Source organism: Nicotiana tomentosiformis, chromosome 12 (assembly GCF_000390325.3).
Source record: "Nicotiana tomentosiformis chromosome 12, ASM39032v3, whole genome shotgun sequence".
NCBI lineage: Eukaryota > Viridiplantae > Streptophyta > Magnoliopsida > Solanales > Solanaceae > Nicotiana > Nicotiana tomentosiformis.
Genome location: NC_090823.1, coordinates 11,094,175 through 11,165,908, shown reverse-complemented (window position 1 = coordinate 11,165,908; position 71,734 = coordinate 11,094,175). Strand labels below are relative to the sequence as shown.

General features: G+C 37.7%; 5 protein-coding genes, 1 non-coding gene and 1 pseudogene across 12 annotated transcripts; 2 read left to right on the top strand and 5 right to left on the bottom strand.

Annotated features, from left to right (window-relative positions):
- The first annotated feature begins 12,484 nt into the window (after window positions 1-12,484).
- Window positions 12,485-17,744, top strand: LOC104111847 (plastoglobulin-1, chloroplastic-like). 2 transcript variants are annotated; one of them, XM_070191924.1, is made up of 4 exons: window positions 13,369-13,494; window positions 14,031-14,168; window positions 16,780-16,975; window positions 17,221-17,744. In XM_070191924.1, exons 2-4 carry the CDS (start codon window positions 14,149-14,151, stop codon window positions 17,530-17,532), a joined length of 528 nt encoding a protein of 175 aa, XP_070048025.1. In that variant the 5' UTR covers window positions 13,369-13,494; window positions 14,031-14,148; the 3' UTR covers window positions 17,533-17,744. The 2 variants fall into 2 exon arrangements, with proteins under 2 accessions (XP_009619935.1, XP_070048025.1); XM_009621640.4 differs by lacking the exon at window positions 14,031-14,168 and having other exon boundaries at window positions 12,485-13,494.
- Window positions 17,745-18,283: 539 nt separating this feature from the next.
- LOC104111846 (dolichol-phosphate mannose synthase subunit 2) lies at window positions 18,284-56,646 on the bottom strand. 2 transcript variants are annotated; one of them, XM_070191925.1, is made up of 4 exons: window positions 56,636-56,646; window positions 21,751-21,819; window positions 18,856-18,968; window positions 18,284-18,764 (listed from the first exon to the last, which is right to left on the bottom strand). In XM_070191925.1, exons 3-4 carry the CDS (start codon window positions 18,943-18,945, stop codon window positions 18,612-18,614), a joined length of 243 nt encoding a protein of 80 aa, XP_070048026.1. In that variant the 5' UTR covers window positions 18,946-18,968; window positions 21,751-21,819; window positions 56,636-56,646; the 3' UTR covers window positions 18,284-18,611. The 2 variants fall into 2 exon arrangements, with proteins under 2 accessions (XP_070048026.1, XP_009619933.1); XM_009621638.4 differs by lacking the exon at window positions 56,636-56,646 and having other exon boundaries at window positions 21,751-21,899.
- On the top strand, window positions 26,097-30,419 carry LOC104111845 (syntaxin-22-like; annotated as a pseudogene).
- Window positions 31,566-37,823, bottom strand: LOC104111844 (uncharacterized). Its single transcript, XM_009621636.4, has 8 exons — window positions 37,504-37,823; window positions 35,299-36,661; window positions 34,827-35,016; window positions 34,614-34,717; window positions 34,408-34,510; window positions 33,996-34,291; window positions 32,480-32,785; window positions 31,566-32,120 (listed from the first exon to the last, which is right to left on the bottom strand). Exons 2-8 carry the CDS (start codon window positions 36,613-36,615, stop codon window positions 31,767-31,769), a joined length of 2,670 nt encoding a protein of 889 aa, XP_009619931.1. The 5' UTR covers window positions 36,616-36,661; window positions 37,504-37,823; the 3' UTR covers window positions 31,566-31,766.
- Window positions 39,147-47,522, bottom strand: LOC104111843 (heat shock factor protein HSF8). The gene is given in 3 exon segments (XM_009621635.4): window positions 39,147-39,419; window positions 39,422-40,619; window positions 46,950-47,522. Coding segments are annotated over 3 exon segments (1,524 nt in total). The 5' UTR covers window positions 47,229-47,522; the 3' UTR covers window positions 39,147-39,372.
- On the bottom strand, window positions 50,740-50,811 carry TRNAW-CCA (transfer RNA tryptophan (anticodon CCA)). Its single transcript has one exon. It is a non-coding gene; the product is annotated as a tRNA-Trp (tRNA).
- Window positions 51,333-60,410, bottom strand: LOC104111841 (putative pentatricopeptide repeat-containing protein At1g12700, mitochondrial). 5 transcript variants are annotated; one of them, XM_070191923.1, is made up of 6 exons: window positions 58,368-60,410; window positions 56,653-56,859; window positions 56,403-56,542; window positions 56,069-56,204; window positions 54,168-54,569; window positions 51,333-51,453 (listed from the first exon to the last, which is right to left on the bottom strand). In XM_070191923.1, the coding sequence occupies exon 1, from the start codon at window positions 60,330-60,332 to the stop codon at window positions 58,503-58,505; it is 1,830 nt and encodes a 609-aa protein (XP_070048024.1). In that variant the 5' UTR covers window positions 60,333-60,410; the 3' UTR covers window positions 51,333-51,453; window positions 54,168-54,569; window positions 56,069-56,204; window positions 56,403-56,542; window positions 56,653-56,859; window positions 58,368-58,502. The 5 variants fall into 5 exon arrangements, with proteins under 5 accessions (XP_070048024.1, XP_018631708.1, XP_018631707.1 ...); XM_018776192.3 differs by lacking the exon at window positions 56,069-56,204 and having other exon boundaries at window positions 54,168-54,367; window positions 54,450-54,569; XM_018776191.3 differs by lacking the exon at window positions 56,069-56,204 and having other exon boundaries at window positions 54,168-54,367; window positions 54,456-54,569.
- Window positions 60,411-71,734: the final 11,324 nt, after the last annotated feature.

Here is a 71,734-nt window from a genome sequence, read left to right as displayed (position 1 = left end):
GACGCTATCGGCACTAGCCGCATCATAACAACTCTGTTGGCTAGAACTCCGTGCTGATAAGGTGTTATAAAATATAACTCAAAGTAACAATATGGAATAAGAAAAAACAAGCTAAGAGATATATGGAGAAAGAGAGAAGAGATTTTTATTTCTTCTTCAATTGTGTATTTTCATATCTATTACAAGGCCTTTATATAGTCATGAAAGGTGAAGAAAATATATCATTGAATATGTCATTAAACATAGAAAATATGTCATTGAATATGTCATTAAGCATTTGAGATGAAGGTCATGGAAGAAGAGTAGATATCCACCATAATTTGATATTTCTTATAACAAAACTATGATGACCCAAAATGTCATCTTTAAATTTAATAAGTAATTATGTGTTCTAAGACCTCGAAAAGCACCATTTTTCATTCCTCGACTTGCATGCGCAGTCCAAAAAATTTACCGGAAAGTTTTCATGTGAAAAATGGATTAAAATGTGAAATAGAGCTTAAAAACTCAACTGAGTTGACTTTGGTCAACATTTTTTGCAAACGGACCCGGATCAATATTTTGATAGTTCCGATAGCTACGTATCGTGATTTGGGACTTGGGCGTATGCCCAGAATTTAATTTGGAGGTCCCTAGCTCAAGTTATGACCATTTAACGGAACTAGCAATTTAAAGGCTAAAGATTTTCAAGTTTGACCACGGGGTAGACTTTTTGATATCATAGCCAGGATTCGATTCTAGAAATTTGAACAGCTCCGTTATGTCATTTATGACTTGTGTGCCAAATTTGAAGTCATTCCGGATTCATTTAATATGTTTTGGCACGAGGTTTGCCAATTGAAAAGTTTAAAACTCAAAGTTTGAATCAGGGTGTGAATTGTAATTTCAGCATTGTTTGACCTGATACGAGACCCCGAGTAAGTCCGTATTATATTATTGGACTTGTTGGTATATTCGTACAGGGTCCCGAGTACCCCGAGAGTGATACATATTGAAATCGGATCAAGAACTGAACTTAAGCAAAATCTGTATTTTTCCTTCTACTGTAATCGCACCTGTGGATTTTTCTCGCAGATGCGAGCCTTCGATCGCAAATGCACCCAGGAGTGGCTGTGCAAAAGTCGGCAGGTGCGGAAACCTGCACGCGCCCGCGCGTCCGTAGAAGCTGACCAAATTATCGCAGAAGCGAAGGCAGCGCAGGTGCGCATTTTTCCTCCGCATGTGTGAGGCCTCGCCTGGCAGCCCCATTTCGCAGAAGCGAGATTTTTCTCACAGATGCGAGCTCGCATGTGCGAACCCAGGCACCGCAGGTACGGAAATGCCTGGGCAGCGTATATATCGAAGAGTCCGACATTTTTACTCATTTTGGTCATTTTGAACTCGGTTAAAGCGAAAGTTTGGGCGATTTTCACGGGTAGCATTGGGGTAAGTGTTCCTTATCCTATATTGATTATATTTCATGATTCCATACTCTTTTATATCATGAATCCGTGAATTTATGGAAGAAAAAATAGATTTTTCTAAAATCTTCCAAAAACGAAAAATTTAGATTTGAAGGTCCATTTGATATCGGAATTGGACAATTTTTGTATGGTTGAACTCGTCTCGGAATGGGTGTTCGAATTTCATAAGTTTTTCCGAGGTTTGAGGCGTGGGTCCCATTGCCGAATATTTTAATAAATTTCGGATTTTTATCCGAAAAATTTGTAAATTCATATGGAATTAATTCCTATGATTCGTATTGAGTATATTGAATTGTTTGTGAATAGATTTGAACCTTTTGGAGACAAATTTAAAAGGAAAATATATGGTCGAGTAATTGATTGGAATTTGCAAAGCGAGGTAAGTGTCGTGGTTAACCTTGACTTGAGGGAATAGAACCCTTAAATTATTTGTTATGTGAAATGCATGTGAATGACGTATAGGCGAGGTGACGAGTGTCTATACGTGGTGAAATTAATTGTTTGCCTGCTTACTTGAAAAATCATAAAATATTTTAAATCATAAATTAATTATTATAATAATTGTTTCTCTCCTATTCTTTGTCAAATATTAATTCTTGAATTCCTGCTAAATTGTTACATGCTATTTGAATTATGTGTTTTAATTGTTATTTGACATTTAGCATATTAAATATTAAACTGCCTATTTTCTCCCTGATTTCTATAATAATTTGCTATTTGTCATTGTTTGTTTCATAATTAAATCATAATTATTGTATGCTTGTTATCTTATAATTTTATATTAATTGTTGCATTTATTGGGGAAATTTCTTCTATAAGAATTGGTAAATAGATATATTGGAGGATCGGGTTGAACGCCGCAACAAAATTGATTGAAATGGATATATTGGAGGATCGGGTTGCATGCCGCAATAGACTTATTAAAAAGTCCATATTGGAGGATCGGGTTGCACGCCGCAATAAACTTATTAAAAGTTAATATTGGGGGATCAGGTTGTACGTCGCAACAGACTTATTAAAAAGTCCATATTGGAGGATCGGGTTGCACGCCGCAACAGAGTTATTAAAAGTCAATATTAAGGGATCGGATTGCACGCCGCAACAGACTTATTTAAAAGTCTATATATATACTTGATTGAAATAAATATATGACAGACTTATTAAATAGTCCATATTGGAGGATCGGGTTGCACGCCGCAACAGACTTATTAAAAGTCAATATTGGGGGATCGGATTGCATGTCGCAACAGACTTATTTAAAAGTCTATATATGTACTCGATTGAAATAAATATATGACAGACTTGATTAAAAGGAATATATTGAGAGAGCGGGATGCACGCTGCAACAGAATTGAATGTGAATATATTGGGAGAGCGAGTTGCACGCTGCAACAGAATTGAATGTGAATATATTGTGATAGCGGGTTGCACGCTGCAACAGAATTGGTTGAAATAATAATGAATTATGACTGTTGAGTTGGCTTCAATTATTATAAATGAGTTACCTGAATTATTTCTATTATTTTTTGTTGCTATTAATATTGCTTACATGTTAATGTAAGTGAACCGCCTTAACCTCGTCACTACTTCGTCGAGGTTAGGCTCAGCACTTACCAGTACATGGGATCGGTTGTACTGATACTACACTCTGCACTTCTTGTGCAAATTTTGGAGTTGGTCCCAACGGTGTACCATAGACTTGCTCGGATTTCAGCTACCAGAGGAGACTTGAGGTATAACTGCATGGCGTCCGCAATTCTGAAGTCCCCATCTATTTGACTTTAGCTGTGTGCTTATTTTCAGACAGCTTTATTTTATTCAGACCTTTATTTGTATTAATTCTAGAAGCTCGTGCACTTGTGACACCAATTCTGGGATGGTATTTAGACACCGTTGTTTTTATGAATTATTTCACTATATTTCAAACTTTACTTCCGCTTTTGTTTCCTTGATTATTAATAATTTTAAAAAAAATAAAATTTGGTTAATATTATTCTAATGTTTGCTTGCCAAGCAAGTGAAATGTTAGGCGCCATCACGGTCCAAATGAGGGAATTTCGGGTCGTGACAGTTGTTATCAGAGCACTAGGTTACATAGGTCTTACGAGTCACAAGCAAGCTTAGTATAGTCTGAAGGATCGGTACGGAGGCGTCTGTACTTATCTCTTAGAGGCTTTGAAGTTTAGGAACAATATCACTTCTTTCTTATTCTGTCGTGCGATTTTATTGTATCATCGATGATTGAACCATTCTACTCTTATTCTCTCGCAGATGGTGAGAACACGTAATACCTCTACTGATGGACAGGGACCTGAACCCCCAGTGGAAACTATGGCCAGGGGTAGAGGTCGAGGCCGAGGTCGTGCTAAAGGCCGAGATAGAGCTTAGTCCAGAGCTCGAGTAGCTGCACCAATTGAAGAATCTCAGGTGGACCTTCAGGAGGAGGTCCCAGTTCAGAATGTACCAGTTGGACCGGTTCAGGTCCCGGAAGGATTCATAGCCACTCCAGTACTTCAGGATGCTCTAGTCCGTTTGGTAAGTCTTATGGAGGGCGTGGTCCAAAATAGTACATTTCCAGTGGCACCAACCGTCTCACAGGCTGGGGGAAGAGCACAAACTCCTACTACTCCCGCTCCGGAGCAGATAGCTCCCCAGAATCAAGCTCCAGCATCCCCGTCAGTGGGGTAGTTCAGCCAGTTATTGCGGCACAGACCAATGATAGGCCCGCCATGTCTTTTGAGGCCTTATTAAAACTGGATAAGTTCACTAAGCTCTTTCCAGTTCACTTCAGTGGTACACTTTCTGAGGACCCACAGGATTATCTTGAACGCTGACATGGGGTGTTGCGGAACATGGGTATAGTTGAGACCAATGGGGTTGATTTTGTTGTATTTCAGATGACGGGTTTTGCCAATAGGTGGTGGAGAGATTATACACTGACCCGACCAGTCGGATCGCCTGCACTTACATGGGAGCAGTTCTCTCAGCTATTTCTGGAAAAGTTCCTCCCTATCACACTAAGAGAGGAATTCCGCAAGCAATTTGAGCGTCTACAGCAAGGCAGTATGACTGTTACTCAGTATGAGTCCCATTTTGTGGATTTGGCCCGTCATGCTCTCCTTTTACTACCTACGGAGGGAGGGAGGGAGAGGAGGTTTATTGAGGGACTCACTCACCCTATCAGACTTCAGATGGCCAAGGAGGCCGGAAGTGAGATTTCTTTTCAGGTGGTTACTAATGTCGCAAGGAGGATCGAGATGGTTCTTACACAGGAGAGAGGGCAGAGGTCCGATAAGAGGCCTCGTCAGTTCGGTGGTTTCAGTGGTGCCTCGTATGGAGGCAGAGATAATTTTGGTAGGGGTCATCCTCCCAGACCATTTCATTCAGCACTTCATGTATCTCCCGGTGCTTCAGGGAGTCACGTTCCTATTATGCCTTACTCTGGGCAGCCAGCATTCAATGCATATTCAGCTCATATCAGTGCACCACCACTCCAGAGTTACTACAGCAGTTATCCGGCCCATTTGGGTCAGCTTCAGCTTCAGTAGCCACGGCATCAGGATGGGTGCTATGAGTGTGGGAACATTGGTCACATCATGAGGTATTGCCCTAGATTGGCGAGTAACAGATCTCGGCAAGATTCTCGTGCCATCATACTGACACTGGTTACTTCACCGCCTGCTCAGCCAGCTAGAGGTAGGGGTCAGGCAGCTAGAGGTAGAGGTTAGGCTATTAGAGGTGGAGGTCAGGCCATTAGAGTTGGAGGTCAGACCGTTACAGGTGGAGGCCAGCCAGTCAGAGGCCGTCCCAGGAATGCAATTCAGAGTTGTGGGGCCCAGCCCCGATTTTATGCTTTTCTAGCTAGGCCTGAGGCTGAGTCATCTGATGTTGTGATCACAGGTATTATTCTAGTTTGCCATAGAGATGCTTCAGTTCTATTTGATCCAGGATCTACTTATTCCTATGTGTCCTCCTATTTTGCTTTATATTTGGTTGTGCCTTGTGATTCTCTGAGTGCTTCTGTGTGTGTATCTACATCGGTGGAAGACTCTGTAGTAGTAGATCATATTTATCGTTCGTGTGTGGTTACTATTGGTAATCTTGAGACTAATGTGGATCTTCTACTTCTTGATATGGTAGATTTCGATGTCATCTTGGGCATGGATTAGTTGTCCCCTTATCATGCTATATTGGATTGTCATGCCAAGACAGTGACCCTAGCTATGTCGGGGTTACCTCGGTTAGAGTGGAAAGGAACTCCTGGTCATTCTGCCAGCATAGTTATTTCTTATATGAAAGCTCGGCGTATGGTAGAGAAAGGGTGTCTAGCCTATTTGGCTTATATTCGCGATCCCAGTGCGGATGTACCTTCTATGGACTCAGTACCAGTTGTTCGTGAATTTCCAGAAGTATTTCTTACAGATCTGCCGGGGATGCCACCCAACAGAGATATTGACTTCTGTATTGATTTGGCTCCGGGCACTCAGCCCATTTCTATTCCACCATACCGTATGGCCCCGCCAGAGTTGAAAGAATTGAAAGATCAGTTACAAGACTTGCTTGATCAGGGACTCATTAGACCCAGTGTCTCACCCTGGGGTACACCAGTATTATTTGTAAAGAAGAAAGATGGCTTTATGCGGATGTGTATAGCCTATCGGCAGTTGAACAAGGCCACTATCAAAAACAAATATCCTCTGCCAAGAATTGATGACTTATTTGATCGGCTTCAGGGTGCCAAGGTATTTTCGAAGATCGATTTGAGGTCTAGTTACAATCAGTTGAAGATTAGGGCATCTGATGTCCCTAAAATAGCTTTTCGAACTCGGTATGGGCATTACGAATTCCTAGTGATGTCATTTGGGTTGACAAATGCCCCAACAGCATTTATGGATTTGATGAATCGGATGCTCAAGCCTTATTTGGATTCTTTTGTGGTTGTATTCATTGATAATATCTTGATTTACTCCAACAGTCGAGAGGAACATGAGCAGCATCTTCGAAGTGTGCTTCACACCTTGAAGAATAATCAGTTATATGCCAAGGTTTCAAAATGTGAGTTTTGGTTAGACTCAGTTGCCTTTTTGGGGCATGTTGTATTGGCAGAAGGCATAAAGGTGGATCCTAAGAAGATTGAGGCTGGTCAGAATTGGCCTAGACCTACTTCAGTTACAGAGATCCGTAGTTTCCTGGGTTTAGTAGGTTATTATCGTCGGTTCGTGGAAGGGTTTTCATATATAGCAAGACCATTGACCAGATTGACCCAGAAAGGTGTCCCATTCAGATGGTCAGACGAGTGTGAGATGAGCTTTCAGAAGCTCAAGACCGCTTTGACTACGACGCCAGTATTGGTATTACCCACAGGTTCAGGATCGTATATGGTATATTGTGACGCATCTCACATTGGGCTTGGTGCAGTATTAATGCAAGATGGTAAGGTAATTGCATATGCGTCGTGGCAGTTGAAAGTTCACGAGAAGAATTATCCTGTTCATGACTTAGAATTGGCAGCCATTGTTCATGCGCTAAAGATTTGGAGGCATTACCTCTACGGTGTCTCGTGTGAGGTATTTACTGATCATCGTAGCCTTCAGTATCTGTTCAAATAAAAATATCTTAATTTGAGGCAGAGAAGATGGTTGGTGTTGTTGAAAGACTGTGATATCACCATTTTGTATCACCCCGGAAAGGCCAATGTGGTGGCCGATGCTTTGAGTAGAAAGGCTGTGAGTATGGGCAGTCTTGCGTATATTCCGGTTGGTGAGAGGCCATTAGCTGCAGATGTTTAGACTTTGGCTAATCAGTTCATGAGGTTAGATATTTCAGAACCCAGTCGGGTTCTAGCTTGCACAGTCGCTCGGTCTTCTTTATATGAGCGCATCAGAGAGAGGCAGTATGATGATCCTCATTTACTTGTCCTTAAGGACACGGTGCGGCACGGTGATGCCAAACAAGTTGTTGTGGGGGAAGATGGGGTTCTACAAATGCAAGGTCGTATTTGTGTGCCTAATGTGGATGGGCTTCGTGAATTAATTTTTGAAGAAGCACACAGTTCCAAGTATTCTATTCATCTAGGTACCGCCAAAATGTATCAAGATTTGCGGCAACATTATTGGTGGAGTAGAATGAAAAAGGATATAGTTGCATATGTATCTCGGTGTCTGAATTGTCAGCAAGTTAAGTACGAGCATCAGAGACCTGGTGGTTTGCTTTAGAAGTTAGAAATTCCTGAGTGAAAGTGGGAGCATATCACTATGGATTTTGTTGTTGGGCTCCCACGGACTCAGAGAAAATTTGACGCAGTTTGGGTCATTGTGGACAGGTTGACCAAGTCAGCACATTTCATTCCAGTGGCAGCTACCTATTCTTTAGAGAGGTTAGCTGAAATTTACATTCGTGAGATTGTCCGCCTTCACGGTGTGCCCGTATCTATTATTTCAGATCGAGGTACGCAATCTACCTCACATTTCTAGAGGGCTGTACAGCATGAGTTAGGCACGCGGGTGGAGTTGAGTACAGCATTTCATCCACAGACAGACGGACAGTCAGAGCGCACTATTCAGATATTGGAAGATATGCTCTGCGCTTGTGTTATAGACTTTGGAGGTTTTTGGGATCATTTCTTGCCACTTGCGAAATTTGCTTATAATAATAGCTACCAGTTGAGTATTCAGATGGCTCCATATGAGTCATTATACAGAAGGCGATGTCGATCGCCAGTTTATTGGTTTGAACCGGGAGAGGCTTGGTTGTTGGGTACCGATTTGGTACAGGATGCCTTGGATAAGGTCAAGATTATTCAGGATCGACTTCGCACAGCTCAGTCTAGGCAAAAGAGTTATGTCGACCGTAAAGTTCGTGGTATTGCATTCATGGCTGGAGAAATAATATTGCTCCGTATTTCAACTATGAAAGGTGTAATGAGGTTTGGAAAGAAGGGCAAGTTGAGCCCTAGGTATATCGGACCCTTTGAAATTCTTGAAAGGGTGGGTGAAGTAGCCTACAGGTTTGTATTACTACCTAGTTTATCATCGGTTCATCCGGTGTTCCATGTGTCTATGCTCTGAAAATATCATGGTGATCTGTCCCATGTGTTAGATTTTAGCTCAGTCCAATTGGACAAAGATTTGACTTACGAGGAGGAGCCTGTGGCTATTCTAGCCCGGCAGGTTCGACAGTTGAAGTCTAAGAGTTATCCTTCAGTTCGGGTGCAATGGAGAGGTCAGCCGGTAGAGGCATCTATCTGGGAGTCCGAGTCAGACATGCGGAGTAAATATCCACACCTTTTCTCCAGCTCAGGTACTTTTTTTTCTAACTCCGTTCGAGGACGAACGTTTGTTTTAGAGGTGGAGAATGTGATGACCCAAAATGTCATCTTTAAATTTAATAAGTAATTATGTGTTCTAACACTTAGGAAAGCACCATTTTTTATTTCTCGACTTGCGTGCGCAGTCCGAAAAAAATTTTGGAAAGTTTTCATGTGAAAAAAGGATTAAAATGTGAAATAGAGCTTAAAAACTCAACTGAGTTGACTTTGGTCAACATTTTTAGCAAACGGACCCGGATCAGTATTTTGATAGTTCCGGTAGCTCCGTATCATGATTTGGGACTTGGTCATATGCCCAGAATTCAATTTGGAGGTCCCTAGCTCAAGTTATGACCATTTAACGGAACTAGCAATTTAAAGGCTAAAGAATTCCAAGTTTGACCACGAGGTTGACTTTTTGATATCGGAGCCGGAATCCAATTCTGGAAATTTGAACAGCTGTGTTATGTCATTTATGACTTGTGTGCCAAATTTTAAGTCATTCCGGATTTATTTAATATATTTTGGCACAAGGTTTGCAAATTGAAAAGTTTAAAACTCAAAGTTTGAATCGGGGTGTGAATTATAATTTCAGAATTGTTTGACGTGATACGAGACCCCGAGTAAGTCCGTATTATGTTATTGGACTTGTTGCTATATTCGTACGGGGTCCCGAGTACCCCGAGAGTGATACGGATTGAAATCGGATCAAGAACTGGACTTAAGCAAAATCTGCATTTTTCCTTCTGTTGTAATCGCACCTGCGGATTTTTCTCACAGATGCGAGCCTTCGATTGCAGATGCTCCCGGGCGTGGCTGTGCAAAAATCTGCAGGTGCGGAAACCTGCACGCACTCGCGCGTCCGCAGAAGCGGACCAAATAATCGCAGAAGCGAAGGCAGCGCAGGTGCGCATTTTTCCTCCGCATGTGCGAGGCCTCGCCTGGCAGCCCCATTTCGCAGATGCGAGATTTTTCTCGCAGATGCGAGATTTTTCTCGCATATGCGAGCTTGCATGTGCGATCCCAGGCACCGCAGGTGCGGAAATGCCTGAGAAGCGTATATATCGAAGAGTCCGACATTTATACTCATTTTGGTCATTTTGAGCTCGGTTAAAGCGAAATTTTGGGCGATTTTCACGGGTAACATTGGGGTAAGTGTTCCTTATCCTATATTGATTATATTTCATGATTCCATACTCGTTTATATCATGAATCCGTGAATTTATGGAAGAAAAATCAGATTTTTCTAAAATCTTCCAAAAACGAGAAATTTAGATTTGAAGGTCCATTTGATATCGTAATTGGACAATTTTTGTATGGTTGAACTCGTCTCGGAATAGGTGTTCGGATTTCGTAAGTTTTTTCGGGATTTGAGGCGTGGGTCCCACTGCCGAATATTTTAATAAATTTCGGATTTTTATCCGAAAAATTTGTAAATTCATATGGAATTAATTCCTATAATTCGTATTGAGTATATCGAATTATTTGTGAATAGATTTGAAGCTTTTGGAGACAAATTTAAAAGGAAAAGTTGTGGTCGAGTAATGGATTGGAATTTGCAAAGCGAGGTAAGTGTCGTGGTTAACCTTGACTTTAGGGAATAGAACCCTTAAATTATTTGTTATGTGAAATGCATGTGAACGATGTATAGGCGAGGTGACGAGTGTCTATACGTCGTGAAATTAATTGTTTGCTTGCTTACTTGAAAAATCATAAATTAATTATTATAATAATTGTTTCTCTCCTATTCTTTGTCAAATATGAATTCTTGAATTCCTGCATAAATTGTTACATGCTATTTGAATTATGTGTTTTAATTATTATTTGACATTTAGCATATTAAATATTAAACTGCCTATTTTCTCCCTGATTTCCATAATAATTTGTTATTTGTCATTGTTTGTTTCATAATTAAATCATAATTATTGTATGCTTGTTGTCTTATAATTTTATATTAATTGTTGCATTTATTGGAAAAATTTTTTCTATAAGAATTGGTAAATGGATATATTGGAGGATCAGGTTGCACGCCGCAACAAAATTGATTGAAATGGATATATTGGAGGATCGGATTGCACGCCGCAACTGACTTATTAAAAAGTCCATATTAGAGGATCGGGTTGCACGTCGCAACAGACTTATTAAAAAGTCCATATTGGAGGATCGGTTTGCACGCCGCAACAGACTTATTAAAAGTCAATATTGGGGGGTCGGATCGCACGCCACAACAGACTTATTTAAAAGTCTATATATATACTTGATTGAAATAAATATATGACAGACTTATTAAAAAGTCCATATTGGAGGATCGGGTTGCACGCCGCAACAGACTTATTAAAAGTCAATATTGGGGGATCGGATTGCACGCCGCAACAGACTATATAGTTGCAGTGTGCAATCCGCTGCAACTATATATATATATATATATATATATATATATATATATATATATATATATATATATATATATATTTGATTGAAATAAATATATGACAGACTTGATTAAAAGGAATATATTGGGAGAGCGGATTGCACGCTGCAACAGAATTGAATGTGAATATATTGGGAGAGCGAGTTGCACGCTGCAACAGAATTGAATGTGAATATATTGTGAGAGCGGGTTGCACGCTGCAACAGAATTGGTTGAAATAATAATGGATTATGACTGCTGAGTTGGTTTCAATTATTATAAATGAGTTACCTGAATTATTTTCTATTATTTGTTATTGTTATTAATATTGAGTACAGGTTAATGTAAGTGAACCGCCTTAGCCTCGTCACTACTTCGTCGAGGTTAGGCTCAGCACTTACCAGTACATAGGGTCGGTTGTAGTGATACTACACTCTGCAGTTCTTGTGCAGATTTTAGAGTTGGTCCCAGCGGCGTACCATAGACTTGCTCGGATTTCAGCTACCAGAGGAGACTTGAGGTATAACTGCATGGCGTACGCAGTTCTAAAGTCCCCGTCTATTTTACTTTAGCTGTGTGCTTATTTCCAGACAGTTTTATTTTATTCAGACCTTTATCTGTATTTATTCTAGAAGCTCGTGTACTTGTGACACCAATTCTGGGATGGTATTTAGATACCGTTATTTTTATGGATTATTTCACTATATTTCAAACTTTGCTTCCGCTTTTGTTTCGTTGATTATTAATAATTTAAAAATTGGTTAATATTATTCTAATGTTGGCTTGCCTAGCAAGTGAAATGTTAGGCGTCATCACGGTTCGAAGGAGGAAATTTCGGGTCGTGACAAGAACCCAATTAATTTAGATTTGTACCGTGTTAAAACTATTATGGGAGATATTTAAAGAATAAGTGTTGTTTTACATCTTTTCTTAAGTCGAGGGTTTATCGAAAATAACATATCTATCTTCTTAAGGTAGGGATAAGGTATGCGTATATACTGTCATTCTCAGACTTCATTTGTAGGATTACACTAAGCTTATTATTGTAATTGTCCATTTTCAATGCTGGAACCCGAAATCTTTAATTAAAGGTGGAGCAATTCATAATACTCATGTGAGCTAAGATTGTCAATTTATACAGTATATACCATTAAGCTGCATAAATATTGTAAATATAAATTTTAAATTTTAAATTTCTATTTCCTAATTTAGGATTAAGTTTCCGAATTTGCACAATTAGATATTTTAATTTGTTGCTACTTTGGAAGTAAAATAACTACTCTAATTTAATCTCAAAACATTAACCATAGGATTCCTCAAATAAAAATAAAAAATACGTACAAAATTTGTGAAGCAGAACTATTAAAGTCAAAGGGAGAAACACCCGGAAGAAAGAGAAAAACAACCGTCGTCAACTGTCGTGTCGGCATCTCCACCTGTGACCACCGGCTGAAAAGAGCAAAAACCACCGTCCTCAACCACCGCGTCAGCCGGCACTTCATCGGTTACTAACGTTTAAGCTGACGGAAGTAAAGAAAAATGTCCATTTTGCACGTACCCTCTCTCATTTTCAACACTAGAACCACCGTTAAACCCTGCTACCTCACTTCATTTCTTCCTAATTCTTCAATCTCAAACTCTAGATTTAGAAAATTTATAATTCATTCATCCTTTTCATCATTCAATGATCCACAAGATTTGTTTTTACCAAAATCTCCGGGCAATAAACTCAACCAAAACGACAGCGATTCTGATGATAAACAAATCTTATTTGTTGATGAGTGGGGTGAGAGGTCGGAACCGGATACCCGACCCGGGACGAAGTTATCAGAATCGGATCCTCCTATAAATGATGACGAATGGGGCAGAGGAGCTGAGCTAGTGGGGAGCAGCAAAAATTCAGGAATTGAAGATGAGTGGGGCGAGAAGTCGTATTCGGAGCCCCGACCCGTACCAACAGTGTCGGATTCGGATCCTCCTAGAGACGAAGACGAATGGATCGGAGCTAAGCCAGTTGGAAACAACATTGACCGGGTTATAAATGAGAGCGTTTCTGATAATAAAACCACGTTGGATCCGGAGCCCCGACCCGTAACGCGATTACCGGTTTCGGATCCTCCGAAAGGTGAAGAAGAGAGGGTTGCAGAGCTGAAAAGGTGCTTAATGGACACGGTTTATGGTACAGAATTTGGGCTCAGGGCCTCATCGGAGATGCGAGCCGAGGCTCTGGAGCTGGTTTCTCAGTTGGAGGCGGCAAATCCAACTCCAAGCCCAGTTGAATCACCTGAGTTGCTTGATGGGAACTGGATTTTAGTGTGAGTTCTTGTTTCTCATTTATCTTTTGAAATTTTCTGTTTTTGGCTTTATGTACTCCCGGTTGTATGAAATGTATGTGAATCGAGTGGACTAAGTGGCGGATTCATATTGTTGTTCCAACTAAGTTGGGATCAATGAGTAGTTGATTGGAATAAAAAGAGTTATATAGAACAGAGGCGGAGCTAGAATTTGAAACTTGTGGGTTCAGTATTCTAAATCTTTTAAGTTACTGGGTTCTTAATCAACAATTTGTACTTAATTCAATAATTTTTTAAGACAAATACAGGGTTTGTACAAAAGTTACTGGGTTCAATCGAACCCGTATCCGAAGGGCTAGCTCCGCCCCTGATATAAACGATACCAATTAGTAGTTGGGAATATATTTTAGTCATGTTATGTGTTCTTGGAAACAACTTCTCGACCTGCACAAGGTAGAGGTAAGGTTTGCGTATGCACTACCCTCCACAGACTCCACATATGAAAATATACTGGGTATGGGTATGTTGTTGTTGATATATTTTTAGGTGCTATACAGTGTTGTCAAAGGCGCGCTTAAGCCCTGCAGCGAGGCTCAAAACAGGTTGAGCGCTTCGCCTCGCTTTGTGGGCGTTTTAGTATCGCATCAAGGCTCTTAGGCATGCTTTTACTTGCCAATGAGTGTAATCCTGCAAAGGTAACATTAAACAATTGATATTTCACTTTATCGTAAATTTTTTCCAATTTCTTTGTCCATATATTTGTTATTCATGCTTATAATTATTAGTCTTAGACTACATATGCATATTTTTACTTTTTCTCCAGTTGCGTCTTTTTTCATTAATGCCCACGCTTTATTTGCGCTTTGAACTTAAAGCCCCAACAGACCTTTGAGCTTTTTTGTGCTTTTCGCCTTTGATAACACTGGTGCTATATCTTCTGGGATTTGATATGTTCCTTTGGTGCTATATCTTCTAGGAATATTTTAACCATTTTGGAGAATTTGGTAGCAGCGAAAAGCTAAGTTGCTCCGACACGACAGTTTAGGTGTCGGATCCGTGTCGACACGACACTAGTATGGGTGTGGGTTGAGGCATAGTTGTTACTACCGTTGTCTGCATAACGTTGGCTTGAGATGAGAATTATGGTTAATGAGGATTCATATAGCTGCTTCCAACTTATTTGGGACTGAACCATAGTTGTTGTTGTTGTTGTTGTAAGGGGTAGTTGATTAATGATTGGTTTATATACCCGCTTAGCTATATGAGATCATTACAGCTGACTAGAGGTGGCAAAATGATTAAAAGAAAACAGTTATCCACCCATATTATCCATTAAAAAATGGGTTGGATAATAAAATTTTTAAAAAAGGGTTGAATATGGATAAGAACCATGTTATCCACTTAGAAAATGGTTAACCAAATGGATAACCAAGGGATAACTAATGTGTTTATCTTTTATATTTGTAAAGCCTCAAATTGGGGGTTCCTCAAGTTTGGAAGACTAGGAATTCTCCCATAAGTGATCATATTCAAGAAGCCATGGATAATATGGATATCCATAATATCTGCCTAATAACCCGTTTTTTATCCGTCTCAAATATGGGTCGGATCGGATAATTTATCCGTTTTTTAAATTATCCGTTTTTTACTCGCTCATATCCGACCCGCCCCGCCCGTTTGACACCCCTACAGCTGACAGTAGCATTTAAACTGATGCTGCCGTGCATTAAGATTTTTTTTCGTTTTCTTCAAAATTCCTTCTTTGTTTTAGTGAAAGTAGCTCTAATCTTGGTATTTTGAGTGAACATGCTAGCTATGTCTGTTGACCGCATAAGATTATACTATAAAACAGTTTGAATTGTGCTTTTGTTAACATCTAGATTCATCACGAGAGCTTGAAACAGACGGATGGTAGCACAATAAGTTGCTTTCGATTCATTAGTTGAGTCATTCGCCTAAGGGTAAACTGCAAAAGACTCTGGGGTCGTTTGGCAGGATGCATTAGATAAAATAATGCATGCATTAGTTTTGTGTATTCACAATACCTTGTTTGGTACACTTTTTGAACTTATGTATTAGTTATGCAAGCATTAGTTATACACTCTATTTGGTATTATGCTATGCATAACTAATGCATAATAAACCATGGCATTAACAATGCAATGGGTTTTAATGCATGCATTTGCTTAGTTAAAGATAAAATTGTCCTTCAAAATTTGCTTGATTAAAATATGATATTATATTAATACAAGTTAGAAATAATTCAAGAAAGTGGGAAACAAAATAATATCCCTAGTAAATAAATAAATACTTAGCATATTTTCTTTTTTATAAATAAATATTTATTTCTATACTACAATATAGGTAGACAAATCAAATAATTTTTTTAAAACCTTTTTCATATAAAAACATTCCTCAATATATGTTTCTTTTAAAAAAAATAAAGTAATGGATTAGTTATGAGGGTATTTTTGTAAACAAACAATTCTTTTAGAAATTGTGCAATACTTTAATACATCAAACCAAACAATAGATAAGAAATATGTCAGCATAGCTAATGCCAGCATAACTAATGCAAGCATAACTAATACCAGCATTACTAATATGCCATATTCAACATTATTCTTATACATCCTACCAAACGACCCCTTAGTATATAAGGGTAAACTGCAAAAGTTAGTATACACTTTTCTTTTATCTGAGATTTTTTAGCATAACATATTTTGGGTGAAAAGCTGATATTCAATTTGGAACGAGGAAAATTGTAAGCTTTCAAATTTGACTTGGCTAAAGATTTCTGTAGAACATCTTGGCTTATTGATGTCGGGATAACTTAGAGAGTTGAGATGATTGCCTTCCCAAAAATTTTGGCATTTAACAGCAATTGGAGGACCATGTTTTGGTAAATTTTTTTATAGGTCACTATGTCTTGGTGATATGTTAACTGCAATTTTTGTTAATTCCCACGATAGTATATGCCCAAGTGTTGATGTTGTAGTACTGATATTGGCTGCAATATTCTTAAGTGCCCATTAATGAGCTAAACTAGTTGGAAATGCAACCTTACCTTGGTGGAAAGTGTAAGAGGATTCTTATATGAACAAACTGGATTGAGGTAGATAACCACTGGCATACTTCTCCGCACAAACTCATCAAGTTGGAATGTTCATTATCATAATAAGTAGTCGATTAGGAGAACAACTATCTCACTATAGAGTATACTCTTTCTCCTCTTTCATTATTCATATTTTGCGTCCTGGGACATAGATATTCTAGATACCCCTTATGTTACTTTTTGTGTGTCAGGTTTACAGCATTCTCTGAGTTGTTACCTCTTCTGGCTGTGGGCACCATTCCTTTCTTGAAGGTTGAAAAGATTAGCCAAACGATTAGTACAAGCAGCCTTACCATAGAGAGCTCAACTACATTATCAAGCCCTGTTGCCACCTCTTCTTTCAGTGCAACTGCTGCCTTTGAAGTTCGAAGTCCGTCAAGAATACAGGTACCTTTCTTGAACTACAATGTAGTTTCTTCATAGAGGTACTTATACTGTCTTATGTGAAGAGAGAAAATGAGCATGTCGCTTAACCAAAGACAAATGGAATGGTGAAGATTCTGAAGAATAATTTTTGCAGTGAGATGACTCCTTAGGCAAAGAAAGAATAGATTATCTTGATAAACTTCCACAAGCTTTTAGACTAGTTCCAGCTTGTGCATTCAGTGACTAGATAATACTTGCTTTTTCAGGTTCAATTCAAAGAAGGGACATTTAATCCTCCAGAGGTTAAGTCAAAAATAAATCTGCCAGAAAATGTGGATATCTTTGGCCAAAAGATAAGTTTGTCACCTGTACAGCAATCTCTGGGTCCTCTGGAAAATGCTGTGGCAGCTATAGCCCGAGCTATTTCTGGTCTGCCTCCTCTCAAGATTCCGATTCCAGGTGAGAGGACAAAGTCTTGGCTTATTACGACATACCTTGACAAGGATCTCCGGATTTCAAGAGGAGATGGTGGCCTTTTTGTTCTTGTTAAGGAAGAGAGTTCTCTTTTAGACCAGTAGCCAGGTCTGATCTCTGTATATTGTATAGTGATATATAGAGGTCTTAGGAGCTTCATTTATACAATATAGAATATACAACACATTGTTTGTAAAGGGAGATACATCTCACATTTTTATGTATAAGATGCCATTTGTGTAGCCATTACTCACAGTGGAAGGAACCAAAAATTGGAAATGAACAACATTTGCATCTAATATGATGTTATTTTGAAGTTCCGGGGTATTTAGGAACTGGTGTACCCTGCATGAACGCATGATGCTTTGTGCACTAGATTGCCCATGTCCCGTTTGTAACAACTTATGTCACTTTGTCTTCTCTTGAGGTCAATTTTTTTGTTTAATTGCAAAATCATATCAAGAACTATTGCGTGTATTGCTGGCATGTCTCAGATGGAGACTTGGAAATTTGGAATAACTACTCTTTGTATCATTCAGAGTTGGAAGGTACCATGAACAATAAAGAAAAGTAGTGTCTTCATTGGTGTATTTTTCTTTATTGTAGATGTGAGAAGTATTTCCGTCATAAGGGTTAGACTTTCTCTCCTTGCATCATTTCCGTAGCTTCGGAGAGAATGAGAGCAGTGTTTGAACCAGCTCGTGCATACCTCGACTATCCACCTGATACCTACTATTTCCCACCGGCACAACTATAACCACCAAAGCTTAGGCGGATAAGAAGAAATCACTAGTGTTCTTTTTGGCAGTGACGCAAATTTACACAGAAAAACAAGGAAAAGAAAAAAGATTACACTGATAATAAACTGCTAATCAAACTTCACCAACTATAAGTGGCAACTTTCTTGTGGTAACTGTTGACAATCCAACATATTAGTCATCCACCAGAAAGTTTTCTTACACTCCATCAGCAAATAACAAGAGAACAATCGACCATGTGTTGTTTAATGTCTGTATAACTAAAAATCATATCTAGAGGTTCCAAATCATAGTGAACCCACGAATAGAGAGTCATCTATGTGATCTATGACACTTCTGTTCAAAATGAAAAGAGTTAAAAACACAAGAGATCATCAGTTATCATGAGATTAGTAGAGAACAAAAATGGATTTGACATGGCCATATCATGCCTTCTTCTTCTTGGACTTGAGCATAATATATCCAATAAACACGCTCAATAAGCAGATGAGTGCCACTCCAGCATATACAGGAATAAGAATTGCGTATTCTTGTGGTAGAAAATACTTGTGCACGAAATGATCACTGTCAACTAAAGGCTGAAATAGGAATAAAAGCGTATATCAGTTCCCCCACTTAATACAAAACTTGGTTCATAACGTATTTGGAAGGAAGAGATTATCGATTTACCAGAATGATGACCCAGAAGGTATAGTATGTGAAAATGGACAAACTAGTCAATGTCAAAAGCAGCCCAACAGCTCTGTCCGCTAACTCCATTGAACCACTACTACTTGTGCCGTCTGTAAAAGAGAACATTTTAATAAGAACTTACATACATAACAAGAAGAGGGTTAACACACAGTTTTTTGCCTTGGCCACAGGTTTACACACACAAGGTTCAAGAGACTAAAAGGAACAGAGAGAAACTGAAAAAGACTGAGTGGAACACAGTCTGGAACGATGTCACATTAACGACCAAATAGTGCTCCATTATAAGCGAACAAAAGGGATGGCTCCTCTCTCTCTCAAGAGCATAGTTTTAACAACATTCAGTTATGTAGAAGACTATAAAGTTTCACTTCAACATGGGTTGATCTTAAACCGTGTCTTTCCAGGTCTAGTGCATCATGAGGAAGAAGAAAATGAGGAAGAAAAATGAGAAGATATGCTACATATCCACTATATATGTTGATCTTAGCCCGTGTTTTCCAGCACGTGAGCATTAACCCTGGCAAAATGCCTTGTGAATGATTGCATTACATTCATATCTACCCAATCTACCAATATGCCTTGCCAAGGAAAACTTCCGAAAGCTACATGAGCAGTTCTCTAATTGCCTCCTGCTTATTAGCATTATCCTGACCCTAAAATGACAAAACTTCACCCTCAGCAGTGATGGTTTTAAACTACAACGCACACGGCACAACCCCAGAAAAACAAAGGTAAATGAACACTGATACCTTACGGGGTTATGTATTTGTCAATAAAAAATGTGCCAAAGACAATTAAACACCAGTGTGTTCGTATATTCATTGACCAATCAAATATTAACTGGATTTAGTATAGCAAACAGCACACATCTATGTGTTCAGACCATAACATTCAGGATCTTCCAACTATAAATACAAAGGGAAACCTCCATCCATATAAGTTCATCAAAAGACATTTAAGATTGGGATATGTATTAGATATAGTTATATCATAAACACGTCTAACAGTAAAAAAAAAAAAAATCGGAACTGTAGCATAAAAAAGGTCCAAACATTGAAGAACAAAGTTCAGTACATATATTTGTTGCACTGCATTAAAATATTATAGTGGCCTAATCGTAAGGCTGCCATCTCTTAATATCTGGAAAATAACAGATGTTAGTAGCCTCATATTAGGATGAAAAATCAGGGAAGGAACCATGGTATATTATGTATTAATAAATAAACTTATCAAGGAAATGTCATCAGTTGTTTCTAGTGGTTTCATGCCCAAATAACAAAACTGCCACCAAAACTGAAGTACCCAAAATTAACTAGCTATAATTCTACCTAAACACACCTGATTAACTATAAACCAGTAGTTTGAGCAAACTAGGTTTCATCCAAACAGTAGATATATTAGATGCCCCATCACGGTAATGTATAAATTCTTGAATTAATAAACTTTATAGTTTACTTGAAAAGGACTCCAACTGATGAATCACAAAATAAAGCCATATGATAGGCGACGGATCTTGCGCACATATTAGGCCCTAATTTCACCAAAAATATCGTTTATTACGGAAGGACACAATACTACAAATTAACACGCACTTCATTCTAATTCAATCAATATCTCAAATCTAATAAAAGTGACCCTAAGCATTTTTATTGCCAATGGGAACTGAACTTCACAAGGGCCAATGTTTCCCAAGAAAGAGATGCTATATACATCATAGAAGCATCAAGCTTTAAGAAATGCTTAAGTTAGTCAAGTTGGAAAACAACAACAAACCCCGTGAAATCCCACAAGTGGGGCCTGGGGAGAGTAATGTGTACGCAGACCTTACCCCTACCTTATGAAGATAGACAATTGTTTGCGATAGACCCTCGGCTCAAGTTGAGAATAAGAGAAATATTTTTCTAAGAACTAAACTACTACTCCAGCCAACTGTCACCTAGACTTTAATTTTCCTACACATTACCAGAGAAATTCTAGTTGTCCCCCCACTTTAAGGTGATTCTTGAACTTCCAATAATGTTCAAATAACAAATACCTAATATACATGATCTGAATCCTAAAGATAGTGACTTCCTACCATAAAATGCTAAATTAGCTAGAAAAAGGCCTCCCCACATGAGCCCTTGGGCCATCACGGACAAGGTTGATCTCAAAAACAGATAAGCCCCGTTGTATTCCGATGACCCTTTCAGCAATTATTGAATATGAATGCATAATCTCAACTACAACAAGATACTACTACTATGCCTCAGTCTCAAGCACAAAGGTGAAACTACATTGTCCTAAGGGTGGTCAATTGACCGTCCTTTGTCGAAAAATTATACTATGTATACATGTAAAATATTAAGTTTTAGAGTTATATGTAACATATATTGAATACCCTTTGTCGGGAAAAAGATTTTACTTCTTTCAAGTTTGAACACCTTGAGGAAATTTCTGGCTTCGCCACGGCTCAAGCAAGTTAGGGTCGGCTATATGAATCCTCACTAAGCATGTTATTCAATTCAAACTCATCTCAGGCCAATACTATATAGAATAAAATGACAATAGCAACAATAAACATAATCTCAGTAAGTTCCAAGAAAAAAGTTTCAAAAGAGCTTATATAAGAAGATTCACGAGTTATATGATCCTAAAGGGCTACAAAGATTTTTAATTTTTTTTTTTTGATGAATCAATCAATTTATCAATCAAACAAACCTCAATTCAAAACTAGCTAGAATTTGCTATATGAATTCTCACAAGAAATGCCACATGTCACCACATTGGATATGTGAATATGAGAACTGGAAAACTAAACATAAAATTATGGAAATTAATTAGAATTTTTGAGATCCCAGAAAAGTGAGAGATACGGAAAACGTAGATCACCTGAAAAGCTTCGTTCTTGATGATGAAAATTTTCGGTTTCAGGGCATGAAGATCGTCGTCTTCATCAAAATCGAACCTCGTTTTTTTTTTTTCTTCACTTGGCTTACTCTCTGTAATTGGACCAATAATATATTGGGCTGACGTTTACTTGGGCCGAAATTAGAATGGGGGATTATTTGCTCAAATAGAACACTTCGGTGCCACTCTTAAATATTTTTCGAAGAATTAACCCATATAGCCGCCCACCTAATTTCTTAAACTATAAATAGCCGGTAAATATATAATATATGTATAATTACGTATAATCAATATATAATGTATGTATATCGGCTAAAAAAAGTAAATATTGAATCTGGCCGGCTATTTGTGTAATATTTCCTTTTTTTCCCCACTTGCCTCACAGGTAAAATTTTAAGTCTAGCAAATGTTACCCCTCATTTGACCCATTGGCAACACTTTTGACTTTATACCTTAAACACTTACGCATGAGATAAGCGAGGGTCAAAAAATCAAGACCATCCATTTTCAAGGTCACTAGTGTAATTTCCTGTAGAATGGGTTACAGAAAGGATACTTACACTAATAGGATCGTTTAGGATCAATTTATGCAAAATACCCATTGAGCTTAAACTAATTATCTTTCTCTACCCATTTGAAATCTAGTTACAGTATATACCTACCCAATTAAAACTAATTATCCAACCTACCAACTCATCCCACTTTTCTTACTAATTTGGCTTAACATAGCTTGATTTGTCTTGAATTGGTTTGGCTTGGTTTGGATTGAATTGGCTTGGCTTGGCTCGACTTGATTTAGTTTGGCTTGGCTTGGCCTGACTTGGAGTGAATTGGCTTGGCTTAGCTTGTTTTTAGTAGCTTAGTTTGACTTTATTTGGTTGGAAGGGCTAGGCATTAAAAAAAATGGGTAGGGAGAAAACTTTATGGGTAAGGATGGGTAAATAGTTTGATGTGAATGGGTATTGGCAAAAGATCACCATCATTTAGTGCCACCGTTTATATATTGACCTTGTTAAAAAAGATTTCAAAAAATATCCATGTGTCATAATTTTATAGCATGCTCCCATATTTTTAAAGCACGCTGCTATAATATTAAAACACACTATAAGAATTTGAGGTATGCTGTAAAATTTTGAAGCACACTGCTAGAATTGTCAGAATTTTGACTCAAGATTTTGGCAGCAAACTTTAAAATTCTCACACATGGTTATTTTATTAAAAAAATTCTTAACGATGGTCAAAATATAAACGATAATTCTATTAGGCATAATTTCCCCATTACAGAAGAAGGAGCCCGTATTAGGGGTGCTTATCGGGCAGATCGAACGGATAATTATGCTTAACGATTCGGCTTAACGGTTATTGCATTATAAATATAGTAATCCACTAGCCATCTAATTAGACAACAGGCAGATTGGTATCAGATTAAGTTATCGGCTAAACCAAATAGAATTTTTTTGAACAATCAATACCAAATAGTTTTAAATTAATACCAAATATTTAATACCATCTAAGATCTAACCAAACGGTATTTTTTAATTGAACAGTCTTCAAGACTACTCATACTGCCATACACGTATTAACCAAAAATTTAATACCATCAAGACTACTCATACAGATATACACGTATTAATCATTGAGATTTCAATTTTTCGACTTCTCAGTTTTCAGTTCAAGCGAGAAACGAGACTGACGACTTCTCTGTCTCTGGTGGCTGCAGACAATTGAGAATTAGAAAATATAAATTAGGGATTTGGCCATTTAGGGTTTCAATAGTACTTTATATACATAGGGTAAAAGTGTAAATATAAAAATTCTTAACGGATTAACGGTTTATCCGATAAGAAAATTGAGTTATCCGCCCTCAAACCGTTAAGCCGTTAATTATAAAATATCAATCGTTCATCATCCATTACCCCGATAATCCGATACCAATAAGCCAATAAGCTATCGGTTCAGTTCGATTAACGGTTTCTGTTCGATTTTGAACCGTCCTAACCGAGATACCGATATTTTGGATTGGGTTCGGAAGAAACAAACACAAGCATTAGTAATGCCTCGACGGCCTAAATTTGGTGATGTTTCTCAAAATGCACACTCTATTCAGTTAGACAGATATTTAAGAGCGTGGCTTAAAAGTCAATTAAATGGGTGAAATAATGCAAGAAAAGAGTTTAAATTTCAGTACAGTCAAAAATATTAGGTGATTTCATATGTTTAAGCTTTGACAGATATAATTACCCGATACTTATACTCGTGGGAACAATAAAAAGTTAGTGAATAATGTAGGTGGCGCACAAACTAGCCTCGACGAAAAAATATGTTGGAAGCTTTTGACCTTGCCATCAAACTATATTTTTTGGTCATTTACATCTTATAGACAATAAATTTGCGTCGAGAAAATAATCGAGATCGAAAAATATTGCAACAATCGTAGTATTTGATTTCAAACAATATGAGTGTATAATATCTATGAATCATCTCATTCTTCTTTCCAATAGTAAATAAATCCAAGGGCCTTTGAGCTTGATCTTGAATATGTAGTTTGTTGTCGCGAACGATGATTTTGAATTCAACTAGCACGAACTTTGATTTGAATTCGTACTCCTTGAATCTTGATTTTTTTTTCATTCTTGAGCTTGAACTTGATTGCTTGAAGCTTGAAACTTGTAAAGAAATTTGCGGCGTTTGATTCACGAGCTCTCTCTTTCTTATTATTATAACTTCTGGTGTCTTTTCTAGGTTATGAAGACCCATATTTATAGTTGTGGGATGAAAGAGTTATGATAAGAACAAACTCTTTCCGACCAGTCAAATCAAAGTGTGACAAGGCCGTATTTGATTGGTCAGAACATGTCACTTGCACACATGGCGTGGTTTTATTGGCCCTTTAATTTGACTTGGCATCCTTGTCATTTTGACACGTGGCACAATCCTATTGGATCTTCCGTTCGACTTGGTGTGCCACGTCATTTGACGTGTGACACCAAACTGGGCCTCTAGGAAGATGACATCTTGAGCTTAATGAAGTGGGCTCATCACTTTAGCCCAATTGAATGGGCTAGCCTAATGTATTAAGACTTATTTATTTAATCCATATATATTGGACTTATACAACTAATTCAACTATATTAGCCCATAATATTTATTTGGACTAATATATCTTGAATTTAAAATATAGTCCAAATTATTTTATAGATTTAATTTTAATATAATTTATATGCCTACACATCTATTCAACATCAGTAAAAAATTTATTTTATTTATACAATAAATAAAATTTCCAGACTCTACCTATAGAAATATATTAGGTTTGTTGTTGTTGTTGTTGTTGTTGTTGTTATATACAATAAATAAACCTATTGCTGCATAATTTATCCCTGCATAATTCATCGTCAAACCAAACCACTATATGCGTCAAAATCTACTTTTATTAAGATTTGGCACGAAGCGGTATCGTGGAAAGCGACATGGTCGAGGTCGATTAGTAGAAAATGGGGCTCGTAGCCGAGTAGTCAATAATGACCGAGGTCGAGTATCAAGGGCAATGCTAACGACTAGTTTTTGTAATAGAATATTCAAGAATATTCTTGATGTATGTACTTTTAGGGTTGACTGGAGAATATCTCATATAAATAGAAAAAGTGAGGGGGAGAAAGATAGGTGATATTCTTTGATACTCTTTGAAAAACAGACTTTCTCTCTAGATAAAAGACAATCACTACCTTTCTAAAGAGATTCGATTGTCTACTATTCCACACTTTTTCCATTAGATCCGAGAATGGTCCCAACATTTTAGTATTTGCCTATCATTCACCATTGTCAGAAAGAAGAATCATCCACTTCATTTAGTATTGGGTGAATTATTTTTCTTATTGACTTTAATGTCATTTATTGTTATTTATTGCTTGATATTCCCCCATCATTAATGATCTTAAAACATTGAATGTACATCACATTTAATCTTCTTTCAATACTACTCTTATGTTATTTGTGTTAATCGATTATACATATGAAGTTATTGATAATAATTAGGTTTAACCCCTTTATCATACAAAATTAATTAGTTTAATCAAACGTCATACATTTTTTGGTCAAACAACAACCCCTCAATAACAAGAGATAAACATATACTTTATGAAATAATTGAACTGTTTTCAAAGTTCAAACTAACTCGAATATTACTATTACTATTATTATGAAAAAAGAAAAGCACAATTTGAATAAATTTTAAACGTAAGCTGCCAAACACCAACCAGCTAACGTGTCACATCCAAGGACAAGGAAGCCCGCCTGCAAATGCAAATCATTGTTTGCACCTTTCCACTCTTTCCCTTTCTTCCCCTTTTCAACCCCTCTCCCCCCCCTCAAATACTCAATTTTTTTTTCAACTTTTCATATATATATATATTACTACTAAATTCGATCAAAATTGGATTTTGTTTCTCTCGGTATATATATATACTAGATTTGGATAATCATACCTTAAATATTCCTTCCTCGAATTCCCCAAAACCCAATTTCTAGTTTTTCTTTTCCCTGTGTAATTGTGATCAAAATTCGATTTTGTTTCTCTTTTTGTATATAATTATAGATTTTGATACTTGGGTTGGGGGGATTTTTCAAAAAATTTGAAGAGAAAAAGATTAAAAAAAGATGAGTTTTCAAGATTTGGAATCGGGTCGGTCATTGGGTTCTAGAAGGTTCCACACAAATGGGAAGCAAGACCCGACTCAAGCAGTGGCTTCTGGAATTTTCCAGATCAATACTGCTGTGTCTACGTTTCAGAGGCTAGTGAATACACTTGGTACCCCTAAAGATACCCCTGAGCTAAGGGAGAAGTTGTAAGTGGCACTTAAAATTTCATTCAATTTTGATTAAATCAGGTTGTGTTAACGAACTTCTAATGCTTTTTATTTGTATTTGAGTATTATTAGCATGAGATTTTTTAAATGAATTAATTAACATGGTTAGTAATGATTCATATAGCCGATCCCACTTCGTTTGGGACTGAGTCATAGTCATAGTGGTAGTTATTCTTGTTGTTGTTGCCCGTGGCAGATGCTGCATTTTCACCAAGGGATTCAAAAAATAGAAAAAGTAAACACACGAATAATATAAGGGGATTCAACATTTAATATATTACATTGAAAAAATTTTTAACCTGTAATTTTCAGCGAATGAATCCCCTTCTGCCCGCCCAGTTCCGCTCCTGATTGTTGCTATAGGCTGAGTTACATAACTAGTGTATGTGAGAATTTTGCAAAGCATAGCTGGTGCGAAACTCGGTTAAAGGAGGAGGGTCGTTGTAGGTTGACATCAAACTGAAATAGTCTAGTTAGAATGAATTGAATTCTTTGAATATTGGAGCTTGAATTGATATTTAGATTCATATAGTCGGTTATAACTAGTTTGGGATTGAGGGTAGTGGACCGCATTACTGTGTTTTCCAATTTTAGTGCTTAGCGGCAGTGTCAAATGTTTCAATGGAGCTCAAAGATCTCGTACTTTTTAGCTTGTAGTTAAAAAAAATAGTAGTTATCAGTGGATGAAACATTTGTTTGGTGGTACTGGTGCTGATTTTGCTCTACTGCAGGCACAAGACAAGGGTTCATATTGGGCAGTTAGTCAAAGATACATCTGCTAAACTTAAGCAAGCAAGTGATACAGATCATCATGCTGATGTCAGTGTAAGTTTTTAAAGAGCTCATTGATTCTGCTAAGTGCTAACAGTCTTTTATCGGTATTGACGGGTCTGCACTTTCATATTATGCATATTTAAACACGTATCGATCAATTGATCAGCTTGTTTCTCTATGAGATTCTTTTATATTGATCTCTCATTCTTTTTTGGCTGGTCTTATGTGTATTTCCTGCTCTTATTTCCAACTTCGCTTGCACTTAAATTTAAGTTCATATACTATTTGTGCTCAGGCTAGCAAGAAAATAACGGATGCAAAACTCGCTAAAGACTTTCAAGCTGTCTTGAAAGAGTTTCAAAAGGCTCAAAGACTTGCAGCAGAGAGGGAGACGGCATATACACCTTTCATTCCCCAAGCAGTTCTTCCTTCTAGGTAATGTCAGTGGCGATGATTGTCTTTATAGAAATTATCATCAGTAAACACTAAACAGAGTTACCGGCATATGCAGAGCTACATAAAAAAGAAACTTATCGTGCTATGAGTTTACTCTACAGTCGCTTATTTATAGACTTACTGAATCATACCCTTTCTTTATATTTGTTGCTTCTCATTTTTAGTTCATAGCCTTCATTTATATTATCTTGTGGTATGCAGTTACACAGCCAGTGAGGTAGATGTTGCTGCAGATAAGAGTCCGGAACAGCGAGCTCTTCTTGTGGAATCGAGAAGGTGAGTTAGTCTGGTCCTATTATTCTTTTGTTGTTTATTACTACTAGTTTTTGTGCTTGTCTCGATATTGTTAAACTCATTATTATCAAATCCAGATATGCATTTAGTTAAAGAAACATCGGCGGTCGAATTGGTTGCTAAAACTAACTAGCAAGATAGCTATCAGTTATAGGCATACAAGGAAATGAACCTGACCTTTGGGTTGGACCCAAGGTAACTGTTTGGGTAGTGCAAATTAGATAGAACATTTATTTCTGTCGTATAAGAGAAATCAGATGACAATTGAAGCTTGGGGCTTAGGGTGTTGGGAACAAGAGTTATCAAGGGGTTTAAAAATGTTAAATTTACTTGGTGTTACTTGTTAGTGATGTCTTTTAATGAATTAAGTAGTGATACCAAAGTCCAAATTAGTTGATTAAAGAAAACATACTAATACCTACGTGTACTAGATTTTTATGTCTTTATTTGTTGGAAAAATTTGGGCTTGTTATTGACTGTGAGTTAGTGAGCAAAAGTAGCTCCTATACTAATGTGAAAAGAGGAGGTAGATGTAGCTATTTGGACATTTTATCCACGTAAAATCTGGGAGGGTAAATCAGAGGCCGATAAATTGTTGAATTCATTTGCTTCTACGAATCACATCTTGAAAACTTCCATTTGTTGGCCATGTCCTGAAGTTGCATTGACATCTTCTTATGGAACTATACTTGTGATGCGAATATGATCTAAGATCAATGGTTTTGCGTCCTTAAGACATGTATCTTCACTTCTCGTTTGGTGAAACTTAGCTTTTGTTTTGTGTTCCACGTGCCCCTTTGCTGCAGACAGGAGGTTTTGCATTTGGACAATGAGATTGCCTTCAATGAAGCTATTATTGAGGAAAGAGATCAGGGAATACAAGAAATACAACAACAAATTGGTGAAGTGAATGAGATTTTCAAGGATCTTGCCGTGCTTGTACACGAGCAAGGAACTATGATTGGTATATCACTCCCCTTTCATTTTAACAATCAAAATCTCTAGGTGACATTTACTTGATGTATATAATTCTCTTTCTCTCAGATGATATTGGCTCCAACATTGAGAATTCTCATGCTGCTACTGCACAGGGTAGATCGCAACTTGCTAAAGCTGCAAAGACCCAAAGATCAAATTCATCTCTGGTACTTCCATCACTTATACATCCTTTCTCCAAAGATAAATCTGGCTCAACGTGCTTAAGCAAGCTGTGTTTTTTTTTTTTTTTTTTACTTTTATATTAGTTTTTATTGTGCTTATATTCCATAAGAAGTATTGTGGCTAGTCTCTTGGATTGGTGAATTTAGCTGTGGACAAATCAGAAGCTGTTCTATCATTAAGATACTGCATCTTGCCAAGCTATGAACAGATGGTATTTAGATGCTCCAGTTACAGCATTGTTTAATAGAAGCGGAAAAGTAAAGAGTAGCTACATTATATTCAGGTGACTGCTGTATGCATCTACGCATAGTTGTGTCCAAATTTACTGTGCCATTTGAGGCAGTTGTCATTAGAAGCTTTAAATTTTTATTAAAGCAGTTGCCGTTAGAAGCTTTAAATTTTTATTAAAGAGTCATAATGACAAGTCAAGTCATGCGATTAGTTTCTTAGGTTTCATGTAGCGGACTATATGAGGGGAGGAAGGTTTTTGAAGGAGTATGGTAAGGTTGGATTTTTCATCCTGTGTAAGTGGGGGCAATATGGTTTGAACGAATGTTGATATCTTTTAGATGGCTTGAATATTTCAATCAAGCCACTTTAGTTTTACTTCCTCATTACCTCTTATCGGATGTAGGTGGAAAATACAAGTGTACTAATTTCCATTTCCTGTCACTTTACAGACAATCTTTCCATTTTATATTCCTCGCAGTGAAAATATATTGAAAATGACTTCTTGCGGATTATCTTCTGCAGACCTGCTTGCTCCTGGTGATATTTGGAATCATTCTCCTAATTGTGATCATAGTACTTGCAGCATGATCAGAAGATACTCAGATGGAGGAAAGGATCCTAAACTCTTCAGCAGTGGAATTGATCTTTGTGATTTTCTAGATGTTTTGAGGGCACCAGAGTATGCTCGTACCGATGCATGAATCTTTTTTTCATGCTAGAAAAGTTGTGAAACTGTGAATTGAAGTTTCATATGTTTGGGGGGGACTGTCAGTGTTTGTTTTAATATTATTAATTTGGTGTTTGGGGTTGCAAAGCATATTGCTACCATGTTATGGCTGGTTTGTCAATAAAATTTAATTCTTATTTGAAGGGACTATCTCTTCATTCTGCATTCTGATTGTTTATGTATAGCATTAACTGAAGAACTCCTCCACGTAGGAAACTTATGGCTGAGCTCGACAAGAAAAGTTTATAATTAATTCTAGCTGAGCTCCCAAGTGTAGATGGATGATTATTTATAATATCCTTATAACAAGGACCCAGTATAATTCACTAGTGTAGTCTGGGGAGGGTAGTGCGTACGCAAACCTTACCCCTGCCCTGGGCTAGAGAGACTGTTTCCGATAGATCCTTGGCTCCCTCCCTCTAAGATTTCTCCACCTTGCTCTTGGGGTGATTCGAACTCACAACCTCTTGGTTGAAAGTGAAGGGTGCTTATCACTAGAGCAACTCCTCTTATCCTTATAACCTCTATTGATAAAAATTTCTCACAGGTTGAGCTCATTAATTCCTTCTACTGTCTATTTCCAACAAAGCAGTATGAAAGCATCATCAGTCAATTTTTTTCCTAAGGTTTCCATATAGTACTATATTAAAAGTGGGAAGCCTCAAATTACCTATTTACCCTTTAAAAACTAATTACCCTACTTATTTTAAATTATAATTATAATATTTAAATAGAAAGGACAAAATTATTCTGAAGGGTTGTGTATATTAAAACGTTTAAATTCACATTAGTAATGACTTATTATAAAAGAGAACCTCAAAGTCAAAGCTTATATATATATATATATATATATATATATATATATATATATATATATGTAAAATAAAAAAATAAAATTAATATGCCTTTTCCTTAAAAGTTGTGACTTTATAATTAAATGTAAGATTATTCGGAGAAGTTTTTATACTTTAGTGTATTCTTTTACGTATATTATTTACTCAAAACTTTGTTACTAGTATTGCTAACTGATCAACAAAGAAAAATATTATTTTCTTGGACACAATATTCAGTACCGATAAATTATAGTTGCTAACCCCATCATTCAACTTTTAGCATTTTTTTTCTTGTTTTTTTGGGGGGTGGGATGGGTGGGTGTGTGTGAGTTGCAAGAAAGCACTATTTTACAAAGTCGTGATCTGACAAACACGTGCAACGAACGTGCGGAGAAACTAGTTATATTAATAAACAAACAAGTTCTCTAAGGTTCGAATAAACAAGCAAGTAGCAGATTGGCACGAAAAAGAAGAAATAAATCTTTAAGGTTCAACTAGTCAAAACTGGAACAAAGTCAAGACTGAAACTGCACAGATTGTAGTGAATTAAACATACAAAGCAAATAAAAACCTAATCTGAGGAAAATAACACTTGCTATAACTAGTTCACAATCGTAATACATATCAGTTTTCAGGTTGCTGAGCAGTCTAAGGTCCCTATCGTCTCCTCTTCCGCTTCTTTCGTTTATCATCACTTTCACTATCACTTTCTTCAGAGCTGGATGATGATGATTCTGACTCGGATCCTGAAGACTCAGAATCAGATGAACTCCCAGACTCATCCGATTCAGAAACAGGCTTCTGTTGTTGCATGATAAGCCTTGGCATGTTCTTGAGATACTCTCGCAGATTTTCGGTAATTCCGCCCAGACCAATGGAAGTGAAAAAGTTGATAGCAAACCTTGTATTCTTGGGATTATCCTTCGGGAAAATAGAGTCGAAGGAGTCCTGCATGTTGGGGTCGTTAAGACGCTCGTTCAACAAGCGGATGCCTAGGTGCTCTGACAACTCCTGCATAAATGACACATCTAGATTGAATTTGAAGCTAACAGAATAATGTCCTATTACTGCTGTCCCCCCAAATACCCCCCGCCGTCTAAAAAAAGAAATGAAAACAAGAATCCCAGAAAAGAGCAGGAGAAAAGATGATGGGCATGGTCAAAATGCAACTTTTGACATGTGGTGATATATTTAGTGATAAAAGACTTCAAACAGGTGGATAAATAGAAAGTAAATACTCGGAAACAGCAATTCTTTTAATATAATAGAGAGGGTCTAAAGAAATTAGGCCACAAAGATCAAACTAGCTATAACTTATTTGAAAGAAAAAAATGAAGCAAGCCGTAGAAATTAGAGACCAAATTATATACCTGGAATAGAATCTTGATAAATATACGAGAAGAAGATGTTGTGTCCTCCTCTGTCAGCCGTATATAAGCCAAAACATGCCAAGGCAGAGCATCAGTGCCAAGCAAATGAGCAAAAAACTTGGCTACGTTACGCAGTTTATTAGTTTCAAGCCGGTGGATCATGGAGTACTGCTGCACAAAACATTTTTCAAAGTTCTCCTGATGAATTCTGTTGATCATACAAAAACGCTGCCCCAGTAGTCCATAGTAACGAAGATAAGTCCTCTCCTGACTGCAGCACTCCAATAACATGATGCACAACTCCATCTGCATGGATCAAACAAATTTAAATCGGTTTTCTTTTCTTTTTGCCAAAACCAAGCAAAGAGTCACTCATTAACACAAGAATAGACAATATTCTCTTAGGACAAAAATGATTACAACGCCAAAATCATTTTCCATTTTAACCTGGCTCCGAGAGAAACCAAGTCAAGGTACCAGGCTACCAAAATATGTTACTTATTGACAACAAGCAATAAACAAGTCAAAATTAATATACCAAAACTTAATAATCATCCTGATACAGTCCTAAGATATCAATATACTGGGAATACTCCCCTTCGATAAAAAAAATTGGTGAAAAATTGTACTCATCTTATGAATAGAATAGTCCACGACCACACACAAAGGTGCAAATTTCCAGTTTCTCCCTTTTTTCTACGTTGCTGGATGTTCCACATGAGAACTAAGATTAGCTGGACAGTATACTGCTTGTATACGGGAGTTTTTCCCATTACAACAACTACTACTACTACTACGCCTCAGTCCCATTATTAAATAACTATTTAACTTATTGAAAAACTAACATTAGCTGGAATAACCTGATGGATTCCAAAGGAGAATATAAAAGAATCCACAAGTCAAAAGCTGCCTTGCAGTGAAGCAGCAGGTGACTTGTGTCCTCCCGATGACTATTACACATGAAGCATGAGCTAATTAATTCCTCAAATTATCAATGTTAGAAGTTGCATCATGGGCTACATGAATCTCCACCTACATTGACCACAAGGCAAGCCAATTACATAATCCCCCCACCTTCATTGCCACCTCTATTCCTCAACCATCATCTTAGCGGAACCACAGAAAAATGGTTTATGGTATGCACGGTTCACTGGCAATGTCCTTTTCTTGAGAATGATGGAATGGAAATGTCTCTACGCTATCCATGATAAATACGAGGAAAAATCAAATTCAACAAGAGCTTAAATTCTGGATATTTGTACTCTTTATTTTGTATCCAAAAATTTAAATTTTTGCTAGATCTTTTCTCAAGTTCAACTACGTTTTTGTTTTAATTTAATCTTTTCCATATAATGACAACCAAATCAAAAGCGACATTATTATCTTTCGACCATCAAAGCACATGAAAATCTATGTACAGATCAATCCATGTGAGCATGCATACAGTTATGCATAGGACATGGCTCAACAGGAGTAGAATAACGCCAAAAAAAGAATGAGAGATTAAGATACCAACCTCCTGACCAGGCTCTAGTTTGATTTTCAACAGCTTATGCCCTGCTTCTTCGAAGTCAACACTAGACATAATCGTCAGGTAGATCGTTCTCCGGAGGTTGATTAAGTTTGTCTCTGTCTCGTCCTTTATTTTCATTTGCTCCTCATCCTCTTCGTCAGACTCATCATCTTCATCTTCATCCTCTGATTCTGCATCAGACTCTCCTTCTTCCTCAGATTCTTCACCAAGTATTGCCTTCTTTAATTCTTCATACTTCCTTTCGTTTTCTAAGAAATTAGGATCCGGCTTGAAAATATCTGAGCATATAGACCAACATCAAAATCAAAATTCCATATAATTGCTCAAGAAACAAAATAGCAACAAAAAGCAGTCCATTATAATACCTCTATGAAAAACCAATTATAAAACATACCTAAAGTAATTTCTGGATCTATTGTATCTGAGAGAGAGACTTCATGTGTTAATTGATCTTCCTGCTCAACAAGGTCAAGTTCTGGACGCACAGCTGGGTAACCCTGAGGAGGATGCATGTAAGCGGTCTAATATTTCTCCGTGCTTTGATAAATAAGGAATCAAATATTTCTTCTTACTCATAAAACAATTTAAAACCAAACTCACCTGAAACTTTGCTTTTCGCAATGCAAAGAGGCTTTCAATTAAGAACTGAACTCGTTTATCTATTTCTCCTTCATGAAGAATACCACGGAAACGCTCAAAGATTCCTATTTAAATTGAAAAAACGTATTAGCATGACAAACACGGCAAAACTTTACATGAATAAACTAAAATAGAAATCGTGAATTACAGAACAAATTTTCAAGGTATACTCACCATGCAATCCTCGTGGACAGAGGTCCTGAAGCATTGAACCACATTCTGTAACAAAACCAACTGCAACCTCAACACTATCATCAGTAGGTTTCTCCAATAAAACTGTAAGCAGTTCAAGAGCAATAAGCTCATGAACGATTTGCTGGTTTACAAGATGAGCAATAAATTTGACAGCTGCTAACAACTGAGGCTGCAAGAGTAAAAATTAAGGGTAAGACAAATTATGAGAAGATTCGCATTACGAAACATGAATTTAATAACTAAACTAAATGGCTCAGTAGCACTCCCCCCCCCCCCCCCCCCACAGTTTCTCTTGTAGTGAGTGATATTCTCAAAGGAGGATTTTAAGGTATCTCTGTGACATCCAAATAAACCGTCTGTTCTCTGTCGTCCAAACAACAATAATGTACAAATATACATTATATTGCATAAATCAAAAAGACCTGCAAGCATAAAAGCAAGAGATATGAACCTTATCATTACGTTTATAAGCCCTTTGCAGCTGCAGTATGATCCTTCTTAACAAAAGATCACCCACTTCTGGGAACTTGGTGTTAACCACGGCAACCAACGCCGCAAAGACATCAGTAAAACCTGGAGAAGCCATTTGGGACTTCATACAGGATCTACAAAAGAGACCCCTCCCTCGAATCAAGTTTTCGGCAAATAACTCCGGGATAATGTTTTTGAGGTTTGCTGCATTAACTTTATTCACTAGCCCGTTAATGCTCTTCCTTAGAGCGTCCCAAGTCATCCTCTGGTACTCGACACTGCTCTTGTCCTGAACCTCCTTCATCATTCTAGCCAATTTGAATGGCGGAATGTAAACACCGCCGCTCCTGCCCAACTTTGATGTGTCCATATTCAAATTAACATCTTGCTTTTGCACCTTGGAATCCTCCTCACCGGCTTTCAAAGCCCCATCCTCTTGTGCATTAGCTTTCCTATTTTTATCTTTTTCATGCTTATCATCGACCCTCTTTTCTCTTTCTACATCCCTCCTCCTCTTTTTCCTATCCCCTTCTCTCCCATCATTATAACGATCAACCCTACCCTTGTATCTGTGCTCATCCTCCCTTCTATTAGGCACCTTCTCACCATCATCTTCCTGTCTCCTCCTCTCCTTCCTATCATCCCTTTCATCTACATTCCTTCGACTCCTCTCCATCCTATCATCCCTTTCATCTACATTCCTTCGACTCCTCTCCTTCCTATCATCCCTTTCATCTACATTCCTTCGACTCCTCTCCTTCTTATCATCCTTTACATCACCATCTTCACCTTCATGTCTTCTCCTCCTCTTCCTCCTATCATCCCCTTCATCATCATCATCAACAACTTGGCTTTCACTTTTTCTGCTCTCCTTCTTATCATCCTTTTCATCATCTTTCAACTTCCTTTGTCTCCTATCATCTCTTCCAGCGTCATCTTCGCGTTCATCTCTTCTTCTTCTCTCACTCCTAACAACCCTTTCATCCTCATCTACTCGTTCACTTTTTCTCCTCCTCTCACCATAAGCATCTCCATCATCGACACCTTCTCTGCGACTGCTACGACCATCGTCTCTTTCCGGAGGGTCCAATCCCTTCTTGAGAGCAACTTGTGAACCGGAAAGCTTTCTACCTGAATACCCACGATCATCATCGGAGTCAGCGTCCCTGGAATCACTTCCATCGTCAGAATATGAACTCTTCTGATGCCTCCTAGACGATGGAGGAGGGCGATTCCTTCCGCCCGTATTTGTTCTACCAGCAGCCTCCAAAAGCATATCAGTTAACTCTTCTTCCATGATCTTCTATTCCGCTCAGCTACTTGTCCAATAACAACTTCAAAAACTACATGGACAAAAAAAAGCAACTTTTTAGTTACTAATATTTTTGATAATATAGACAAAATGAGAGCAATTTATAAAACACAATAATTGGTAGTTTGACAATAAACAGACCTAAAACAAAGGAAATATAAAACAATAAGTCTAAATCACCCAATTAAACCCTAAGGCTGTCTACAGAATACAAAAGAACAGGGAAATAAACTATGCTGATGAACCAAATAATTATCAATCCAGATCCATTCAACTATATTAATCACTCAAAAATTCTAAAATCCAGCTCACTCGGCTATGTTGATTTCCTTTTAAACAACCTGAAGGAGTTCCAAAGTCACCATTCAGATTCACTAGCTTCTTTCACGGAGCAACTTCAAAGAATTCAGAAGGACTTTGAGAGCTTGCAACCTTTTTCTAGAGTATATTGCAGAAGGGCGACAGAATGACTTCGACAAAATTCATAGTTATGCTACACAATTGATTGGCAAATCATAGTTATCCGCTGCTCCATTGAGAATTAATGGAGCTAATTTCACTGGAATTAATCCTTTCCCGATGAAAGATTGGATAAACTGAAACCAACTGTGGCAAAGACACTCCTTTTACTGGGATATCACCGTCAGCGACATTGTAAGGTACTATAAGTCTAAATCACCCTAAGGCTGTCTACAGAATACAAAAGAACAGGGAAATACTATGATGATGAACCAAATAATTATCGATTCAGATCCATTCAACTCTATTAATCACTCAAAAATTCTAAAATTCAGCTCAATCAAGCCTAAAAATTTAGCATTAAAATAATTGCATAGAGAATAACTGAAGGGATAACAGCTACGGGATACATACAATTTGATACGGCCGGATTATGACGAGAACGTGAAGAAGTTCGCCGGAGGGAGATGAGAAGGAACAAATTAGGGCGAGAATGGTTGTCAAAAGCAGTAAGCGGTTCGGATTTAGGGTCCGTTTGTTTGTTTTTCGATTGAACTCATTAGAAGGAGTTTGGGCTTGGGGCAAAAGTTCATTATATTTTTAAAAAATAAAACCGATTAGGAATGGGATTTGGATATTTGGTATCCGTTAAGGGGCAGGAATGCTTGGACAACATTTTTGGAAAGCAGGCTTTTTGAATTTTCTTTTTTCTTTTTTGAGAAATATATATTTTTAGCCGCTTTCAAAAATTATATCTCACATATATATATATATATATATATATATATATATATATATATATATATATATATATATATATATATATATATATATATATATATATATATATATATCTTTTTTTTATATATATGTATTATATATTTGCAATATATATATTTTATACGTTTTTGACTAGCGAATATAATTAGTTCTGGTCGATCAACCAATTTTGTATTTTTTTTTTCGAAAAGGAGTTTTGTGAAAGTTATTGCTAAAATCTTGAATAAATAATTTGATTTTGATTGGAAGGATTACGAAAAATAATCCACATAATTCAATATCTAATTTATCTTATAAGAGCAAATAATTAGAGGAAGATCTAAAATTTTAATTTGATTGGTATGATCGTAAGATTTTTATCACTAAATCTCTAAATCTATCATATTTTTGAAATTATATGTTCAAGATATAATATTTGTTAGAATTTTAATGATTTTAACACATGCATATATGTACGCTCGTGTCGAAAACGCTGAATAATTATACCCTCCATTTGCCGCGGCAAATAATTCTTGTATAACTAATATATTGTTCACTTGGCGATAGTAAATAAAATTCGTATTAAATTATGCAAAAAGATATACTAATTTATGCAAAATGAAAATAAAACATGTCTTTCAACAACGCTTCTCTGATTTAACCATAATTTATTATTACTATAAATCCTCACATCAGTCTGTCACTTAAACATAGTAAATTAGTGTGGTTTGATACAAATACCCGTTGTACGTAGCTTGTTCTTTTTTTGTTGGGGGGGGGGGGGGGGGGGGAGGAATTAAGTACAGGCAGTGGGTGGCCCGATTTAAGCACCTATCATGTATTTAGGGCCTGTCATTCCCGGTACAATATACTATAAGCCCACTAGTGAGGTCTGGGGAGTAACCACGGACCCCTCCCTCCAAGAACTCTCCACCTTGCTCTTGGGGTGACTCGAACTCACAACCTCTTGGTTTGAAAGTGAAAAATACTGTATATAAGCAACGAAGTAGAATAAAAATAAAACAAAAGAACAATGAAGTCGATGTAGCAAACGATATAGTACAGTTTATACTGAAGTACAGTTTACTAGTGTAGCACAAAGAAGAGAGGGTAAAAGGCGCATCAATTGGAATATTGACAGCATAAAAAGACAGCAAAAAAGCCTATTGATTCATTACATTCTGATGGGATGCCAGCTTATATCACATCAACAACTGGAAAAACACGCATAGATTTACATCTCTGTGTGCATGAGTAAAAAGAAAGGGGGAACTGGGAAAGGGCAAAAGAATCGTCGATTCAACATAAACTTAGATCCATTCAGCTTTATGTCAAGAAGAAGAGAGAAATCAAGATGACCGAACACAGGGTAAACTAGAAGCTAACAAAGTCCCCTATGTGCAAAGAGCCGAGGGATAAAAGTAATAACACATATTAGCAACTCTCTTATGGGCAAAGGTCAAGTGACTTACGATACAAAGTAACAAAACCCTACCTGAATTTTCTAACATAACACATGTACATTTACTTTGATAACCAGATCATACTTTTTGATTGTTTGATGTTAGTAGCCCCATTTGTTCAGTAAGATGGTCCATGTGCTGAGTTTTATCCCATCCATTTTCTTGTGGCTTGGTTTCATTGGAAATATCATCCATTGCAGCAAGGTCCATCTCCTCTGTCTCGCCAGGGGAAGGGCTTTGAAGAAACTTTTCCCAGAAGGGGTCACCGACACTAGGAAGCTCTCCTATATCGTCCAGCAAACCAGTCTGCCATTCAATTTGAGGATCAGGAGAGAAACTACCGATATCTAATGGCATTTTTTCGTCTACTCCAACTGAAGAATCCATGAAAGAATCATTCTCCATCTCAGATCTGATAATATCCATATTGTTTCCGGGCAAAATTTCTTGTAACTGTGATAACTCAGGCATAATCATATCTGACGCAGAAAGCGAAACAGGAGGCAAATCGTGAGCTCCTACCAATGAGCTTATCTCTGACAACTGGTTATTGGTAATTTCAGAAGATGAACTTTGACCGGCAATTGCTGAAGCTGTACTCAGCAAAGGCTGGCCAGAAGTTGGTGGGACTTCCTGAAGAGTGACTCCTGAAACACGAGTAGAAGATGCATTAGATTGGGGTGAACCATCACCAATCAGGAAACTTTCAGGACTGTTGCTGAAGTTCTCTAATCTAGGAGAAGAGTCCAGTTTTGAAAGCTCCCTAAGCATTGCCTTTGCTGACTCATTCATCACAGGTTGGTACTTCACAATCTGTCCATCCGCAGGGGTAACCGAATGATCCTGTGATTCAATATCTTGCTTAATCCTCCGTTTCTTGCTGCCTTCAGCTATGCGCCTATTACTCTCATTTTGCTGCTGTACAAACTGTGCCAAGAATCCAGGGCTGTTAACAGCTTTTGCCAGAAATGACATCATCTGTTGTTGTCGTTGTTCCATACCCTGAAGGCGCTGCACCATCCCTTGCAACTGATTGTCAGTAGTTTGCTGCTGTTGTCTGAGCTTAACCAGCTCTTGCATAAGCACGTTCTTGTCCCTTTTCAGCCTCTCAACCTCTTCTTCAAGTCCAAATTTCCCAACCTCAACACAAGCCCCAACAGATGCACTCTGTCCATGTGGCTGCTGCTGTTGTTGAGCATGTCCATGAGCAGGTTTACGCCGACTTATACTTCTAAGCAGGTGTTTCTGACCTCTTAAGAATCCCTCGTTAGCAAATTCCCAGCGGTCTGGATCAACCTTTCTAAAACCCTGTTTTGTCAAAAAAAGACCAAAAGAGAAAAATACAAAAGCATGAGTAGGAGTTTGATAAGCAGCACAAAGATCATTGCAGCAGTTTTTTGAATTAAAGGTAATTAATCAACAAAGAAGTTTACCAAATAGCTTTGTTTGTCATCAAGATCACTTGTCAGGTTTCCTTGGCAAACAGAAAAATATCAATAAACAATTCAAATCTCCACCCACAACTTCGTTTCCTTTTAAGTGGAAAACTAGCATAACAATATCATTTGGTGCGATGAGCTTGTCAACATGAAAGATGGGATCTCAATAGTAAATCAAACTCAATGACAGCGAAAGGGAAACCATCCCTGCAACCGCATTCAGTACTAGACAGTAGAGTCAGCCCCGTAAAAAGGTTGTGCTCTCTATTTCTAACAGGTCTGTGCTCTGTATTTTGGAGAGGAATTTGTCTACTCCTTCAGTAAGCCTCAAGATCAGTGTTAAAAATATGACGCAGTGGTTGAAAGAGTTCTAAACTCTACATTGGAGGATAATATGACTTCGTTTTTGAGTGGCCTAATATCATTCATTAATAACACAGATAAATATACACGAGCTCTCTGTCTTCATACTATGTGCACATATTTTGACATACACATAAATAACATAAGTGAACGTTGCAAAAGTAAAATACTTGCATATGATAATCTACCTATATACGATTGTGTGTATTTACCAATTTGCCTGTTCGCTATAGCACTACGATTAAAAAACGCCGAACAGGTTATGGTGTCAGGAAATAGAAAACATTAATTCGAAAACAAGCTAAATGTTCTTTTGTTTGAAAGATATTGATTCAAGACCACAAAGAATAGATGCATTGCAAATTCCATGTCCCCATTTTGAGCAATCAATGTTACTTGGGTCCATCATTAAAATGCATCAAGCTAATCTGATTTTAAGGCAACCAATTTCACGACCTTCCACAAGAAAACAGAAACCTTAAAGGAATACAACAGATGTCTCCCTCGGTAGCACTTCAAAAGACAAGCATCTTGCTCAATCTTCATAATACTAAATATTCAGAAAATGTTATTCTATCAACTAAGATCAAGCAAGGCTAAACAGATCTGGTCTTGAAAGAAAAGTCTACATGACAAGAATGGCATGTACACCGAATTATTGCCCTATGTTTTTCAAGTTATCTGATTTTTAAATTTTATTTTATTTCACTTTATCTTATGCGAAAAAGTGAGAGAATATCTTCCCTAAGTTGGATAAGATTAGATCTTTTTGTGAAGGAAAAATAATATTTGCCGAAAAGTATTTCTTACTTAGTTTGGGTACATTTCTTTAGTACTTCCTTTAAAATTGTATCGAAAATAAAACACAGGAAGAAACTAATGCATATGTATTTGTTAAGAAAATATATTTAAAAGGGATTATTTCGAGACACATCACTTTAGTGGCAAATATAAATTTATTTTTCGTTTTTTCTTTCTTTTTCATTCCCTTTTTTTTCTTCATTTCCTTCTCTTCCTCTTGTCACATTTTTCGTCTCTTCACCGTGGATTCCTGTTTCGACCAATAACCCATAACTTTCCCCTCTTTCTTTGTCTTCCCAAGAAGCTCTCATATCTTTCAATCACATCTTTATCACCTTTTTGTCCTTCCAAGACTTCTTTTGCTCTTCTCAAAAACTCATCCCATCACGTCTCTATCGTCTTATTGTCTTTTCAAGACTTCTTTTTCACTCTTCTCAAGAACTCCTCCCATCTCCAATCACATTTTTGTCCTCCTAAAACTTCTTTTTCCTCTTCTCAATAATTTTTCTTTTCATCATCACATCTCTATCACCTTTTTGTCACCTCTCTCTCCCCCAAGACCCTTTTTATTCTCAAGAACATTTCATTTCACCATCATATCTCTATCACTTTGATATCACAAGAAGAAGAGGAAATGAAATAACTTTAAACAATCTTTACTCTTCTATCAATTAGCCAAGAAAGACCAAAGAGGAAGAGCTTCTCGTAATGAAAACCACCACAACTCGCATAGAAACACACCAAAAGAGCTTATCACTCAGAGGTCATTTAACCTTAATATCTTATCACCTTTTGGGCACATTTTTGTCTTCTTAGTAATCATTTTTCCACTGTTTGGAATGATTGAGAGTTGTGGTAGAAGCTATTCTTCTTTGATGGTTGTTCTTAATTGATTGAAGAACATCTGTTAAGGAAATTACCAATGACCAAGTCTTAATATGAAGCTATTTCCTTATCCACTTCTTCTTTTGATATAATGTGATAGATATGTGACCGAAAGAATTCTTGAGAAGAGGAAAAAGTAGTATCTGGGAAAAAAGTAACAAAAAGGTGATAGAGATGCGATAGTGAAAGGAAGATTTCTTGAGCAGAGGTGATAATAAAAGGAAGATTTCATAGAGAGGGAAAAATGTCTTTGGGAGGACAAAACGGTGATAGGATTGCACACAAGAAGTCTTGTAAGACCAAAAATAGAGATGTGATGAGAGATGGGAGAGCTTTCTAAAGAAGATTGAAAAAAAGTTTTAAGCATGGCAAAAGATTTTATAGATCACAAAAACGCATGATAGAAGATGTGAGGGGTTCTTTGGAATACAAAGAAAGGGGAATAATAGATGCTATTGGTAAAACAAATCACGGTAAAAAGTCGAAAAAAGATGACTAAAGGAAAAGAATGAGAGGAAGAAAGAGAAAAGGAAAAGGAAAGCAAAAGAAAGTAAAAAGAATAGAAAATAAATTTTATATCCGCCACTAAAATGGTGTCTTTTCAAAATAATCCTTCTCTAAATATATTTTCTTTACAAATATAAGTGCACTAGCTTCTTTCTTTGTTTTATCTTCAATGAAGTTCTAGAAGTACAATTGTACAAATAATTTACCCAAACTAAGTTAGAATCTCAAATAACCTTGATCATGAGCCATATAATTATCACTATAAATAAGAACCATAATTCCAACAGTAGTGATCAATATTGACATAATAGATGTTAGTGGGTCGATCAAGTATCCAAAGTCTAAAGAAAAATCAATCAACAAATAATTTTATACTTTTCCTTCATAAAACATCTGAACTTGAAACAAATATTTTCTTTCATTTTTGCATAAGATAAACTTAAACATAGTACATATTCAAGAATTAAATAACTTAAAAAGGGGAGGGTAAAAATAGAGTGTCTTTGGGCACATAAGGAATAACAAATATTAAAAGCATCCACCCCATCTGAATAAGCATTATGCACACAAGCATGCAAGAGAGAAAACCTTTCTGTTCTGGACATGATGATTAGCACCAAAGCAATAGAATGACAAGTCTCCTTGAGTAATTATTCAACCTAAAATTCACACTTTTTTTGATGTACTAATGAGGCCGAAATTACAGAGGTATAGAGATATAAATTTACACCTTTTATTGTTGTCGTTCTTCTTACCTTAGCGTCTACGGTGATGTTCCAACTATACCACAGTTTCTTTCCTCCCTATAACCACCTAAAATCTTAACTCTTAGTTAAACTACAGATACTTTTAAACAAGTTACTTTCAACCAGCCAACATTGTACCCCATGGGACAAAAGGTCATCTTGCTTCTTCTCAATTTCTATTTTGACTCCACATCTTGCTTCCTTCTCAATTTCTATTTTGATTCCACTAACAGTCGAGGAATCTACAGATATTCAAGTATCAACCACTTCCTGATTTATGTCGGTTCCTTGATTCATGTTGTCTGCCATCTTTGAAACATTTATTTTGCTTTGATTACAAAATATTAGCAACTTATTTTTGAAACTCCAGAATTACACCATATTGGAATGAAAGGCAGTCTTGCTACTTCCCAGACTTCTTTTTTCATTCCATTAAGAATCAAGTGTTTTCCTTTTGGGTTCTCGTAAATGGAATTACACTATATAAAAGGGACTTCTCCTACAGATATCTTACATTAAAGAGACTGTAACTTTTTCTACCTCTTTGTATCTTTTAATCAGCACAAAAGTTGGAGAATGTCACAAGATTAACCTTACACAAATTTTATTTTCCTTTCCTCGGAATACTTTCCCCCCAATAGATCTGCATGTGACAGCATCAGTAAGGATGCTTTATGATAGGCTTCTATGACTAAATGGAAAATGTCAAAGAAAAGAATTTGAGAAGAGAAGCGGAAGTTCAGAGAAAAGATTGAGAGAGTTAAGATTTCACATTCTCATCAAGAAGTCCTATCATATGCCTAATATGCTAAGCCTCTTTCGTGATAACAGGAATGAGCAGATAAATTACAAAATATCTAGCGTCACTCTTCACCAGTAAGAATTCCTTTCTTCCAGTGATGAAGGATCATCCCTAGTAAAACATGGAGATTAAATTTATTGACCACCAAGGCAGGACACAAGCATCTAAGATATGGATGCTCAGCAAGAGCATCAAAGGATTACTAAGAGAACCATGGATGAAAGGGCACCTGTTGAAGGTTGAAGGCTAAGTGCAAAAAGTCTTAACCTTGACCATTTACCTAACAATCTAGCGAAATCTCATCTTTACATGATAGTTAGAGATGAAAGGCCTCCAAACATCTTTACCTCCAAATTTGTCTATTTGCTTCCTCCAAACATTCCTCACTCGCTTTGGCATCTTCAAAGAGGATTCCTACTATAGATCAAAGGCCTCCATATATCTGCTACACAAACTCATTCCCCTTCAGCCCCTCCTGCATCCCCCCTCTCTACACAGCTAATCAATCACCTTTTACAACCTTTAAATCCACAAAAAGCAACATAACCACCTTTTCTGTGGAGAAAGAACTGGAAACAAGGTCAAGGACCTTACTTTATCACTGAACTAAAGAACTGGAGACAGGGTAAGGAACCTTACTTTATCACTCAACTTTAGTCCAATTTAGATCATCAAGCCTCGAAGTGCACTAGGGAGTAGGGACAAAGATATATAGACATCAAAGAGCATCAAAAACTGAAGCTACTATATCAGACCCCCTTTTCAATATGGAAAGGCAGCAATAACAAGATAAGTTATCATTGTCAAAACATGATGCAGATATTGACAGTCCCATAATCAGTTTTATTGTGGTCCAGAAATATACATGCTTCCTAATAGATTATCTACTTGATGACACAATAAGAGCAACTATTTTGGATGATCGATAAATTCCCCAGGGCTAGTGGTGCAAGGTTCGCAATTCGGTGGATAAAGGATCTGTCCCTCTACCTTTCTCCACTTAAATACCAAACCTTTATCTGTTCAACACCGTGACTTGCGCCTAATCCACACATCACACATTGCGCTCTACACTAGACCAAACCCTGGGGCAACAATAAGCACAACTTCAATGTAATATTTTATATTATATTAGGGGAACTAAATCCTATATTGATCTTAATAGTAAAAGATTGAAACTCAATTAATCCACGAAGTTAGATTGCACTAGCTATAGTTAAAAAATATATATATGTTGCAAGGCACAACACTCAAAGATGTCCTCAAGTTGATAATTGAGGAAATAAGTCACAAAAACAATGCACATGATATACATAGCAAAACAAATGACATGTCCTCAAGAACATCATTCTTTAATGCAACAAGATAGTTGATTAGATTTTAATCACAAGGTTGAGCATAATGATTCCAATTAGCATCCGCAAAACAACAGGAAAGAAGAGACCACATAGCACAAGAAGTTGGAACATTTTCAGCTGAAAAGAATCTAAATTTTTGGAAATAACAATATATTAAGGCCCAACTCAACATGACTCAAATGAACTACAACAAGTACGCCTCAGTCACAAACTAATTGGGATCAGATATACACGTTTTCCACATACATTTGGCTCAATTTAGACAAAACAACTAAACCTATGCATCATATCAAAAAGGATTTAATCCCCCATAAGCTGATTTATACCTATTATAGCAGGTTGTTTACAATTTAATCTAGGTTACTAACCAATGCTTATTATATACAATTAACTACAGTTACCTATTAAATGACCTGATAATGTACATATTATCTATGTACACCGTCAATATAAAGAACTTAAATGGAACCCAATAAAGAGCCAACGGCTCTATAATTTTACACCGTCAGCGCATATATACAATGACGGTCCAAAGATTTTTTATACCATCAGGTCACTCAAAAGTAATTGAAGGTAATTTCATTTAATAAGCATTAATTAGTACCTATATACAACAAATGTAAGTAACTTGATCTAGCAGGTTAAATTATCTTTACACAGTTAGTGCATCAAACTGAAACTCATCATAAAGATGACTCATGAAACTCAATAAAAGGCAAAGGGAAAGAAATGCATACATAAGTATTCAATTGGCGAACGAAGCTGGAGAAGTTATTGTGCTTGAAGTACTTCGGAAGAAGGTCCCTAGCAAACTCCGGTGGGTCCCAAACCACGAAGCTATTGTTTGCTGGGCCCCACGACACGATCTTATCCGTACTCGGGTCATCCACCATGTCATACGTCTTCACCAGAAATGGCGGAGGCGCATTCGCACTTGGCATAGGCGCCGGCGCCGGCTGTGACGGCGGTGCTCCTCCTCCTCCTCCGTCCGCGGCAGCGGAAGAATTGGACGTCATTCACAATAACTACGTCGGCGCTTAAGATAAAATGATAATAATAAATCAAATCAAACTCTGGATAATAAATAAAATACACATTATTATATATGAAATGATATGTACAATTTGTACGGAGAGATGTTTTTGAGGGATTAAGTAGGGTTTGGAATGTCAACCATTGATGGAGGTGGAAAGAAAAAACCCTAATTTTTAGAGAGATAAAGAGATAGAAGTGTGTGCGAGTGAGTGAACTTAGAGAGAGAAAGGGCGGGGAAGGGGGGGGGGGGTTGGAGTGCGTGTGTGCGTGAGAAAATTGAATAAATTTGGACAGGTGGAGGAAAAAGGGACGGACTAGTTAATTTGTGCAATGGCAACGAGCCCACGACAGAGGTAAAAACGAAATGACTAATTTATCCCTATGTTTTGTTGTTTGGACCGGAATTCACGGGCAAAAGTGAAGCCACTCACTCCCCTTTGCTTTTGCGTTCTTTATTTCTTTTTTCTTTTTCGTGTGTGTTGTGTATTAGGCTCTTCGCGAAAGCTTCTTCTGAGTCACAATTTTTTTGTTTTTTTGGGGTTAAAAGAGTTTTTTTCTAAAATTAAGTTATTTTTCCAAGCTTTTGAAAGGAAAAAAAAAATTGAGGATAAGCAGTTGCAATTTTAAAGAAGCAGAAAAAAATTAGTTTTTTCTTCAAAAGCACTTTTTTGAAATGCATTTTTGAGAAAAATACACTTAGAAATAATTTTTAAAAATTTGGTCAAATACTAATTGCTGCTCAGAAGTACATTTCAAATAAGCTTGCCAAACACAAGCTGTTTCTCGCCAAAAGTACTTTTAAAAAAATATTTTTGAAAAAAAAATTGAGAAAAAATACTTCTCAAAATAAACTGATTTTTACAGCTTGGCCAAAGGGACGAATAAGTCTAATATGACTGAGAGATAGTGCCCTCAATCAAGGGCGGATGCAAGGTAAAAGAGCATGATTCAACTGAAATCATAATTTTTTATGCATGATATAAATGTATGTGTAAAAATTTACTAAAGTTGAAACAAATAATAGATCTGAACTCATTTCTTTAAAAATATAATGGGTTCAATGCTAAAACCCTTAAAATTAAATTCATAAACTTTATAATGGGTTTAATGCTAAAATATTTAAAATTAAATTCATAAACTTTGAATCATGGATGTGCATATGCCATCAATAGTGAATTAAGGAAAGAATGAACATAATTGATTGAGACTTACACTTAGGTCATTTGATTGTGATACTGGCCTTATTAATCTCCACATAAAACTTCACATAATAATGCAATATTTAATTAGCAGCATTATAAAGACTAAGCATTGCATGATTGATGCGATATTTGATTAGCGGTATAAAATAATATATGTATTGTATTAATTTATGTGAAATTATAGAGTAAGCTATTTAAAGATAATTTTTGTGTCTTTAATGTATATATTCTTAAGATGTTAGAGAAACTAAATTTTGTTATATTAGACATAGTATTTTGGGTCTAGAATCCAAGGTAATAGGGAGATTGATGACTCATCATATTGAAGCGAAATGGATGAAATGGAGGCTTGCATCCGGCGTGTCATGTGATAAGAAAGTGACATTGGGGCTTTAATGTAAGTTCACACAAAAACTTATTAGACCGACTATATTGTATGGGGTGTTGGCCAGTTAAGCCCTCTCATGTTTAGAAGATGAAAGTAGCGGAAAAAATGATGATGATATGGATGCATTGGCATATTAGAAGATATAAGATTTGGAATAAATATATTAAGGACAAGGTGGGAGTGACCTCCGTGGTGGATAACATGCGAGATGGGTGACTGAGATGATTCGAATATGTGAGAAGGAAATGCACATATGTCCCAATGAGGAGGTGTGATAGGTTGGATGCGGTGGGGCCAATGAGAGGTAGAGGCAGGCCGAATAAGTATTGGGGAGAGTTGATTAGGCAGTGCATGACACATCTTCAGCTTGTCGATGACATAACTCTTGATATGAGGGTGTGTAGATCGAAAATTACGGTAGCAAGTTAGACAATCGTCAGGCATAAATCTTTTTTGTACATGTAGTATCAATGGATCCTCGTATTTTCATTTCTTAAATTTCTAATACTATTTTCTTTTGCTCCGGTTATCTTTTCTTACTATGATTAATGTTTCTCTTTACATTAATCCCTCTTTGTCGTATTTTCTTATCTTATTTGATGTGATTATGCATTTTTTAAGTCGGGGTGTCTGTGAGAAACATCTTTTTTACTTTCTCAAGGTATAAGTAATGTCTGTATATACACTACCCTTCGTAGCTCCTACTTGTGGGACTATACTAAATATATTGTTATTGTTGTAGACTTAGCAACTTGAATAGAGTGCATAAGAATCATATAGCAAGCTCTAAATTGCTCAAATTGAGGCATGATTATATTCTTTTAAGAGAGAAAATTATCTACCATGATATAATATAAAAAACTTTTAGTCTTGCTAATTAGTGTTTGAATGTCTTTAAAAAAGTAATACTACATAGAAAAACAGGAAGAGAGAAAATGAAAAGCATAGTGGTAATTGAACTCACAAACATTGCATGAAAGATCTGACTATAAGTGGGTATTTGGACATAAGTATTGTAAGATTTCAGAAAAAAAAAAATGGGGAAAAAATTCAAGTGAAAATGATATTTGAAAATTAGAGTTGTGTTTGGATAAGAATATAATTTTGGATTGTTTTTGAATTTTTGTGAGTGATCTGAAGTGAAAATTTTGATAGTTTTTTGGAGTTTTTCAAATTTTCGAAAAATTCCAAAATTGATATTCAAGTGAAAATCGAAATTTCATGCCCAAACACTTACTTCGAAAAAAGTGGAAAAAATTCCAAAAAGAGGAATCTTTTTTTTTATGGCCAAACGGGCCCTAAATCTCGGTGTTTAAATGTTTGTTAATATTCCTAATTACTATTGTTTGCTAATAGTCTCTCTATTCTTACAAGATAGGGATAAAGTCTCCGTACACACTACTCTCCCATACCCCACGGTCTGGGACAAGACCGGGTATGTTGTTGTTGTACTGTTTGCACGTGTATTCTCTATTCTTACAAGGTAGGAATAAAGTCTCTTTACACACTACTCTCCCAGACTCCACGGTGTGGGACAAGACCGGGTATGTTGTTGTATTGTTTGCACGTGTATTCTCGTACACACTACTCTTCCAGACCCCGTCTCTTTACACACTACTCTCCCAGACTCCACGGTGTGGGACAAGACCGGGTATGTTGTTGTATTGTTTGCACGTGTATTCTCGTACACACTACTCTTCCAGACCCCATGGTGTGGGACAATACCGGGTATGTTGTTGTTGTACTGTGTGCACGTGTATTTTGTACGGCATAACAAAATTCCAACTTGGGTTAGTTGAACCACAATAAAAATTAAGGGATAAATCAATGGGGACATTTCTCTTTAGGTAGGGAAATAGACAAGAACTAAAAACGAAATGGGATCATATGAATCGGGGGTATTGAACCCGACGTTAATCGAACACGCAACCTTCTGATCTGGAGTCAGACGCGCTACCATTGCGCCACGGATCCCGAATGTTAAGATCTGCCTCCTAAAAATAATATAACATTATGTTAGTCTAACATTAGAACTCCTCAATTTTTGTTATACAAAATTCCTTAAATACTAAAATGTAATCCTGGTAACACTTGGACCTAACTTAGTCATACCTACATGATTTAAAATATCCATTTGGTTATTTTTTTTATAAGTTTGCATCAGTATATTTATACTAAATTCACACATATTCATAAAAAGGTAGTGGAACAATGATATTTTCATCGTCTTAAATGTATTGTTTAGCTTGCTACACAGATAGCAATGCATTGGTTTTGCAATATAAAATGTCTTTGACTATGAAGATTTGTTTCCGCTTACACATTCGTAGTGTATTAGAACTTTATCAAATCTTATTTTAATTTATTCATACATTATCAAAAAATTGCACTTATTAAAACAACCAAAATATATAATCATCGGTATATACTATATAGTTGTCTCAAACAAAGGAAAAAAAACTGTGGTTAAAATCTGCTTGTGCCGGCATCGTTACTACTGTCAAGATGGCTAATTCTGCCTCAGTTTTTGGATGAACTCACTTGCACAAAATCTTGTGTACCTTACAATTTGTACTTACAATAGCTTTGAATATGAAATACATCCTACGAGAAGATCTGTAATGACCCAACCGGTCATTTTTAACTTTTAGAACTCCCGTTCCCTAAAATAAAATTTTCCTTGCTTTTAATGATTATTGACTTGCGGAGATGGTTGGTTCGCGATTTGGAAGCGTTTGGGTTGAAATCGGAGCACTTGGTTCCTTAAGTTAGCCTTAAAAGGCCAAGTTTGACTTCGATCAACATTTTAAGAAAACGACCCCGGAATTGGTATTTGACGGTTCCAATAGGTTCGTATGATGATTTTTGGACTTGGGCATATGTCCGAATCGGCTTTTGGATAACCCGTGAGTATTTTGACGCTTAATAGTAAAAATCAACTATTTGAAGGTCTAAAATTCTTTAAATTTGGTTTGGAGTAGGTTTTTGAGTAATTGAAGTCCGTTTGGAATTCCGAGTTTGGGAATAGTTCCGTATAGTGATTTAAGACTTGCACGCAAAATTTCGTGTCATTCCGAGTAGTTTAAGTATATTTCGGCGCATTGGAAGTAAAGTGAAGAACTTGAAATTCGTAAGTTTGAATCAATTTGGTTTAGGGTATGATTCTTAGATTTGATATTGTTTTACGTGTTCCGAGAGTTCGAGCGAGTCCGCTTTATGATTTCAAACTTGTTGGTATGTTCGGGCGGGGTCCCGGGGACCCCGAGTGTCAATCGGACGAGGCTTGGACCAAGTTGGAAGTTGGGAGCTAAAAACTGAAGCTCCCAGCTACTGTCAGAATCGCACCTGCGCTTGGCCAGTCGCAGGTGCGACAGAAGCTCGCAGGCACGGAACTCGCAGATGCGAGATTTCTTCGCAAAAGCGGAAAAGGAATGGGAGGCCTGCCAGCAGGTGCGGAATATTGGGCGCACCTGCGAACGCGCAGATGCGAGAATTGGCCAGGCGAGTGGAACTCGCACCTGCGAGGATTTTCCGCAGGTGAGGAGCCGCATGTCTGTTCCAACCTCCGCAGGTGCGAAAGGCATGTTTGGCAGAAAGCTTAAAAGAACGAGAATTCACCATTTTTTGCCGTTTTCTCTCCACATTTGGGCGATTTCAGAGCTTTTGAGATGTGATTTTCAACTAGCAATTTGAAGGTAAGTTAATTCTACACACCTTAGAAATCAAAAATTTAGATGAAAAACCTAGATTTTTATAAAAGTGAGATTTTAACCACGAAAATAGTTATGGAATTGGGTAGAAATTATATATTTAAGTTCTTGAGATTATGGGTAACGTTTTCATCCGAAAATTTTCAGAATTCGAGCACGTGGGCCTAGGGTGAATTTTAGAATTTTTACCATTTTGGATAAGGCAATTTATTTAATAGATAAATTTCAAATCATTTAGCATATATTAATTATTTTGTATAATATTTGGATAGTTTTGAATTTTTCGGCGTCGAATCGAGAATTTAACGCGACGTGGTAATCGGAAAGTGGACTTTGAGACGATGCAAGTCTCTTGTCTAATCTTGTGAGGGGGAAATTACCCCATAAGGATTAAATTGAATAATTATTGCTAATTGCGGGGGGCTACGTACGCACGATGTGACGAGAGTCCGTGCGTAGCTACTATAAATGCTAAAGTCCGGATAGTTTAGGACTCCAAGCATGAATTACTTGTGTAAATTGTATTCTTTGTTTAATTAATATTAATTGATATATATGAATATATTGTGAATTGTTAGATAAAGATATTAAAGGATGGAAATCTCATATGCTTGATTTTTTGTTTAAATTAATTAATTGTTAAAAGAAATTGTTCTTCTTCCCGAATATATCTTATAATAAATATACTCTCCTTCCGGAGGTACATAAGAAAAATGTCCTCCTTTCTTATGGAGCAGGTCGAACATCTCGGCAGGATAGATACATCTATGGATCGTGTCGCACGTCCCTCGACAATGTACACGACACTCTAGATCTGGTCGTACATCCTCGACATAAATCATGCTTAATGATAATAATCATACGATACCTTAATAGCTTATTTCAACTTGCGAAGTCAATTGATAAATTTGAGAATCCTTGGAATCTAATTAATTATTATGCCTGCTTGTTAAAGAATTAATTGTTATTCTTGTAAATGAGATTTAATTGATAAATTGAAAATTATTTGAATTGAAGAAATTTAATTAATATATTGAGAATTGTTGCATTTGAAGGAAATTGATTATTTTCACTGATTAGATAAATTATTGTAAATTCTGTAAATCATGCTGATTTAAATATCCTAGTTGTATTTCAATTATTATTATTATTGACCCATAGTGAGTGTCAAAGTCGGTCATCTCATCTCTACCGCTTCGAGATTAAGCTTGATACTTACTGGGTACACGTTGTTTACGTACTCGTATTACACTTGCTACACTTTTGTGCAGGACCTGAGTCAAGTACTAGTGGGGGACCTATTGTCTTACACCCACGTTATCCAGGGACATAGTGGTGAACTGTCTTTCTGAGCCGCTCTGCAGCTACTAGTGTCTCTCCTTGTATTTTTCATTCTGTCTATTTTTATTTCAGACAGTATTTGAGGTTTTGTATAATCTACTAGATGCTCATACACTTGTGACACCAGATCTTAGCACACACATTGGTAGAATTTAGTGTTTTATTATTTTTCTTAATTTTAAATTTTGTCAATATATGCTTAATTTATTAAGTTGGCTTGCCCAACTGTAGTGTTGGGTGCCATCACGACCTATAGGTGAAATTGGGTCGTGACAAGACCTATCCTCAGGCGACAAGCTAGGATCGTAAACATCGACCTTTGGCGTAAGAATGTACGAGGAACATGGACCTCAATGAACAAGAACAATAAAGTTTTCAGGAAAATCCCCTTGAATTGAAACGTTCTTTCCAATTATTCAGCAGTGTGTTGTTTGCAGCCCTTAGGTCCATAATGTTGGGAGCTTCGCTTCACTATCTTTCTACAAAAATACAACACCAACAACATACCTAGTGTAATCCCACAAGTGGGATCTGAGGAGGGTAGTGAATACGCAGCCTTACCCCTACCTGGACTGAGAGACTGTTTTCAATAGACCCCCGACTCAAAGCAGGCATCTTTCTACAAAGGTAACAATAATAATTCTGGCATGCCCAGCAGAATATGTGATTCTTATTGCGAACCTGTGACAACGACAAGGAAAAAGGGGTACAACTTGGTTACAAAATAAAACAAGAGGGAAAATGAAGAGAATAGATCTGTTCAAAGGCTGTAAAAACAGATTTTCAACTACAAAAGTAGATGAGGCGAAGGTTCCTGTGACTAAAAAAAATAGCTGAATGCGGATAAGATTAAGAGTTCTTACATAAACTCAATAGAAGGAACCAAAATTGTTTGCAGCGTATATGCAAGAATTTCTATAAAGCTAGTAGCAGTGTTGTTATAGGCGCTTAAGCCCTGAAGCTTGGTGTGCGCTTCGCCTTGCGTAATTGGCGCTTTAGTGTAGCTGTACCGATGGGTTCTGTCTTTAAGTACACAACAACTTAAAGCTTAATTATAGTTTTTTCATTCTTTTGTCCAATTAATTATTGTTTGTGTTTATAGTTATATTTTCTTGCATCCATTTCTATTTTTTTTATTTTTCTTCGTTGGTACTTTTTTGCTATAGCCCATGCTTGTATTGCGCTTAACGCTCCAACAGACTTTGGCGCGTCTGTACGCTTTTGACAACTCTAGCGTGTTTGTGAGTTTTTCGCTTTTGACAACTCTAGCTAGTAGATCCAAAAAAGTTCCTATGCTAGTTTTATGAGCTCCCCATTGGGGGAAAAAATCCTCCTAATATCTTTTCAATAACAGTGTGCCATTTTCCTCTCCATGGCATTGTGAAACACAATTTCATAAATAAAATGTAAAAGCTAGTCCTTTATCAAAAGATTTTTATTTTTTGTAAAAGCTAGTCTCTGTGAGAGCTCCATCTACAGTTCGGAGAGAATAGCTCTATCTACAATTTAAAAATTGTGGACGACTGCAAAACAAAATAGCATATGAAAGAAAAGGCAACACTTGAGTATTTTACAATTGATACAAACTGCTGGAATGGATATTGGTCAGAAATAACCCAAAATTTCAAAAGAAACAAAAAATCTGAAATTAGTTGGGTTAATATACTTTTGCGATCAATAATGCACACAACACTGTGTAAAAACTAGTTATCAAAATGCAAAACAGTGCTTACAGAATAATCAAATACGACAACTATGAGTATTGACCATCATACTACTCAGGAAAAAGTGAGGCAAAAATAACTCAGAATAAAATCATCTCTAGTTATAGGCCAGACAATTAAGAGGAGTGAAATGTTCCAAACAATATGTGCATACATTAAGTGCCATGTCTTTGAAGGAATCGATGTTTTCAAGCTCTGTTTTAAAGTGAATTACCAAAATCCTACCCTATATTCTTTCTTACTTATCTAATAGGTATAGGGTCTTGGAAAACTAATGTTATCAAATTTATACAAACACTTGCTTCCTACCTCTATGTATAATCTACTCATTCGACAATGAAATTTTATCATCTGAAAATCCTCAAATCAAGCTGAAGTGCTTCTTAAATCTATCAGTGAGACTATTTTGATATGTATTTATCATAAACCGATCCATAAATATGAAAGACTACAGACCTAGAAGTAGCTTCTCAAGGAGAGCTGCTCAACACTAGTTCTGTCTTTGATCAATTTTACCAGGAAAGGAATGAATAAACAACCAAATCCAGTAATGATGTTTGTCCAAGTGCTATCTACTTCTCCCATTCAAAGCCTATATACATTTGAGATGTTTCTGAAGCCAACGGTTTACTTTACAGTGTCTAGAACAAGCTCAATTACGCAGACACTCATCATTTCCTTTTCTCCAACAGTGTATATAACTCATTCTTCATTATCATTTCAACTTCAAAATATATGAAGAGTTATGATGCAGCGGTTTTAAGAAAAAAATATTGAGAACTCATCTTACCTTTGCATTCATTTGGCAATATTTGGGCACGGATGACCATAATCTAAAAGAGACTTGAGCTTGAATCCGACCGAGAAATTGGCTCATTATCTTCCCACATCTGAATTGCTTCTGGTAGAAAAAATTCACATTTCCCCTCCCTTTAACAAGAAAAGGCTCTTCAAATAAGCATACAAATGAAATATCAAGGTCACAGACTGAGGACATACGATATATGTGAAGCCATTCTACAGTCGAAACTTGTACCAACCTGAAGTGCTCATATCCATCAATCGCCTGATTACAACGATAGCAGAAATATTGTCCACAGTTATTGGACACCATCTTATTGCAGCCCTCAATTCGTGAGATAGCCATCTTACAGGAAGGGCACTTCCCGCATGCTGAGAATCTCAAAGATCATTTCTTTCTCACAGTGCCTTTGGTCATCTTTCAGTTGAGATGAATTTTGTCGCTCCTGATGCAACAGATCAAAAACATGAAGATATAAACGTCAAAGTACCTTCCAAACAGACAAGTTACGGAAGCAGAATAACAATATCCTCAAGTGCAGAAATTGCCGCATACAAGTAAGCCACCTCAAGTAGAGAAAAGTCTAGCAATTGATTGACAACAGCCTGATACAAATAAAGCCAACCAACTTATCACATGATCGACAACAGCCTCATACAAATAAAGCCAACCAACTTATCACTTGATTGACAACAGCCTCATACAAATAAAGCCAACCACCTTATCAAGAAAAAAAATGCAAATAAAGCCAACCCAAGTAGATGCGCTTTTTTTAGCAAAGTTCTCAAAACAGTTCCCGAACCTTAATATTCTCGGTAAAGCGCAAGCTGTAACAAATTTATGTATTGAACTTCAAAGCAAAAAGAGCAGCATTCCTATAAGGCAGGTGGTCCGCAACACCATCTTGATTGTTCTTGATAAAGTCTAAAAATTCCAAAAGTGATGTAATGGCATACATATCGCTTAGCAGATCATGACTATCAAATTAATAGCATCAACTAATCATCTGGTCAGCTACTTACATACTGAAATTGTGGTTGAAGTACAGGATAATTTGAGCGGTCAAACACGTTGTTGTGGTATGCCGCAGCCTCACTACATCTTTGCCTGAGTAACATAAAACATAGCACACCCAATCCGCATCCGACCATTAGGTTGGGGTTCAAATTACCAATGGAGCAAGTGGGAAAAGCCACTGTTGGTCCGGGGGGTGAAGTGGGGAAGGTTCTGGGGTTACTGTGTCAAAAGCATAAAAATATACAACACTCATGTACCCAGTTACTAGTTATACATACGCTAGAAACCACAACCACGACGTTCCTTTGCAGCCTCCTTTAAAAGGTATGTTATACACTCAAACATGACCATGAGGTGTATGTCAAGTATTGGTGTCAGAACCACAGCTTCTAATAACCAATATTTTGGGGTATGTGTAGACATCCAAAAACAACCATATGTACATATAGATTTATTAGATCACTATATCTTGGTAATTATTAGCACAGCAATTCATAGAAATGAAAATTGATTGGAATCTGAATCTAAAAAAAGGAAAAGAAAATAAGAAGAACAGCTTCACATGCTTTGATGCAGCCTACAATAAACTAGACCCTTCCAAGGAGATAACTAGTATAACTAATTCAATAATTTCAGTTTTTTTTCTCAAAACGAGGACAAATTCTCTTTTTGTTAAATAGAATAAAGGTATCATGCACTTAAACTGAAAAATAGCAAGCCACCAAGTAAAAAGCTGAACATGAACAGCATAACACTTTAACACTATATAGCAAATTCAAAAGGCATGAATACAAAATGTTAACATAAGGACGCTATACATTATTTCTCATGTTAAGAATACAATAACATCTACTATCCAAGATAAAGAGCGGCAACACAATCAAAATTAAGAAGTTATTTACATTCTAAATAATCTATCAAGAAAAAATAAATTACCTCCTCAATAGGTTTGCCTGGAAAGCTCAAGTAATGCATTGTCAGATTTTCAGTTTCCCCAATTGCAGTGCATGCGACTTCATTTCCAGAGGAAAAAAAGAAAAAGACTTTCACTCTAACAATAATGTAATTGAATTAACCAAGCAAAATAGATATTAAATTCTTATTCTCTGGGATAAAATCTGATATCAAGTCAAGCAAAGAAGAATCCTCCGCAATAATGTCTACCAGTAACTCTAGTGTAGTTGAGTCGAATGAGAAGCTCTTCCCAGCCATTTCTTTTAAGAAAGCTTTCATTTCAATAATTTTATTACTTCTGAGAAATCCTTGCACAATAACATTGTAAGTTACTCTGTTTGGCAAACAACCATTGTCCTCCATTTTTCTTAGCAGACCTTTAGCTTCATCTAACAACCCTTCTAGACAAAATCCATTAATCATAGTAGTGTATGTTATCACATCAGGATGTAAACCTATTAGAGGAAGTTTCTTAAAAATAGCATGAGCCTTGTCAAACTTTCTATTTTTGCACAATCCATCAATGACGGCATTATAGAGGTCAACATTAGTATCTTCTCTCTTTCTTTCCAACTTATGAAATAGCAACATAGCTTCGTCAACAAGTCCATTCTTAAAATAACCATCAAGCAAAATGCAATAAGTGATTGGACCAGGTATTTGCCCTGCAAATAGCATCTCATCAAAAAACTTTTGCACTGCGCCGATTCTTCCAACTTCAAATAAACCTTTCAAGATAGTATTGCAGGTAAAAATATCAGGTTCAAATCCCTTTCGAGAAATTTCAAGAAACAAATGCATGGCCTTATCCAATTTCTTTTTCTTACAGTATCCACTTATTACTATTTTATAGCTAATATTGTCAGGCTCAATGCTTTTATCTTTCATGGAACCAAAGATTCTCCTACATCTATCAATTTGACCACGCAAGCAATATCCATCCATTATCACATTGTAAGTGACCACATTAGGCTCTACACCTTTTTCGATCATGTGTCTCATTACTTCTTCCGCATCTTTAACCTTCCCTTCTATGCATAGTCCATGTATAACTGTGTTGAATGTGAATACATCCGGATAAATATTAAGATTTACCATTTCAAAGAACAAATTCCTGACCTTTTCCCACTGACTAAACTTAGAGAAACCATCAATCAATGAATTATATGTGAATACGTCTGTAGGAATGTCTTTCAGTTTCATCTCGTTCAAAAGGTTGACAGCGACATCCAGATTTCCATCTTTGCAAAGGGCATCTATAACTATGTTGTAGATGCATGTAGTGGGCTTAGTGCTCCCTTGTTCCATTAACCGGAGCAAACCAAAAGTTTTTTCAGTATGACCCCTTTTACTAAGCCCATTCATTACAGTTGCATACATGACTTCGTTAGGCTCACAAATATTCTCTCTCACTAATTTTTTAAACAAATTAACTGCATCTTTCACCTTATTTTCAGCAAAGAGTCCCCTTATTAGGATGGTTAAAGTGACAACATCAAATGGAATGCCACACTTAAAGTAAATGGCTAACACTGAAAATCCACAATCAACACGATGCATTAAGCAATAACTGTTAATCACCATACTCAACATGACTTTATCAATCGGGATACCTAATTTCTGTATTTCTCCCAAATTAGAAACAACAACAGAATAATGCTTCATATTTATCATAATCTTAAATAATTTCGAGAAGTCGATAACAGAGGGAAGAGGCTGTGTTCTGACCATTTGATTGAAGACACTCACAGCATCAGCTAAACATTTGACATTCTCAAACTTGTTAGTAACCCTATGTTTTTTACTACTACCATTTATGGAAATGGATGTATTGCTATGATATGAAGAATAATCTCTAAGTGTAATTGCCAAACCAGAATGTGAAATAGCAAAGGATGAGATCAAGGAAATACCATTAAGAGAGTAACGTACAGAAATTCTCGTCATCTTCAAGGAATTTCCCCAATTTGGGAATAATAAGTGAATTGGTGTGCTATTTCGTTGTGCCCTAATTTTGTAGGAAACTTGTTTAGTCCTATTGAGTTATCTTTTATTTTCGGTCCACGAATATATTAACTCTCAGTGTCATTACCTATTGTATTGTAACATATTGTTACTTTACAACAACAATATCAACAACAATCTAGTGTAATTCTTGGGAAGGATAGTGTGTACACATAACTTACCCTTACTCCGTAGGAGAAGTGAGATTGTTTCCGATAGACTCTGAGCGCATGACGATGGAGAGAGACAGTGAAACAGTAACACTAAAGGAAGCTAGAAAGATGTGATGACCCAAAAGTTAATCTTATATTTTAGAACTCGAATTTGTGCTCTTAAGCCTTAAAAATCTCATTTTTACCCTCATCAATTTGCGTGTGCAGTCTGGACAGGTTTCCGAAAAGCTTTTATGTTGAAAACTAATAAAAATAAGAATTTTTTACCTTAAAAGTTGATTTTAGTTGATTTCGATCAATATTTTTGGTAAATTGGCCCGGATACGTGCTTTGACGGTCCCGGTAGGTCCGTATCGAATTATGGGGAGTGGGCGTATGCCCGAAATCGAATTTGGAGGTCCATAGCTTGAGTTATGAATTTTTGATGAAAATTAAAAGTTTAGAAATTATTTATTTTTAAGAATTGATTGATATTTGGCATTGTTAGTACCGGGTCCGTATTTTGGTTCTGGAGCCCAGTGCAGGTTCATTATGATATTTAAGACATGTATGTGAAATTTGGTGAGAAACGGAGTTGATTTGACGTAATTCGGACGTCCAGTTGAGAAAATAGAAATTTTAAAGTGTTCTTGAGAACCTCATTTAATTTTGGTGCTAAATTTAGAGTTCTAGGTGTTATTTTGGCGATTTGATCACGCAACCAGGTCCGTATGATGTTTTTAGACTTGTGTACATGTTTGGTTTGGATCCTCGAGGGCTCGGGTGAGTTTCCGATAGGCCACAGGATGTTTTGGACTTAGAAAATTTGAGCTTTTTTGCTGCAACAGTTGTTCTAGTGTGCCCTTCTTCGCATTCGCGCAGGTAGTGTCGCGAACGCGAAAGGTAAAGTGGGGGCAGGGGAATTTTCTTCTTCGCGAACGTGATGGATTGGTCGTGAACGCGAAGCGTTGGGAGTGGTACCCTTCGCGAACGCGACCTGTTTCACACGAACGCGATAGTCTAAGGGACGTGGGGGAAGTGAGTCATGTTTTTCTACGCGAACGCGCCCACTGGGTTGCGAATGTGAAGGCTTGGGAGAGCAGCCTTACGCGAACGCGAAGGCTTGGGGGGAGCTGCCTTACGCGAACGCGAAGGCCTTAGGCCGCTGTGCATCGCGATCGCGACAGGCCACTCGCGAATGAGATGAAGGCCTGTCGAGTGACTTAAAACATACTCCAAACACGAGTTTAAGCCATTTCTTCAACATTTGTTCAAGAACCAAACGGGTAGAGGCGATTTTCAAGAGCCATTTTCTTTCCCAAAGTGTTGGTAAGTGATTCTAAACCATTTTCTTTCAATTACCCATTACATTTTATGAATTATCAATCTAAAAATCTAGAGTTTTCATGGTAGAATTAGAGGTTAGGGTAGAAACTAGGAATTTCAAAAATTTGAGGATTTAGACCCCAATTTGAGGTCGAATTCCAAAACTAATTACATATTCGAGCTCGGGGGTGAATGTGTAAAAGGATTTTAGTTTGAACCTCGAGTTTTGACCAAGCGGGCCCGGGGTTAATTTTTCGACTTTTTAGAGTAAAATTTGGAAAATTTAATTTATGAAATATAATTGATTCCTTTAGTAATATTTGATATTATTGAGTCATTTTTTAATAGATACGATTGGTTTGGAGGTGAATTCCAAAGGAAAAGGTGTGATTGTGAATTAAGTGGCCTTCGGAGCGAGGTAAGTGTCATGTCTAACTTTGACCTGAGGGAATAGGTATTACATGTTCATTTGCTACGTGTTTGGTTGTTAAATACGATGTATAGGTGAGGTGACGAGCATCTATGTGTCTTTGTCGAGTCATAGCATGCGAGTGAAATTCTATTCTTGTCTATTTTGTAGGCTTAAATTCTACTATCCATGCTTAGCGGGTTATTTGAAATGTTGGGTGACTCATATCTGGTTTCACTGAGATTTGGTAACTTTTGAATATTGATTCAAGGTTGATATTACATTGTGCTATTGATTGTGGGTAAAATACTGGTTCCTTTGTGATACTCTTATTTATCCGTTGTTATCGATTATGTGATTGGTGAGGAGGAGTTTAAAGCACGAATGGTGATGACGTGCATGCTTTATTTATATTGTGAGGAAGAGTGTAAAGCACGAAGAGTGATATCGTACATGCTTTATTTATATTGTGAGGAAGAGTGTAAAGCACGAAGGGTGATGCCGTGTATATTATGAGAGGTTTGATGCACGAAGGATGATGCCGTGCCGTTCTATTTATTTATTTGGTTAGGTTGAGAGTAAAAATACGAAGGGTGATGCCGTGCAGTTTCCCTTTGCCATTTTAATTGCTCAATTCGTTTAAGAATTTTCTGTTTAATTATGTCTTTTCATTATTCTCACTAGTTATGTTGTATTCTCCATTGTATGTCCCCTTCCTATTATTTCTGTATTATTTCTTTATTTACTGTTGTTGCCACCAACATGATTATATTGTTCAGGTTATATGTGGGTGTCTTGTCCTAATCTCGTCACTACTTCGCCAAGGTTATGCTCGACACTTACCAGTAGATGGGGTCGGTTGTACTGATTCTGCACTCTGCACTTTCTGTGCAGATTTTGATATCGGCTCAGGTTGATCGAGATTTGCTATTGGTCCGTTGTCCAGAGACTCAAGGTAGATCTGTCGGCGTTCACAGACCTTGAAGTCCCCGTCTATCTTTTATGTCCTAATATTTTCTTTCATTCAGACAATTGTATTTTTTTTCCCAGACTATTACTTGTAGTAAATTCTAGAATGCTCGTGAATTGTGACTCCAGATCCGGATGGTAGTAATTAATACAGTTTTATAATATTCCGTACTTATTATATTTTATCTTAGTTAATTATTGTTATTTACTGAATGGAAATAAGGAATTGGTTTAACGATTTTCTAATGTTGGCTTGCCTAGCAAGTGAAATGTTAGGCGCCATCACGGTCCCGTCGGTGGAAAATTTTGGGTTGTGATAGTTGGTATCAAAGCCCTAGGTTGCTTAGGTCTCACGATTCATGAGCAAGCTTAGTAGAGTTTGGAGGATCAGTATGGAGACGTCTGTGCTTATCTTCCAGAGGCTATGAAGTTTAGGAACAAGTTTCACTTATATTATTCTTTGTCGTGCGATTTTGCTTTCTCAATACTGATTGAACTCTTCTACTCTTATTCTCTCGCAGATGGCGAGAACACGTACCGCATCCTCAGCTGAGTAGAAGTTAGAGCCTCCAGTGACATCTCTTACGTGGCAGAGGTCGAGGTCGTGCCAAAGGCCGAGGTAGGGCTCAGCCTAGGGCCCGAGCAGCAGCCCCAGCAGTGGAGCCTCAGATAGATCTTGACGAAGAGGTTCCATCCCAGACTATTCCTGTTGGACCAGCTCAGGTTCCGGAGGGGTTCATTGTTACCCCAGTACTTCAGGATGCTTTGGTCCGTTTGGTGGGCCTTATGGAGAGTGTGGCCCAGACTGGCGCATTTCCTATGGCATCAACAGTCTCTCGGGCTGGAGGAGGAGCCCCGACTCCCACCACTCCCGCTCCGGAGCAGATATCTCCCCAGTATCATGCTCCAGCAGCTCAGCCAGTCAGATTAGTTCAGCCGGTTTTTGCGACACAGTTTGGAGATGGGCCAGCTATGTCTTCTGAGTATTTATGGAGATTGGATAGGTTTATCAAGCTCTTTCCTGTTCACTTCAGTGGTACTCCTTCATAGGATCCCCAGGAATATCTTGACAGCTGTCATGGGATTTTATGGAATATGGGTATAGTGGAGACCAATGGGGTTGATTTTGCTGCATTTTAGATGACTGGTTCCGCCAAGAAATGGTGGAGAGATTACTTGTTGACCTGACCAGCTGGGTCGCCTGCTCTTACTTGGGACCAGTTCTCTCATGTCTTCATAGAGAAATTTCTGCCTATCATATTGAGAGAGGAGTGTCGCCGTCAGCTTGAGTGTCTCCAGCAAGGCAGTATGACTGTTACTTAGTATGAGACCCGTTTTGTGGATTTGGCCCATCATGCTATTCTTCTGCTTCCCACCGAGAGAAAGAGGGTGATGAGGTTTATTGATGGACTTGCTCAGCCTATCAGATTGCAGATGGCTAAGGAGACTGGGAGTGAGATTTCTTTTCAGGCGGTTGCTAATGTTGCCAGACGAGTCGAATTGGTTCTTACTCGGGGAGGTCAGGGGTCTGACAAAATACCTCATCATTCCGGTGAGTTCAGTGATGCCTCATCTAGAGGCAGAAGTACTTTTGGTAGAGGCCATCCTCCCAGGCCGTTTCATTCAGCTCTCCAGGCATCCCACGGTGCCTCAGGTAGTCGTGGCCCTCATATGCATTATTCCAACCAGCTAGCCTACAATGCACCACCAGCTCATATTAGTGCACCTCCACTCCAGAGTTATCAAGGTGGTTATTCAGATCGATAGGGTCAGTTTCAGGGTCAGCAGTCACATCAGCCGAAGTTATGTTATACTTGTGGTGATCCGAGGCACATTGTTAGATTTTGCCCTCGGGCAACGGGCATCTCACATCATCAAAGTTCTCGTGCCATGGTTCCGGCACCAGTTGCTGCACCACCTGCTCAGCCAGCCAGAGGCAGGGGTCAGGAAGCCACAGGTAGAGGCCAGACTATTAGAGATGGAGGTCAGGCCATTAGAGGGGGAAACCAGCCAATTAGAGGTTGTACTAAGGACATAGTTCAGGGTGGTGGGGGCCAGCCCCGATGTTTTGCTTTCCCAGTCATGCCTAGGCTGAGTCATCTGACGCTATTATCACAAGTACTGTTTCAGTTTGCAATAGAGACGCTTCAGTTCTATTTGATCCGAGATCTGCTTACTCCTATGTGTCATCATATTTTTCTTCATATTTAATTGTGCCCCGTGATTCTTTGAGTGCTCCTGTGTATGTGTCCACACCAGTGGGAGATGCTATTATTGTAGATCGTATTTATCGTTCATGTGTGGTCACTATTGGGAGTCTTGAGACTCGTGTAGATCTCCTACTTCTCGACATGGTTGATTTTGATGTCATACTAGGTATGGATTGGCTGCCACCTTATCATGCTATATTAGATTATCACGCCAAGACAATGACATTAGCCTTGCAGGGGTTGCCTCGACTAGAGTGGAGAGGAAATCTTGGCCATTCTGCCAGCATGGTTATCTCTTATGTGAAGGCTCGACATATGGTCGAGAAGGGGTGTCTATCTTATTTGGCTTATGTCCGCGATTCTAGTGCGGAGGTTCCTTCCATAGATTCGGTGCCGATTGTTCGTGAGTTTCCAGAGGTGTTTCCTGCAGACCTGTCGGGGATGCCACCCTACAGGGATATTGATTTCTGCATTAATTTGGCTCCGGGCACTTAGCCTATTTCCATTTCGCCATATCGCATGGCCCCGCCATAGTTGAAAGAATTGAAGGACCAGTTGCAAGATTTGCTTGATAAGGGCTTCATTAGACCTAGTATCTCGCCCTGGGGTGCACTTGTGTTGTTTGTGAAGAAGAAAGATGGATCGATGAGGATGTGTATAGATTATTGGCAGTTAAACAAAGTCACCATCAAGAACAAGTATACATTGCCGATGATTGATGATTTATTTGATCAACTTCAGGGTGCCAAGGTGTTTTTAAAGATTGATTTGAGATCTGACTACCATCAGTTGAGTATTAGGGCATATTATGTTCCTAAGACAACTTTTCGGACTCGGTATGGGCATTATGAGTTTCTAGTGATATCATTTGGGCTGACAAATGCCCCAGCAACATTCATGGATTTGATGAACCGAGTGTTTAAACCCTACTTGGATTCCTTTTGTGGTTGTGTTTATTGATGATATCTTGATCTACTCCCACAATAGAGAGGAGCATGAGCAACACCTTTGAATTATTCTTCAGACTCTGAAAGACAACCGGTTATATGCTAAGTTCTCAAAATACGAGTTTTAGTTGAGTTCAGTTGCTTTCTTAAGTCACGTTGTATCAGCAGAGGGTATTCAGGTGGATCCTAAGAAGATTGAGGCAGTTCAGGACTGGGCTAGACCCACATCAGCTATAAAGATCCATAGTTTTCTAGGTTTGATGGGTTATTACCGTTGATTTATGGAGGGGTTTTCATCCATAGTAGCCCTGTTAACCAGATTGACCCAGAAAGGTGCCCCGTTCAGGTGGTTAGATGAGTGTGGAGTGAGCTTTCAGAAGCTCAATACTGCTTTGACTACGGCACTGGTATTGGTGTTACCCACAGGTTCAGAATCTTAAACAGTATACTGTGACGCCTCTCGTATTGGTCTAGGTGCGGTATTGATGCAGGATGACAAAGTTATTGCTTATGCTTCACGGCAGCTGAAGGTTCACGCGAAGAATTACCATGTTCATGATCTAGAGATGGCAGCCATTGTTCACGCGCTGAAGATTTGGAGGCACTATCTTTGTGGCGTGCCATGTGAGGTATTCACTAATCATCGGAGCTTGCAGTATTTGTTCAAGCAGAAGGAACTCAATTTGAGGCAGAGGAGGTGGTTGGAGCTATTAAAAGACTATGATATCAACATATTATATCATCCCAGAAAGGACAACGTGGTGGTCGACGCTTTGAGTAGGAAGTTAGTAAGTATGGGTAGCCTTGCATATATTCTAGTTGGTGAGAGACCGCTTGCATTGGATGTTCAGTCCTTGGCCAACTAGTTCGTGAGGTTAGATATTTCTGAGCCCAGTCGTGTTCTAGCTTGTACAATTGCTCGGTCTTCTGTGTTTGAGCGCATCAGAGATCGGCATGATGACGATCCTCATTTACTTGTCCTTAGAGACATAGTGCGGAACGGGGGTGCCAAGCAGGTTACTGTTGGAGATGACAGAGTTTGGAGGATGCAGGGTCGTATTTGTGTGCCTAATGTGGATGGACTTCATGAGTTGATCCATGAGGAGTCCCACAGTTCCCGATATTCTATTCATCCGGTCGCCGCCAAGATGTATCAGGACTTAAGGCAGCATTATTGGTGGAGGCGAATGAAGAATGACATAGTTGCTTATGTAGCACGGTGCCTAAATTACCAGTAGGTAAAGTGTAAGCATCAGAGACCTAGTGGTTTACTTCAGAGGTTAGATATTCATGAGTGGAAGTGGGAGCGTATCACTATGGATTTTGTTGTTGGACTCCCACGGACTCAGAGGAAGTTCGATGCAGTTTGGGTTATTGTGGACAGACTGACTAAGTCAACACACTTCATTCATGTGGCAGTTACCTATTCCTCGGAGCGGTTAGCAGAGATTTATATTCGGGAGATCGTCCGCCTTCACGGTGTGCCTGTGTCTATCATTTCTGATCGAGGTACGCAGTTTACCTCGCACTTTTGGAGGGCAGTACATCATGAGTTGGGTACGTGGGTTGAGTTGAGCACAACATTCCATCCTTAGACTGACGGGCAGTCCGAGCATACTATTTAGATCTTGGAGGATATGCTCTGTGCTTGTGTTATAGACTTCAAAGGATCGTGGGATCAGTTATTTCCCCTTGCAGAGTTCGCCTACAACAACTACCAGTCAAGCATTCAAATGGCTCCCCGTCAGGCATTATATGGTAGGCGGTGTCAGTCACCAGTTGGGTGGTTCGAGCCGAGATAGGCTCGATTGTTGGGCACATACTTAGTACAGGATGCCATGGATAAGGTCAAGATTATTCAGGATCGACTTCGCACAGCTCAGTCTAGGCAGAAGAGTTATGCCGACCGTAGAGTTCGTGATGTTGCACTCATGGTTGGAGAGAGAGTGTTACTTCGGGTATCACCCATAAACGGGTGTAATGAGGTTCAGAAAGAAGGGAAAGTTCAGCCCTAGGTATATCAAACCTTTTGAGATTCTGGACAGAGTGGGAAAAATGGCTTATAGGCTAGCGTTGCCACCTAGTTTAGCAGCTGTTCATCCGGCATTCCATGTGTCCATGCTTCGAAAGTATCACGGTGATCCGTCCCATGTATTAGATTTCATCTCTGTCTAATTGGACAAGGATTTGACTTACGAAGAGGAGCCGGTGGCAATTCTAGCCCGACAAGTTCGCCAGTTGAGATCAAAGAGTTACCATTCAGTTCGAGTGCAATGGAGCGGTCAACCTATTGAGGCAGCTACTTGGGAGTCCGAGCCTGATATAAGGAGTAGATATCCCTACCTTGTAGATATCCCCACCTTTTCACCAGCCCAAGTACTTTTATGTCTGTTCAAGGACGAACGATTATTTTAGAGGTGGAGAATGTGATGACCCAAAAGGTCATCTTATGTTTTAGAACTCGAATCTGCGCTCTTAAGCCTTAAAATCTCATTTTTACCCTCATCGATTTGTGTGCGCAGTCCGGGCAGGTTTCCGGAAAGCTTTTATGTTGAAAACTAATGAAAATAAGAATTTTTGCCTTAAAAGTTGATTTTAGTTGACTTCGGTCAATTATTTTGGTAAACATGCCCAAATCCGTTCTTTGACGGTCCCGGTAGGCCCGTATTGAATTATGGGACCTGGGCGTATGTCTGGAATCGAATTCCGAGGTCCCTAGCTTGCGTTATGAATTTTTGATGAAAATTAAAAGTTTGAAAATTATTTGTTTTTAAGAATTGATTGATATTTGGCATGTTAGTATCGGGTCTTTATTTTATTTCCGGAGCCCGATGCAGGTTCATTATGATATTTAAGACATGTGTGTGAAATTTGGTGAGAAACAGAGTTGATTTGACGTGATTCAGACGTCCAGTTGAGAAAATAGAAATTTTAAAGTGTTCTTGAGAATTTCATTTGATTTGGTGCTAAATTTAGAGTTAGGAGCCCATGGCTCGACCATAATGTGTACAAAATCTTAACAAAATATATTTCACATAAATTCTAGGTGACAATCACACCAAATCATCATATAGAAACATTTTCAACAAACAAGGATCTAGGCATGACAAATAGAGGATTTAATAAGTGCCAATAATTTCCAATTTAATACATAAGGGTATCTAAGGATTTTTAATCAATGAAAATCGAACGTATAAACCAAGTACGTACTCTTCACCTGGCGTATATGGTTTTCAATTACACAATTTGCACATAAGACTCAATGCCTAAGGGAAAATTTCCCCACTCGAGGTTAAGCAAGACACTTGCCTTTTTGAAGTTGTAACGACCTGGCCGTTCGTTTTGAGAATTTAAGACCCATCCGGTGGCATAAGGCCATGATCAGCTTCGTATTATGTGCTTTGACTTGCGTGCGTGCTTGAATTCAATTATCGGGTGATTCAAAGGGGATTGGGACACTTAGTCCCTAAATGAGAGCATAAGTCTTAGAATTTGGACCGTAGTCGGAACTGTGTGAAGACGGATACAGAATGGTATTCCGTCAACTCCGTTAGGGTCCGTTGAGTGATTTTGAGCTTAGGAGCGCATCCAGAATGTGTTTAGGAGGCATGTAGTAGATTTAGGCTTGAATTGACGAAAGTTAAATTTTCGGCGATTTCGACCGATAGTGGAAGTGGAAATTTTGATATTGAGATTGGAATGGATTTCCGAAAGTGGATGTAGGTTCATAGAGTCATTTTTGACCTGTGTGCAAAATTTGAGGTCATTCAGACGTCGTTTGATAAGTTTCGGCATCGGTTGTAGGAATTTGAAGTTTCAAGTTCTTTAAGTTTGAATTGGAAAGTGATTCGTGATTTTAGCATTAGTTGATGTGATTTTAGGGCTTGACTAAGTTCATATGGTATTTGAGGATTGGTTGGTATGTTTTTTTGAGGTCCCGGGGGGATCGGGTGAGTTTCGAGTGCTTAACGAATCAAGAGTTGGATTTGTGTTACTGTTGAAGTCTTCAGGCATCTGTCATTTTCGCACCTGCGTTTGGGGAGACCGCAGGTGCGTGATCGCAAGCGCGGAGAGGCAAGTGCAGAATTGGATTTGGGATGTGTGGTCAGGGGTCACATGTGAGAAGGGAAATACCGCATCTGCGATGCCCGCAGATGCGCTAAAGGACACACAAGAGTAGAGGAGATCACAGAAGCGGACAATAGTCCGCAGGTGCGGCCCTTTTTCCGCAGAAGCGGACCCAGCCCTCTTAAGTTTTTTCTGCACCTGCGAAGGAAATTCCGCAGGTCGCAGGTGCGACGCAAGGTCCACAGATGCGGAATAACTGGGCAGAAAAGGGGCAGATTCGAGGGTTTGAAGTTCACTTCACAAATTTGATTGAGAGCTCGGTAGAAGGCGAAATTTGGAGATATTTTTGGAGGAAGTTTTTGGGTAATTATTCTTAACTCCCTTATGGTTATATTCCACTAATCTATGCTCAAATTCATCGTTTAAATTCGAATTTGGGGTGAAAATTTGAGAAAAGTTCTTAAGCCGAATTTTGGGATTTTGATCGAGATTTTGGTGTCGGATTTTAGTAAATTTGATATGGTTAGACTCATGAGTGAATGAGCTTTCGTATTTTATGACTTTGACCCAATTCCGAGAAGTGGGCCCCACAGACAATTTTGAGTTAATTTCGGAATTTTTGTTAAAATGTTGATTTCGTTAATTAGATAAGTCTATTATTGTTGTAATTATGATATGGAATTACTTTTGGCTAGATTTGGGCCATCCAGAGCCGGATATTCGTGGAAAGGGCATTCTTACGGATTGATTGAGCTTCACTCGAGGTAAGTATCTTGCCTAACATTGTGTGTGGGAACTACCCCTTAGGATTTGAGTCATCTATGTTGATTGTAGTCTGTGTACGCGAGGTGACGAGTGCGTGCTCAGACTTATTTGTCGAAAGTTGGCCTTTTAGGGTTCTTATTCTTTGATTAGAGATAATTGCTTTAAGATTCACTCTTACTGTCTATTTGACCCTTATTCGACTTAACCAAAGATTTTACCTCTTTTGTCGTCGTGCTATATTTTTCATAATTACCTATCTTTAATTGAAATCATTATTTTCTCACCCCTATAATTGTTTAGTCTTAATTGAGTTATGATTATCTTCCACTGCTTATCCTTACTTGAATTGTTGAATTTTTCTCGTAATTGCTCAACCTCAAAAGGAGTTTAGATAACCTATATCTTAGTTGACTTGCCATTATTTAGAACTATTTGACTCGTTTGGCTTCTTATTGTTGACTTGAATATTGTGGAATCGTTGCTACATTTGTGTTTTGTT

Excerpts from the sequence above, each read along its gene's own strand:
- LOC104111847 (XM_009621640.4), top strand. The coding sequence starts at position 12,719 with ATGTCCATTTTGCACGTACCCTCTCTCATTTTCAACACTAGAACCACC. Across the intron at positions 13,495-16,779 it reads GATGGGAACTGGATTTTAGT|GTTTACAGCATTCTCTGAGT; the intron begins GTGAGTTCTTGT and ends TTTGTGTGTCAG. Across the intron at positions 16,976-17,220 it reads GAAGTCCGTCAAGAATACAG|GTTCAATTCAAAGAAGGGAC; the intron begins GTACCTTTCTTG and ends TTGCTTTTTCAG.
- LOC104111846 (XM_070191925.1), bottom strand. The coding sequence starts at position 18,945 with ATGGAGTTAGCGGACAGAGCTGTTGGGCTGCTTTTGACATTGACTAGT. Across the intron at positions 18,765-18,855 it reads CCTTCTGGGTCATCATTCTG|CCTTTAGTTGACAGTGATCA; the intron begins GTAAATCGATAA and ends TTCCTATTTCAG.
- LOC104111844 (XM_009621636.4), bottom strand. The coding sequence starts at position 36,615 with ATGGAAGAAGAGTTAACTGATATGCTTTTGGAGGCTGCTGGTAGAACA. Across the intron at positions 35,017-35,298 it reads CTTATAAACGTAATGATAAG|CCTCAGTTGTTAGCAGCTGT; the intron begins GTTCATATCTCT and ends TTACTCTTGCAG. Across the intron at positions 34,718-34,826 it reads CTGTCCACGAGGATTGCATG|GAATCTTTGAGCGTTTCCGT; the intron begins GTGAGTATACCT and ends CAATTTAAATAG.
- LOC104111841 (XM_009621631.4), bottom strand. The coding sequence starts at position 60,332 with ATGACGAGAATTTCTGTACGTTACTCTCTTAATGGTATTTCCTTGATC.